General features: G+C 43.8%; 1 protein-coding gene across 4 annotated transcripts; it reads right to left on the bottom strand.

Annotated features, from left to right (window-relative positions):
* Positions 1–21,700: 21,700 nt before the first annotated feature.
* On the bottom strand, positions 21,701–59,020 carry MYB (MYB proto-oncogene, transcription factor). Of its 4 annotated transcripts, XM_069235203.1 has the most exons (16): positions 58,710–59,020; positions 53,637–53,760; positions 49,743–49,814; positions 48,902–48,994; positions 48,357–48,577; positions 46,851–47,094; positions 45,645–45,713; positions 44,917–45,021; positions 38,964–39,215; positions 37,287–37,652; positions 36,709–36,845; positions 35,827–35,941; positions 35,603–35,728; positions 34,051–34,161; positions 32,763–32,864; positions 21,701–23,084 (listed from the first exon to the last, which is right to left on the bottom strand). In XM_069235203.1, exons 1-16 carry the CDS (start codon positions 58,928–58,930, stop codon positions 22,971–22,973), a joined length of 2,472 nt encoding a protein of 823 aa, XP_069091304.1. In that variant the 5' UTR covers positions 58,931–59,020; the 3' UTR covers positions 21,701–22,970. The 4 variants fall into 4 exon arrangements, with proteins under 4 accessions (XP_069091304.1, XP_069091301.1, XP_069091302.1 ...); XM_069235200.1 differs by lacking the exon at positions 49,743–49,814 and having other exon boundaries at positions 58,710–58,962; XM_069235201.1 differs by lacking the exon at positions 37,287–37,652 and having other exon boundaries at positions 58,710–58,956.
* Positions 59,021–72,089: the final 13,069 nt, after the last annotated feature.

Below are 72,089 nucleotides of genomic sequence, written 5' to 3'. Positions count from 1 at the left end.
ACAACAGACCTAGTACTAGTACATGTCCTGCCGGTTCGACCCAAGACAAAGTGACAACGAATCCGGTACATGTTAGTCCTGTCTCCACACCAGTTCCGGTGCAGAGTAGTATTAGTGGGTCCACTGCTCCAGGTATGCAATCTCAGCTGCAGCCACCGCAGGTTCAGAGGCTTTTCCCTGATGTCCCAATCTTAGAGACTACCACGAATCTGATGGTGCCGTCAGAGCCGGCATATTCGAGACCAAAGCTGATTCAGACTGATCCAACTCCACCTTTACTGCCCCAGGTGCAGCAGCAAATGATTCCGAATTACACTTCGGTCACAGGACCGCAATCAGCCATGCCACCAGTATTGAACCAGAATATGGGAGTTAATACTCCACAGGTTTTGGGAAACAGGCAGACACCAGCTGCCATATCCTTGCCCATTACAGTTGGTCCGCCAGTACCATTGTATGCGCAGGCGAAGCCTAGTGTATGCGATCAGGGGATAATGACCCAAGAGATGACAAGAGGAGGGTTCTTAGGGAGCTCTCAAGGGATGACTTCAGTGGAACCGACATTCGAGAGATCTAGGTCCCTGTTAGACTTTAGCCCAATTGGGGCTCCTCCGGATGCTATGAGACAATCAGGTTTGGGACTGCTGACACTGCAGATCTCAAATGCGAACATGCCGCAGACACCCATAGCGCAGGCTGGGAATATCTCATTACAAGGTTTGACAGCCCAACAGCTGAAGGACTGGTTAGATAAGTTAAATTCACCACAGTCTACTCCTGCAGCAGCAGGGAGGATGGAAGGAGAAGAGTACCCGAATTTTGTGAGGTTGGGCATGGAGGCAAATGAACTTGTTGAAGGGAGCATGGGAGTAAACAGGTTAGAGTCATACACGGAAGCAGAGTTGAGATACTTGTGCCAAAGATAACTAAAGAAGTGAGCAGGGTGCACCAGAGGTTGGCAAATTTGGCAGATAAATATGGAATAGACTTAGAAAATACCAAACATCTGAAGAGGAGTTACAGGTTAGACTTTGAGCCTAAGGATTTTGAACACATGAGGTCTTCTGGGGTGAAAGCACACCTTAAAGAGATACTGTAGAGTGCACAAGTTTGGGGAGCCTTAGAGAAATGGGAAGGCAGATGGGTGAAGAAAAGAGATAAGAGGAAAAACGACTGCTTAGAGCATCCAGCAAAAGCCCCATAGGATGCTGGTACAGTAAAGATGTTACCAATGAGAGAGACGGCTGGAGGGGTTCTTGTCCATGTGCTGTGGACTTGAGGTGATATTCTGTCATTTACGAATGACTTTCCCAGGCTGAGGGAGAAGCCAATTGAGTGGTATCAGCAGACAGACAGGTTTGTGAAGCTTGCGAAATGTCTCTGGGAAGACCTGAATACTCTCTTTGAGATCATAGTTCCAGCTGATTTGTGGCTTGAGTACAAGAGAAGTGTGGATTGGCCAACTGCGGAACCGGCAAGGGATAGAGTCAAAGGAGCACCATCCCCTGAGGTGATGAAGTATTACTATAAGGTGATTGAATTCCTGAAACAGAGAGTTTCGCCGAAGAATATTGATTGTCAAAACATTGATCGGACTGCTCAGGAAGCCAAAGAATCGATACATGCCTATTATGAGAGGTTGTTGAAAGCGTTCAAGCACTACAGTGGTACAGAGGTCGTTGAGGCGAAGGACATGAATCACCTTGTGTTTAGGTTTGTTGAAGGGTTGAGACCTGAGATTAGTCAGATGATTAATAACCACTTGATTTGCTGGCAAGCAAAGCCGATTGACGAGGTGTTGCAACTGTAGTGACAAGATTGAGTTGAAGCAGAGAAAGCTGAAGGAGAAAACGATGGTGATGCAAATTAAGGCAGCACAATCAGGGATGCAGGGAGGCTGTCTACAACAGATGGTGCAACAGCCGCAAGGAAACAGGATGTTTCAGGCGCAAGTGAGAGGCAGAGGTCGAGGAGGTTTTGTGAACAGAAGTCCAGATTTGAACACAGTAGTAGTTCAAAACGATGTACAGGGAATGAAGAAGATGCTACCTTATCATGCTTGCGGGGTCATTGGACATTGGAAGCGGGAGTGCCCAATGATGGTGCAGGAGGGTGTTGTTCAACAAAGCAATGATGTTGGTGCATTTCAAAATGTGATGGGACCGAGGCTAAGAGGTCCTAATCCAAACTTCCAAAATAATATGAGTCAGATGCAGGGTTTTTAACCCATGCAGCAGGTGCAGATGCCACGTATACAACCGATGCAGATGCAACAAATGCAACAGCAGGTTCCTATGGTACCTAGACAGCAAATGCAAGTGCCTTTAGTGCAAATGGAACAGCAACAGGTGATGCTTCCTCAACAGGTCACAGGTCAAAGAATGAGTCAAAATACCACTGTGCAACAGTTCCCATTGCGTGGTGAGAATGGAATAAACAATGAATGGTCGGATGAGAGTTCGGATAGTGAGGAGTGTAGGCTTGCAGCGTCCTTAGAGGTAGATCAGAAAGGGCACTATGTTCAGGGGAAAGTAATGGGTCACAAGGTTTCATTCTTGGTTGACACAGGCGCTACACGCTCTACAGTCAGAAGTGCAGAGGTTCCGAAACTGCCTCTTTCGGGACGTACAGTCAAGGTTGTGAGAGTAGCAAACCAACTCCTGACAAACCCGATCACAGATCTGGTACAGGTTGAGCTTGGCACTTTTCAGGGATTGCACAGGTTTGTGGTTTGCTATTCGAGTCCTGTGTCCCTACTGGGAAGAGACTTACTGTGCAAGACAAGGTGTTCTATCACCTGTTCAAATGAAGGGATCGAGGTGCAGACAAACAGTGATGATGAAGGGGAAGATGAGTAGGTTTCAGAGCCTGAAACAGAGACCACCGACAAGGTGTATCCTCTGATTAGCTTCTTCCCAATGTTCACAGTGGCTGATCTCCCGGCAGACTTGCAGGGAACAGTCCAAGAGAAAGTGTGGGATTTGACAGGAAAGGAAGTAGGACTGATTAAAGGAGTAGAGCCAGTTAAAGTCAGTGTGAAGCCAAATGCTGTGTTTTCCCAGGTACCACAGTATCATATGGCGCAAGATGTCCTTATAAAGGTTTCACAATTAATTGCAGACTTTGTGAAACAGGGAGTTTTGAAATAAGTGATGAGCAGTCCATGTAATTCACCAATAATGGGATTGAGAAAGCCTTGTGGGAAGGTTCAGATTGTCAAAGACTTGAGAACGATCAATGACATAGTAGTGAAATGTTGCCCAGTGGTGCCAAATCCAGCTGTGATCATGTTCCAGGTTCCATGTGATGCAGAGTGGTTCACAGTAATTGATTTGTCCCAAGAGTTATTTTCTGTGCCTCTTCATAAGGACAGCCAATTTCTCCTCAGTTTCAAATTCCTGGACAAGGTTTACAATTGGTGTCGAATTCCTCAAGGGTTTTCAGAATCACCTTCCATATTTAACCAAATACTGAAGAGGGATTTGGAGCCGTTGGAATTGCCTTTTCAATCGACTCTAGTGCAGTACATTGATGATCTGTTGATTGCATCCAAAACGAGGGATGAGTGCAAGTATGACTCGATTGCCTTACTGAACCACTTGGGGAAGAACAGGCACAAGGTGTCCCACAAAAAATTGCAATGCTGCCAGAAAGAGGTGAAGTACTTGGGTCATCAAATTGAGAAAGGGTCAGGAAGTTGTCCAGGGAAAGAGTGACTGCACTGTTACAGATGAATCCCCCAACGACACGGAGAGATGTTAGGATGTTTCTGGGAATGGTAGGTTACTGTCGTCAGTGGATCCCGAATTTCTCAGTCATCTCCAAGCCTTTGGTGAGACTGACGGTTAAGGAAGGGCCAGATGTCATAGTGCTGACAGAGAAAGAAATGAAGGCGTTTACTGAATTAAGGGAGAGCATGTGCAGGGCTCCAGCTTTAGGTATGCCTGATTACGCGAAGCCTTTTATGCTGTTTTGTCATGAACGCGATGCATGTTCTTTGTCTGTCCTGACACAGGTCCATGGAGGTGTGAACCGACCAGTAGAATATTTTTCAGCTACTTTGGACCCAGTTGCAGCAGCCTTACCGGGTTGTCTGCGTGCAGTAGCAGCAGTTGGTCAAAGCCTCACACAGTGTGAAGGCATAGTGATGGGACATCCTCTAACAGTCATGGTCCCTCACTCAGTTGAGATCCTGTTGACCCATACAAAAACGCAGCACATGACGAATGCCAGATTGACAAAATATGAAACGATTATATTGGGGTCACCAAATGTAACGTTGAAAAGATGTACAGTGTTGAACCCGGCAACTTTGCTTCCAAATGAAAACACAGAAGTTGAAAATGTTGAAGATGTAGAACATGATTGTCTTGAGGTAACAGAAATGTGCACCAAACCGATGCCTGATATTAAAGATACCCAATTAGAAGAAAATGACCAAATTATCTTTGTCGATGGCTCATATCTGAGAGACTCAGTAAGAGTGCTGAGAGCCAGATACGCTGTATGTATGATCTCTGGTATCCTGGAAGCGTCTTGGCTTGAAAGAGTATATTCTGCTCAAGTGGCAATGTGTACAAAGACCAGATGATTTGTGGGTTTCAGATGAAGGGAAAATGGTCTTGCCGAACAGTCTCCTGTCACAATTTGCGAGGTTTTACCATGGTCAAGCACATATTGGGAGAGAGGCCATGATCAGGTTGTTCAAAATTGACTGGTTTAATCTGAAATTCAGACAAGCTGCAGAAGTAATCTGTCATGGTGTATCATCTGTCAACAGATGAATGCGGGGAAAGGAACAGTGGTGAATTTGAGCCACATTTGAAGAGCAGGAGGTCCATTTAGCAGAATGCAATTGGATTTTATTGAGATGCCCGTGCGTGGAGGTTTGAGATATGTGTTGGTGATTGTGTGTGTCTTTAGTCACTGGATTGAAGCATACCCTACACGTAGGAATGACAGTCTCACTGTAGCGCAGCTGCTGCTTAGGGAATTGATACCACGTTTCGGGTTTCCAATCTCTTTAGAATCAGATAGGGGAAGTCACTTCAACAACGGGGTGGTCAAGCTATTGTGTGCAGCATTGAACATTGAGCAGAAGTTGCATTGTAGTTACCGCCCTGAAGCATCAGGACTAGTGGAGCAGATGAATGGTACCCGGAAGTCGTGAATGGCGTAAATGTGTGCAGCCACAAATTTGAAATGGCCCGATGCATTGCCTTTGGTGTTAATGTCAACAACAAATTCACCTAACAAGAAAACAGGACTGTCCCCTCATGAAATTCTCATGGGCCGAGCTATGAGACTGCCCACAGTGCCTGCGAATGCTCTTGTGAATATCACGGATGCTATGGTGTTGGACTACTGCAAGAGTCTGGCTGATGTGGTCCGGTCTTTTTCTCACCAGGTGGAAGCTACCACCCTGCCACCAATAAATGATCCAGGACACAATCTGAAAGCTGGTGACTGGGTTGTCATCAAGAAGCACATAAGGAAGTCGTGTTTGGAGCCACGTTGGAAGGGGCCATATCAAGTGATATTAATGACTACTACTGCTGTGAAGTTGTGCGGGAATTCTGAATTGGATCCATGCCAGTCACACAAAAAAGGTGACGTGTCCAACTGATGAGGAAGTTGAGTTGTTGAATGCACCAACAACAGAGAAAGGAAGTCTCAGGGCTGGAGAGTGATTGAAGGGGAACTGAGACAGAAGGAGAGCCCGTTGAGGACGGCTTGGTCACTCCAGTAAGAGACGAAGGAGAAGAGACCCAGAGGGGTGACAGTGAGCCTATCTCAACTGAGGCAACAGGAGAGCCAAATCAGAGGGAGGTTCTCCCAGAAGCAGACGAATACGGAAATGAGCAAGAGACTCTGACAGACCCAGAAGGTGAAGGAGTTGAGGCGGAAGAGAGTCAGAGTGGCCAGACTTCTCCTGAGCAAATTGCAGGTCCATTAAGAGAAAATACCATAGAGTCAGAGGGGGAAGAAGGGCTGCCACAGGAGAGATCAAAGACCAGAGAGACACTGAAAGGAGATAAGTGGCCAGAATTGCAAGTGAAAAAGGGAAAGGTGGTTGTCGAAGATGCAATAGAGGAAGAGGTCGATACAACAAGGAGAGAAGATCTAAGTGAAGGAGAGTTGCAAGGTGATTGCAAGTCGAAAAGAAAGAGAGTAGCAAACAGAAGGTACGCGGGTCCTGAATGGGCATATGCAATGTCAGCTGAATGGCAACAAGAGTTCTTGGCGTTTTGCTTTGATAGAGAGATTCCAGATCAGTACTTTGGTACCTGAGTTCAGCCAAAGAGACTGAATTGGCATAAGAACTGAATTAAAGGGAAAGGAAAGTTGAGAAAAGACACTGAGAATTTACTGGATGAGACACTGATAACCTGAATTGACACTTGAAACCGATTTTGACAAGCTGCTAACCTGATTTGACAAGGATCCTGGGAGAGAAACTGAGAGCTGTAAATACTTGCTTCTTTTGACTTTGTTGAAAAAAAAAAGAGATGAAAATTCATTCTAACTGTCCTCTGTTGTTTGAATTAACAATCCTTCACTTTCTGATTCTTTACAGATCATGGCTAACATTAGAGATGATAATAGAGGGAGTAAGCGTTGTAAATATTTGGGGGTTGGTTTGGGTGTTGTGTGTGTGATATTCATCATAGTTGTGGTTGTGGGCATGCCACTAATGGATAAGAGTGGGACTAACAATGCTACAATTCCTGAGACTGCCACTGCACTAACAGCTTGGGAGAGGTTTGAGCAGGATACAAGATATTTGAATGAGGGAACTAACGCAAAAGGGGAACTATCCACTAATGTTTTCTATTGCTTGCTGAGTGAGTATGTTGACACAATGGATGCGAAAGATTGTTTTGTGTGCACACAGATTCCTGTTTCAGTACAAGAGGGGGTTACTTATCATAGTCTGCCTTTAACATATGGGATAAGCTGTAGTCTGTTACTAACAAGATTCTATAACCAAGAAGAGATCCAGTATTTTTACTCGAACCATTATCTTGTGTTTTCTCATGTGCCTATCATAGAGGATTTGAATGGAGTAACTAAATACTATAGTATAAAGTTAGTCAAAGGGTTCTTTGAGGTGACATTAACAATTAGTACATCTTATGCACACCGCAATAATTTGACATGCTTGCTTACACCTGTAGAGAAAAGCTTTTTAGATCACATGGAAGATAGAAGAAGGGCATAGAAGGGTAAATTGGAGAAAGGATTGCAGCAGCGAGCTTTTGCTAGTAGTGAGGGTTACAGTGCAATTAGGGAACAGGGGACGTTAGCTTTAGATGCACTACACGTAGGCAAGCTTTGCAAATCTAGGCCGAAATCGTACTATGACAATGTGTTTGTGGGAAAGAGTGAATGTAAGCATGTGTTTTTGTTTCAGAGTAAATGGACGTTCATGTTAAATGCACAGGATTCAGCTATCCCAGGGATCTATTAAATATGTGGACTTAATGCTTATTACCGTCTTCCAAAGGGATGGTATGGGACATGCTAATTGGGGATAGTTTTCCCAAAGATATATCAACTTGACTATTTGAAAAGGTTTCCGAAATTGTCTGAATTACATGTACTAGACAGAAGAGAGAAACTGCTGCTAGTGTAGTAGGATACATATTTGGGGCGATAAGTCCTTCAGTGGGAGTTATCTTAAACTCCATAAAGATTCAAAAGTTGTCTACTATTGTGGATAACATGCTGACAAATTCTACAGAGGCTATAGTCCTGATGGATACTGAACTTGCTGCGGAGAAGGCTATGACTCTTCAAAACAGGCTTGCTTTAGACATTCTTTTAGCAAAAATGGCGGAGTTTGTAGGATGCTTAATGAGCGTCACTGCTGTGCTTACATACCAGATAATAGTAATGAGATTAGAAGTATGGTTACTAACTTGACTAGGGATAGTACAGACTTGAAGGAACTGAAAGAACCAGGTGTTTGGGAAAAGGTTGGGAAAGGACTTGCTTCAGTGGGAAATTGGTTTAGTAGTATTTGGCATGGGATATTGTCTAAAATAATACAGGGGATATTGATTGTTATAGCTTGCTTATTTGGATTGTAGGTGGCATGCAAAATTAGTAAAGGAATAAAATTGAAAATGGCGAAAAATAATAAGAGGAGGGAAGAAAAACAAAGGGAAAAATTATTCAGGGCAAAATCAAAGGGGGAACGATTAAGAGAGGAAATTGAGATGAGAGAATTTTAATATGTAAAATTTCTTGGGTAAGGTTTGTGTGATGACAAGAGTCATCAGAGGAGGGATTGTTGGAGTGTGTCTTTTAAAAGCAAAATTACCATGAAAAGCTTGCAATATAGAGTGTAATGAAGCTGCATAGAAAATGTGTTAACGTAGAAAATAATGTACGTGTTTGAAATGTGCCCACGGGGAGTGGCTACTAATGTATACGAAGACTGATGAAACTTATTAATGATGAATTAATAATGTACTAATGTTATGAATTTGTATTAGCATATCATAATTAGAGTCACATGTTAGGGGTTTGTTAACTAAATTACTAGGCCTTAGTTTAGCGAGGGTCTGGGCCTAGCTGCCTGGTCTCATTTTAAGCTGTGTTTTTCCTAACGTGCAATGTGCTGTCTTCCTGAAGGACACGACGCTGTACATTTCCAGAAGTTAGATGTGTGTGTAGCCGTAGTAAATTCTTTCTCAGGGGACCCGACTTGCTCAAGGAGATATTCTTGATGAATGCAATCGTGTAATTCGTAACAGTTGCAAGGCTGCCTGGAGTAGGAGAAACAATGGGACTACTGACTGGAGCGTAAAGTGTAACTTTTCTTACTTGACATTCCAACCGATGAAGACGTCAATAACATGGGCCAATCAACAACATGAGAACTGTGTTGTGTGGAAAATTCTAGTGAAATGCGTGGAGAATTATTGGACAAAGATAATGATGCACCAAATATTATCCAATGGGGAATTAAGGGCTAGTTCAACAGTTTTGATTTAACCGCATAACCCGAGGAGAAATCAGCCATTATTCGGACATTCCACTCCAAGCCATACTTTGCCATTTTACTGAGGCTTGTAGGCCATTCTTTTGAGACTTTGCCATTTATTCTTCCTGATACTTTAAACCATCCTCGATTCAATTCTTACCTGGTGCTTACTTCTCCTCCATATGAGGGAAGAGCCTTATTCCTTAGCTATGCCATACTGAGACTTTGCCCTATCCTATCTTTGCTGATGGTGAATCGACTGATGTCCTGAGGACAAAGACTGATGCTGTTTGCTGATTCGTTGGAGGGGTAACTATCTGATGAAAATTGTACTTGTCTGTTTGCCTTTTCTTTCTAGGTACCAACTGCTCTTTTGATAGAGGCCATAGTTAGATGTTTTCCGAATTTGTGTTTGCTAAATTGTTTTGCATGAAGCCCAACATGCTGATGCTAATTCGAGGTTAGTTAAGGTGTTCACGAAGACCGGACGCAAATAGACAAATGACTGAGTTCTTGCTTTGTTGAACCTTGCACTCTGAGATTTTGCTAAGCTGTTCTTATTAAGGATGGGTTAATGCTGAACTAATATTCTCTAAGCATTGATTAACTATGTTCTAATTACAAAATTCGAAGAGTTACTAATGAGATTGATTGCTAATGAGATTAACGGAGATGACTATTAGATTGTAACTAATAGGGAAATAAATATCCTAACACTTAACTAAATTGGTGTGGTTATTCATGACTGGAAGGCCTGGTGTGTTCACATCATTGATTCTTATTAAATGTTATTGATTAATATGTTGATTAGTTGCTGCGGATATTGATGGGGTTATTGATCTATTGATTTTGTGATGCCAGAAAGATATTTCGTACTGGGAAGTTCCCGAACGTGGTCAAAAGGTTTATCGGCCGATGCGTGTCTCCTTGTAAGTTTACTTATCAAGGTTATGACGTGCTATCACCTTTAAAGGATGTCATTGTGCTTGTTGCAGAAAAGGTACATTTACGTGGTTGCTTGGTGAAAGAATATGGTGTGGGCAGCAAAAAAAATCTTAAGAAAGGATTTTTCTGAGTGGCAGATATAGGCCCTCATTCTGACCTTGGCGTCCCGCCGTCAGATTACCGTTCCACGGTCGAAAGACCGCGGCGGTAATTCTGACTTTCCTGCTGGGCTGGCGGGCGGTCGCCTTCAGACCGCCCGCCAGCCCAGCGGGAAAGAGGCTTCCACGATGAAGCCGGCTCGGAATCGAGCCGGCGGAGTGGAAGCTGTGCGACGGGTGCAGTTGCACCCGTCGCGTATTTCACTGTCTGCGCAGCAGACAGTGAAATACATGTAGGGGCCCTCTTACGGGGGCCCCTGCAATGCCCATGCCAGTGGCATGGGCACTGCAGGGGCCCCCAGGGGCCCCGCGACCCCCCCTACCGCCATCCGGATCCCGGCGGTCAGACCGCCGGGATCTGGATGGCGGTAGGGGGGGTCGGAATCCCCGCGGCGGTGCAGCAAGCTGCGCCGCCGTGGAGGATTCAATGGGGCGGCGGTACACTGGCGGGAGCCCGCCAGTGGTGCCGGTCCGACCGCGGCTTTACCGCCGCGGTCGGAATCCCCATTGGAGCACCGCCGGCCTGTCGGCGGTGCTCCCGCGGTCCTCCGCCCTGGCGGTCTTTGACCGCCAGGGTCAGAATGACCGCCATAGTGATTGTTTACAGGCCACAATAAGGCTGGTTACACTGCTGGATGGATGGATCAACTCAGGGGATGACTACAAGCGTAATGGGATGGCCATTTGTTATAAATTGAGGTAAAAGAAAATCGAGGTTGTTGGAGCGATATGAGGACAATGTTTAAGCAAGGGTTGTTGAGAAGTTCTCTAAGAAATGTTGAGGGTGGTCATTAGGAGTGGGGTGATTTATTGTTTAGGATGAAATTGTTTAGTTAGGCATAAAGCATACCTATCTCATTAAAAGGACCTTTTTCACATATTCCAGTGTAGTGCAGCTTATGCTCTGACCCACCTGAATATCTGTGGGCAAAGTGTACACAACCTTCAGAAATATAGTGCACACCAAAAAGTACTGTTCACTTTTCTGAAGATCCAAATATTTACTGTGACCTATTCTGATTCAGAATTTAGTGGACAGGTTACTTAGTCACATCATGACAGACTTCCTGTCTGCCTTATCAGAAGTGCTGTAAAATATATTGCCCTTGCATTAGACCTATGGGATATTTGGACCACCTGGCCCCAGTGCTTCCGTCATGCTCCATAGCTAGAACTGCATCCAGGATGCCACAGAGACTATCCAAGGTGGCGAAGCCGAAACCCTCGTAAGCCAACAGCACACCTCAGTGCTACAAGTGAAAGGAGGAACAAATGATGTAACCCGAGCATGGTTTGTATAGGTTAGAGATATATGCCTGCAACGCCTTTGAAGACTGTAAGTTGAAGGCCATTCACGCCCCCAGAGATAGTGCACTCAAACACAGCACAGGCCTGTAGGCACCACAATAGCGGGTGGGGGCACAAGGACGCAGAATTATTCAAAATGGGCTGATAACAGACTGCAGATGTAGACCAGCAAATACATTTTTAAATAGAGAGCATGAATTTCTGATTCAGCAGTGACTTAGAGGATCTACTGACACCAAATTTTAGGCAACATAGAGTTGAAGGCGGCTGTGTGAGGCTTATTAATCCACTGTGCCTTCAAGGTGGTTTAGATAGCTAAAGTACTACTTTAGTACTGTGTCGGTTTGTGCGCAACATTACGATTTCAAAGCAGAACTGGACTTGGCTAACTCTGAGGCAGTGCAACAGGCACCCCTCAAGGGCAGCGATCTCTTGGGGCTTGAGGAGGTGATCCACATAGCAGTGGATGAATGAGGCTTGTGACATTTACGGTTATCGCAGCACGTTTTCCGTATCATAAGTTTTGGCTTTGTTTTCTCAGCTCACTGAAGCAGCACTTGTTTTGCGAAACCTCAGGGAAGGTTGGATTGACGGTTACATTGGCGAAAAGCGCAAAGGATTGCGCTTTTACAGTATTTTCAGTGGCAAAAAAGGAGACAAGAATTTAGCCCTTTAAACAACTTAAGACCAACGCCCTGGATTATGTGCAACTGATGCTGTGAGGAAGATTGATTATTTGGGAGTCATTACAGATCACGATGGAAGGGAAGGCCCCTTCAAATTGCAGCAATGGTGCCACCTCAAGATAATCATTTCACTCTCTAGATTTTGACCTTGACCCATGGTTCAGCAAAACCACCCTCAAACTCGCATCCGCCTTACCACCTAAAACACAACCAATTTATCTAATGTTTTTCCCCTCTGTCCCTAAAGCTATGTTGGTGGGAGAGAGGAATCTACAGTTCGAAGAGAAAGGAATTGAAGTTCAGCCCTCTCCCTCTGGCAGCCCGGACAAGGCAAGTTTTTCTCATATTCATCATTAAATTTCAGCTGCACACAGGGATCGTCCGATTTCAGAAGAGGTGGCAACTTTATTTCGAGACGAGGGGCCTTTCCATTATCAACAGAGCTCTCAGCAAGTACTGCACTATCCGATTTAACAATCGATACATCCTGATTGCGGTCTTCCTAAGGGGCTGAAGTCTTGTAAGAAATTCTTGGAGAAGTAAGGGAAATTAAAACCCCACAAAACAAGGCATATATGGATCTAAACGAGCAGCTTGTCAAAATAAATGCAAGTCTTCAGCAGCAAAGAATCTCTGAACTGGAGAACTACAAAAACAAGCAGGATACAACAACAAGAAAATTTAAATCAGACTTTACAGAGTCACAACTAAAATTGTAAGAGATGGAAAACAGATCTGGCCGATTTCATTTACAGTTTGTTGGGATTCCTGAGGGGTGTGAAAATGGCCAGGATGCTGTCAAGCTGATTACAGATCCAATCAAAAAGCATGTGATTTTAGATCAACAGGGAAAAGATATGGATCTCGCAATTATGCAAGCCCATCAAATTCCCACTTTTCAGCCCCTTAACGCAAAGTATCCTTGTACCATTTTGGTCGATTTCTGTGACTTCCGTATAAAGAAGCAGATTTTGGCCAAAGCTATGCGAGGCAAAGCGCTTCAAACCCCAGATAGTGTCTCATCTAAGAATTCTCTGAAATGATTGTAGCACGCCATCCTAGAGAATTCAAGACAATGATTGATTCCTTTAAGAGACAAGGTGTACAAGCAGGGCTTGTTGAACAATCAAACCTGAAAGTTACTTTTAAAGGGCAGTCTCTAATCTTTGCCTCAGTTTAACAGGCCAATTACTTTTTGCAACTCATTAACAAATCTCGTATGAAGGGTATGGTGGAGAGGGTATCTGAGAACGAGGTAAACTACAGTAATCTGGCACACTTTCACCCGAAATCAATGTTGTATAGCTCTAACCCATCAGGTGCTGTCTTCATATCTCGCTATATTTTCTATTTTCTTTAGGCTTAGAGAGTACTAGTAGTCGCAGTATGCTTCCAACACCCGTTGATGCAGTCCTGAGTGCATCTCCAAGGTACTCAGCTAGGGAAGGGATAGTGGGATAAAGGGTTGTGTAGCACTGGGATAGTGGTTTTAGAATGGGTTGGGCTATGCCTTTGTCAATTACCCAGGAGCGGTGGGTCCCTGAGGGGATTAGCTCGAAAGAGGGGGGAGATGGAGGGTTTCGGCGGAGAGATACAGGTGTTTAGGAAAAAGTAGTAGTATGATTTGTAAGGCTTTTTGGAAAGTAGTGCAGCTTCAAATTGTATGCAACTTTGTTTTCTCAAAATGAGCTATAGCTCCTAGATTCCTAAAAGTGATTTCATGCAATGCCAATGGCTTAAATAAGAGGACTAAGGCCCATAATTATGCTTTAGCGCAGTTTTGCGGCAAAAGGTTTAGTGCCGGCTTGCGTCCTTTAACAACGCCAGCTAGGTGCAGTATTTATTGAATGGCGCAAGCCGGCGCTAAACTTGGGATAGCGTCTTAGAAGAAGAAGCTAGTTGGGTGGTGGTGGCAGGAGGGGGTTATGCATCAGAAAATGACACAAGCCTGATTGTAGGCAAAAAAAATGCCTCTAACCAGACTAGCTCCATTTCCTGGTGCACAACCACCAAAATCATGACTTCTGTCTTAGGAAAGACAGGAGTCATGCCAACCACCCTAATGGCCAGCACAGGGGACAAGTGTCCTCTGGGCATGGCCATTGCACCCTGTCCCAAGTTAGGGCCCCTGATGGCCAAAACAAATAATTAAAAATTACTTACCTGGACTTACCTGGGATGGGGTCCCCCATCCTCCAGTGTCCCTCTGGTGGGGGTGTTCCTGGGGCTTGGGGAGGGCACCTGTGGACCCATTTTATGGTGTTCAACCGTGGAAATGGGTCCACAGGTCCCCTAACACCTGGTCTGACCCAGCCGTTAAAAAGGGTCCAAAGCAAGCTTAGCACCATTATTTAGCCCCTCCTCCCACCTATTTGTCATTTTAGCAGGGGGGATGAATATGGGGCTATGTGGATAGCAACATTTTTAGATGGGAACACCTACCTTGCATCTCACTGACACAAGGTAGGTGCACGCATCCAAAAAATGGTGCAAACTCCTATATTTTGATGTTAGACGTGTCTAATGTGAAAATATAAATATAGAACTAGGCTTTCGCAGAACTCGCGTGTAAAAAAATAAATGCAAATTTTGCTCAACTGAAGTATAAATATAGGCCTACGTTCACAGCAATTTTAGCTTGCTTTAGGGCATGTCACGCGAGTGTTATCTGTTTTTAAAGAAACCCACTTTAAAACTGACCCACTCCAGTCAAGGCCAGGGTATATTGAACATGTCTTTTGTTCATCATCGGGTGCAGCAGTTAGAGGTGTGGCAATTTTAATTGCAAAAGAGTTGTAGTGAAAAACAAGGCATAGTTAGGGATCCAGAGGCAATATAGATTTGGGTTAAAATCTTAGTGCAAAGTCAATTTATTAATTGAATACCTTACTATGGCGCTATTAAAGACTCAGCCACATGGGGAACCTATAATATTGCAAGAGGGTCATCAGGGGTATTCATAAAAGGAGACAACTTCAATCTCCTTCATAACCTTTCAGTTGATTCTTCATTCCCTAACAAGCACCAGAACAAACCCCAAACCGCAAAGCTTTTAAGACAGCTTGAACAGGATCTAGCATTGATAGACCCTTCACGTAGTGACCAGCCACAAGATGGTACACAGTCTTCAAAACGATTCAATTCAGCTTTGTGAATCACTTTTTTCAAATTTCAGACTCTTTTCGTCAGGGCAGGCAGAAATTCTGGCAAATGGATGTTTAGACCATTCGACAATTTCAACTTAACTTTGTATTCCAGAATGGCAGCCCATATGGTCTAGATGTGCGTTCAATAGATATATACACCATAGAGATTTTCCTTGAGCAAAACAGGGCTTGTTTTAAGAGATGGGGTGCTAGCTTTTCAAGCAAAGCAAACCCAGCAAGCAAAAGCAAAGCTTAATCAACTGCAATTGGTACTAAATCAAGGAGCCTCAGCTTTCATTAGGCCTTCATGAGAAAAACCCCGGCAACTAATTCGGAGTTAGCTTGAGCAAGACAGAATCTGAAAAAGCATTTCATGTCAGTCGAAATATCAAATAAAAACACATACTCACAAAAATGGTGCAAACAAAGTGTGCATATGGGTAAATATTTGGCTTGGTCAGTAAAATGAAAAAACAACAATAATTCTATTAAATCGATTTTTGATTCTGATATGGGCAAAGCAGTTACTCAGCCCGATCTTGTAGCCGAGGTTTTTTGGAAACTCTATGCAATATTAACATCTGACCTGCAGACCTCCATGGCAGGGGCAACAAATGTGTGGCTTGAAGGCACAGCTTTATAAGCCTTGGCTAAAGATCAGCAAATTTTTATCGTTGCACCAATCACTTTAGTGGAAGTAGAAAATCTGGTCAACTCCTCTCACCGCGAAGGCCTGCGGTAAGGATGGGATTCCAGCAGAAGTTTATAAAACCTTTTTACATCAGTTAGGTAAATTTTTTGTCAGTCTGTTCAATAAAATTCTTACTGGCATTGAAATTCTCAGTTTACCCACGGAATCTGTTAAAGTCGTTTTTTTTTTTAAAAGGATAAGCTGGCTAATGATCCGCATTCATATAGTCCAATAAATTTATTTAATAGAGACTACCAGCTCAACCCATGATTCATAGCAATCAAAAATTACTTTTGTCAGGCAGGTTTATTTCTATTAATACCCTATTTAGGCAGCAGTTGTTACCTTAGATGCGAAAAAAGCATCGATCTGGTCCAGTGGGAAGTCCTATTTGCTATTCTATTTAGATTTGGGTTTCCATCTAGCTTTGTGCATTTATTAAGAAACCTGTATAAAAATGCGGCAGCACATATTACACATATAACAACCGCCGCCCACCAAGGTTGAACGGCGCCAATGCGGCCGCACTCCCGTTGGGTCTATTATGAGATCCCCGCTGGGCCGGCAGGCGGAAACCTGGTTTCCGCCCGCCGGCCCAGCGGGGATCTCAGCCGCAACACGGGAGCCGGCTCCAAATGGAGCCGGCGGTGTTGCGGCTGTGCGACGGGTGCAGTTGCACCCGACGAACTTTTCCATGGGGCCGTGGCAGGGGGCCCATGCTTGTGGCATGGGCAGTGCGGGGGCCCCCAGGGGCCCCATGACTCCCCTTTCTGCCAGCCTTTTCATGGCAGTTCTTACCGCCATGAAAAGGCTGTCGGAAGGGGGACTCGTAATCCCCTGGGCAGTGCTGCAAGCAGCACTGCCCTGGGGGATTTAAACCACTGGGACCAATGTGGCGGGAAACCGCCGGGACCAATGTGGCGGGAAACCACTGGGACCAATGTGGCGGGAAACCGCCAGTCCCGGCGGTGCGACCGCGGCGTTCCTGCCGCGTCGTAATGCCCCTGGAAGCACCGCCAGCCTGTTGGTGGTGCTTCCTCCAAAACAGCCCTGGCGGTCAAAGACCGCCAGGGTTGTAATGACCCCCATGATAATCAATGTCAAGCCGGTCGGACAAATTACCACAAGCAGAGGCACTTTACAAGGATGTCCCATGTCACCTATTCTCTTCTCTTTGTTTATTGACTCTCTAGCTTGCACCATTCGTCAAGACCTTAGTATCAGTTCACCGGTTAATGGAGCAAATTATTTGCAGACGACATGGTATGAAATCTGGCAGTGGTATAAAGAATTATTGGTAACGCACTTTCCCAAATTAAAGAATTCACAGATATAGTGGGGACATAAAATTAATCATTCAAAGTCAGAGGCCTTACTGTTCAACTGAACTTCAGAAGTCCTACTAGAAACTATGCAGGTGCACTATTCTCCTGCTACCCCATCAGATATCTCAGGATATTTTTACATCTGACTTTGGTTATCTGCTTACACTGAACTATGCTCCCACACTAACTAAGGTGTGTAAGTTACTTGACCAGTGGCAGAATTTACTGTTACTGGCCAGGTCGCATTGGTAAAAATGAACATTCTTCCCTTATTTGTATTCCTTTTATTGAATATTATGATAAAGATGCAGTGATTGTGCTTTAGTGCAGTTGAGTCATAATTAAGACATTTTATTTAGCAGGGTAAGAAACCTCGCATTAAGCTCCAGGCAGTGCAATTAGATCCGGAAGAAGGAGGGCTGTCGCTTTCCAGAATTAAATGTTATTATCAGGCAGATTTTCTGGATTGGCTATCTCGATCTGTTAATTTCATCATGAGCTACAGCAACTTTTACCAGAATAGAATAATACACAAAGCAGGATCGAAGCTGTTCATATTTCTAAATATTCCCAGCCCTCCAAAGAGATTCAGATATAAGACTCAATTTATCATAATGGATCGATTCAGGATTTGGCAAAATGTCGATCTGCCCAGATTTCATCCAGACTTAAAGCTAGTTGACTGCATTCCTTTAGAGCATCCTCTAAGCACTTTTATTACTAATCAGTGGGTTAGCCAAGGGTTCCATAGGTTCAAAGGTTTCTTTCAAAATAATTTATTTATGCAATCCAACAGGTCCTTGGTACTAATCCCTAGATAAACCCGAACCTGCAATTTAGCTTTATCCAAATTATGGCATGTTAGCAGATTTTAAAGCGCTCAGATTACTCCAGCTGGAACATCCCAGCTAGGATTGCTACCATGTAGAAACAAGAAAAGAAAAACGCAAGAAGCTAGCAGAGACCTTGAAGGAAAAAGGTATCCAAGGCATAAGACCAGTGCCAAACAACTGTGAGTATTATGGGGATTTAACTCTGTCTAAAAAGCCAGGTTTTAGTTTTTTTTTTCCTGAAAGTTGCCTCCAAAGATTCTAGTCTCAAAATGAGGGGGGAAGAGTGTTCCAGAACTTGGAGGCTCGGAAACCAAGCACCTATCCGGGCTTTCTTAGCACAAAGAATCAGTGCAAGTGTTATTCCAGAGGCTGCAGACAGGTGCGTACGGTTTCACCAAGTTGAAAAGATAGTGTGGTTCTCTGTTGAAATTTTTTTGACAGAGACACATAGCCTTAAAGAAGTTTTTCCACCGGGACCCAGTGCAGTTCAGCCAAGGCAAAGGACGCATGCGCCCATCTCAGGAGCGTCAAAAAAGTCGGGCTGCTGCATTTTGCACTCTTTGAGGCTTCGGGATCCTGCCCTGGGTGGCTCCGATGTAGAGGCTGTTCAAATCATCTAAATCTTGAGATTACAAGGGCCTGCACTACAGCTTTTCTAGCAAGCAAGGAAAAAAAATCAGAGATCTTGGCTAACATTTTAAGAATAGCAAAACAACTTCTGGCCAGGCAGGTTATTTGGCTATCGAAGGAGAGGTTTGTGTTGAATCGTATTCCTAAGTTTTTTTACCTTGGGCTAGGAGTGGGCCTAGTGCCCTCAGCCACCACGCTGAGAACCACACAGAGTTGCTTGCCGACTATGGGAACCTGTGTCTTGTTGGCATTAAGCTTTAGGCAGTTATCGTTCATCCGCTGAGCCAGTTGTACCAGGCAGGACCTAAAATGCATTGCAGATCATCCTTCATACTGCGCAAAAGTGATGCTCAAAGTGTCATTGGCATAAGACACCATGGTGACATTGTGCTTGTCGATGACATCTGCCAGGGGGCGCGTATAGATGTTAAATAGCGTGGGGCTTAGCGTGGAGCCCTGGAGACCTCCTGGGACAAGGGCAACACTCCCAAGGCAAACGGTGTCTGAACTACTTGAAAGGTGCATTCTTGAAGGAAGGATGCCAGCCGCTTCAATGAAAAAGAGTGCACTCCTCAATTCCAGAGCTGTTGCAGCAGCAAGCCATGGGAGGTGGTGCCAAATGCTGCACTGAAGTCCAGGGAGCAGTGTGGCCCTGGCCTGCAGATCTAAGGGACTCCGAGGCCAGCAATAATGCTGACTCTGTGTTTTATTGGGCCTGGAAGGCGGATTGGGACTTGTGAAACAAGTTATTTGATTCTATAAAACATGTCAATTGGGCATTGACATGTTTCTTGCCCAGTTTATCAAAGAAAGGGAGCAGCAAAATAGGTCTAATATTTTCCAGTGAGGCAAGGTCCAGGGTCGTATTTTTGAGATGTGTCTTAACGATAGCATGTTTCTACTTTTTCGGTTTCAAGCAAGAGGAGAACGAGGTACGAAAAAGATTGCCCAGGTCAGGCAGAATGAATTCCATGACCTACCTCAAGATTTTGGGGTATGGGAGGGTCCTCTGGGGATCCCGATTTTACTCTGGTCACCAGACCCCGTAGTTCCTCCAGAGAGGGACAGATGAAGCTAGAGAGACCTTCCGAAGAGGTTGAGGCTTCAAACAAAGCCTCTTCGCACCCTAGTTCCCTCACTGACTCACGGAACGTCAGGTAAATATGCGCCACCTTATCATGAAAAAAGCGTGCAATGGAATTACAGATCTCAAGGGAGGGAGTAGTCTGTGGTGGAAACACGATCCAACGAAGTCAGGGATGGATTTAACGATGGAGAACAGTTCTCTGAATGAGTTAAGAGAGGATTCAATTTTATCGGCATAAAAGAGCCTATGAGTAGTACGGATTCTTTTATGATAGGTTTTCAAGGCCACATGACAGTCCGCTTTGCTGCTAGCATTTCGGACTTTGTGCCACAGATGCTCTAGCCGTGTATAGGTTTTTTTTTTAGAGATAAGAGCTCAGCATTAAACCATTCAGCAGAAGGCTTTGCTCTCAGTGGTACATGATCCTCAAGAGGTGCAATCTTCACTAGTGATCCATTTACCCAAAAACTGGTTATCCATTTATCCAGAAACTGGTTAGCCGACTCACTGTCCTTGCCAAACTCAATTTCTTTGGTAATTAAGAGACTCTGGGGTGACCCTCGCCCATGATCTTATAGTTCATGCTTACCTTGCGAGCCATGGGCTGACTGGAACGACCTAGATGGAAAAGGACAAGGAAGTGGTCTGACTACAAAATGGGAATAGGTGTGCCACAATCAAAGCTGGTGTACTGGTGAAGACTGAGTCGAGCAAATGTCTCTTGTGTGACAGTTATAAAGTGGGAGAGAAGGTTGTAGCAGAAAGTAAAGCTTTTTATGAATCAGCTTTAACAGGCAGGCAATTGATATTGGGTATTACATCTAAAAATCTATTAGGCGGTGGCACCCGTCTTTTTGAATAAAATCACATCCTCAGCTGGATGAAGGATTGGGGTATCCCAATGGAGATTCCACAACCAGCTGAGCAGCTAATTATAAGAGAATGTATTTTCTCAGTAGATAGAACCTGTACTACAGTCCAGTATTAATTCATAAAATGCATTCAAGAGTCGCGCCCGCTTGCTTTAGGTGCAAAAATGAAAACGGGGACCAATTCCATATGGGCTTCACCTGCCCTTTACTGGATCAGTTTGAAGTTGATGTCTGAGGCCTATGATGTTTTTTTTGCATTAGGATACAGCAGTCAGAGATCTCGTGTCTTTTTGTTTTCATTGCCACCCTGGCTGCAAGATCTCTGATCTTAGATAATTGTGAACCCAGGGAAAACCCAACTCTTAGCCAAAGGATTGCTAAAATGTGGAGGGTAAAATAATATGAAACCCTTTATGTATTGTGAAGTGGATCCTTAAGTAGATTTTCTAAAATTGGCAAATGTTGGAATGAATGAATTGGCTCTTTTGTTGTTATAGGCTTCTTTCTTTTTCGTTCCCTTCTTTTTTGGATATATTTAATGCTTGGCTTCATCTGAAGTGCTAAATCAATGTTTAACCTCTAAGCATGCCCGCAATGTTTATGAAACCATGTATTTCTTGCTACATCACTAAAATAAAAATTAAAAAACTTACAGGATATCTGGCATTTGTGATGGAGTAATATGCCTTCCAAACTCTAAATTACGCCTAATGGTAAGCAGGTACCGCTCAATTATACCAGCAATACTTTGTTATATGGAAAAAAAATGTATTTGCGGGTGATTTGTGCAGGATCCTATTGAACCTTTAGGTTGTGAAGCATGAAAACATTTTTTTTAAATGTTGTAATTATTATCGTTCACAAAGCTTTTGGTTGCACCTTAAAGATTTTTAAATATGCCCTACTATAAGGCTTTTTCTTTAAAACTGGCTTCTATAATTAAATTTCCTTTATTCTTTCATTGTGTAGATTTTAACTGACAGCAGCATACACTTAAAAACATGCTACAATTTAGTCAACTAAAGCAAAAAGTACAAAAGAGACACGCTTTATTTATTTACAAGGCAGTACATCTTATCAAAAGTTAAGTGCAGTTAACGCTGCACTAGATGCTCTCAAGGCAGCGGATTCAGTATAAAATGTTGTATTACAAAGTACAAAATCAGTCTCTTTGCCGTGCCATTAAAGGTTTGGTGAGGCAGTAATATACAAAAAGAAGTATAAAACAAAGGCACCGAAAGAATAAGCAGACATTAAATTCACATAAAGAAACCCTTTTGAAAACATAAACCGGACAATAATAAAACACGGCGCTCTCCCAAACATTTGAAGGTGCAAGACATGCTGTTTTCATTATAAAAAATAATTAGAAAAAAGCTCTCCCAAAGAACAGTGTTTAGAAAAATGTTGCATACAAAAGTAAAAAAAATAAAAAGTTATGAAAGGCTAGTGCATAGTCGATTAGCTATCACCACGACTGTTTTTTCTTTCTTAAAGCTGTACTGCACCCTGTACACTAACTGCATGTCTACATGCTAAGTAGTTTCTAGCAGCAACAAAATAAAAAAAATAGAACATAAAAAATTCTCAATATCCATTTGGCATTTTACAAAAATTAAATTACTGAATAAAAATATAATTTGTTCTCGTTAAAACTATGTCTTGTACAGTAATCACTTCCAAGCAAGCATGTAAATATTAATTACAAAAAAAACCAAAAAACACGCACACTTGTATAAAGATTTCGATTGATATCAAAGTCAAAGAGTACTTCAAATGCTGTTGCTATTGATTGTAACTAGGCCTCTTCTACCCTCTCCCTTTTCGCGTAGAAATTGCCTCTCTATAATGCTTTGACTGTATGATGATCTTTGTCTATGGAAAAAACTGGCCAAACGTCTGTGCTCCCAAATGCAATACACACCGCCTTGGGGAAATAAAACTACAATACTGGTGAAAAAGTCTGCTTGTTCTCTTATAAAAAAGGAAACATGCCTTCTTTTCCTTTTCTTTGTAATAAAAGAAATAGTATCAAAACCTGTTTGTAATGCATTACCTATTCCATTTAGGTAAGTCTGGCATTTGTCCATCCAACCCCATTTTAGTTGGCTGAATTCCAACAAAGAATATACTCAGTAGCGGGGTGTGCTCTGAGGTGCTCCCAAACTGTTGTACCACAACAAAATAAGCTCTTCTCCCAATCATGAAAGCAGTGTTCACGCGAAGGAAGTATGAATTCCTAGTCCATGTGAAGTGTTCTGAGAATCGTAATGCTTGTCTGGAAGCCCCGGTTCTTCTCACATGACCAGCGTCCGCTTCGAGAACACGTTCATGTACTTGAGAACTTGCTCCGTTGACATCTTCTGGTCTTCCGTCTTTCCACAAGACATGGCTTCCCATGTGTTGCTGAGCTGCCAAGAAAGAAAGGACAGGGTCAGTATTACTATTAGATATTTCATTTTTTTAATAGCACAGACATTTTAAAGGGAGGTACATCTGTTCAATTCAATAGGTTGCAGGTACATGTACAAAGTGTTTACTGTATGGAGTGGTGAACTAAAATTGCCATATAGGGCCTGTTTTAAGGAAAGTGTTGCTGCCCACTTTCCTTGCGCCCCATAGTGCTCCATGTGTGCGCGTATCAAAGATACGGTGCACCATGGTGGTAGTTAGGGAACTAGCGTTAAAACATTTCGACGCTAGTTCGGAGATTTGCAGGATTAGCATAAAAAATTTTGATGCTAATCCTGCAAAGCCCACCGAGGCCCTTTGCAAACAATGGTGTGCCCCCTTTTAACGCCTGCCCTCATCAGACATTAAAAGTGGCAAAAAAATGGCACAAAGAAATCTTAGATTTCCTTGTGCCATTTGTTCAGTCCCCCTAAAGTGAGGACACCGCCTGTGCATACATTATGCCTGGCACAGGATAAAGTAGCACAAAGGGTTACAAAGTAATGCAATGCATGCACTGCGCCACTTTGTAAGTTTGGGATGGTGATTTTGGCCTCATTGGGCCATATTAACGTAAAAAAATGATGCTAATGTGGTGTAAGGAGGAGCTAGTGGCTCTTAAATCTGCCCCATAGTTTTTAAATATGCTATTTGATGGTGATAAAGCTGTCCCCTAGGATCAGAACAGGAAAGAAATAATCACATGAAATGTTCATGGTTGGTAATTACAGCACACAGGACTTCATTTGGTGATAATTATCAGTGGTGGAAAGAGTTATCATGATGAGTAGACAAAACAAAAGAGCAACAGGAAAGTGAGATGACTAATAGGGCATCCCTGAAAAGAAGGGATAAGGGGAGAGAAGGATTATTCTAACCTGCATTGTCAGCAAGACTCCTGAATCCAGATGTCATTATGGTGGGGTGGAGTTAGGTTTCATGATTGGTTAAACTCATTTTTGAGAACCTGTTTTCTCAGAATACTTTTGAAAGATGTGAAAGAGGGCTCATTTCTTTTCTTACTATGTTTATTATTCCCAATTTTGAGCAAATCCTGAGGAGGAGCTGGATAATGTCGAGACTAGATGTTTCCTTTGTGAAAGTATCATAACACGACTTACGGTTTTATTATTCATTTATTAACTGAATGCTTGCAATTGTTTGCATGACATTATATCAAGGTCAATTATATTGACCTACAATTATACTGCACATTGCCTACCACTACCGTCATGATCGTTTTTTTACATTTTATTATTTTTGCCTTTACGTTGTTTACAAAGTCTTATTAACTATTGTTTCCATCTATTCTACTTACTAGTACTTATATTGGGATACAATAGTATCACAATGCAGTGGATGCATTATATTTGTTATGTGATGTAATGCATGTAATATGTGGGCTAAATCTCTACATTTCTACAAATGTCTGGAAACCAGAGCTTCCCTATCAAGTGAAACTATAACATGTCAAAGCTACCCTTCAATGTAAAACAAAAGAAATTCTCGAGGACAAAAAATTCCAGAGTTCCCTTCAGATGGCACAGTTGAAAGAAAGTAACCCTAAATAGTTAACATCTTCTGCCATCTGTCACTTTGTTGTAGGGGTGTTTTCTTCATTAATTAGAAGCCTTTTGATTTGGCAGGGTGGAACGGTATAGAGATGGGGTGCCATTTGAATCAATATAAGAATGTTGGCATTTGGCACTACTAGGAACCTAAAAAACAAACTGAGATTTCTCAAGAGGTCTTCTGGGAAAATCACATGCAGCTCTCTTTCAAGATGTTATCTTTATTTAGTGAAGAGGCATGAAAACGTGCTCTGCTGGTCAATAGTGAGGTGCGGTGAATAATGTAGGTGCCCTTTGCTGGCCTAAAATCAATTCTCCACTTGGACAAATCTAGAAGATGACAATGAGCATCTCAGATTTTAGTATACAAGAACAATCTTAGAGGAACACTCTACCCGACAGAAGCTAGCTGTTGCTTTAATCTTTTATGGTTACACCTTGTTGTATGATGATTTAAAGGAAGGGATATTATATATACATATATCACAAGACTTTTCACCCAACTTTTAATACATCCAAGGTGATGTCAGTATGAGCTATACAAAAGCTTAGATTTACTAAGGCGTGCAAGGCACTTTTGCAGTGCTGCAAAATTTTGTGCTGAGCCTTCATCCGTTTTTATGGGTAAGTAAATATGGCTGTGTTCTTTGCACCACTCAGGCGCCTGCACAAATTGTTATTTAACCCCCTTGGTGTATAACCTTGCGGTTTTCTGTTTACTGACAGCTCTGCAAATTTGTAACTGCAATTAGTAATTAATTATGCCTAAATTCGTTCATATTTTTGTCAGTATAAACTAGAATGTTATGCTTTTAGTGTGAGATTATCGATGGATTTATTAGTGTAGGTAATGTAAACTTTTTGAACGGCTGTGAAGAGTATCCGTGTCTCTATTTCTTTGTCTCTTTTTTTCATACTCTCACTTTGCTTTTTTCTGCTATTCTTGCTTTCCCTCTGAGAAAGTCCACTACACATGTAATGTCCAGACAAAGAGCAGAGCAAAACCGAGAGACCATAACATACTTGGATTGATGTATTAAAGAGTGAGCATATAGCAACCATCTTGCGACTTGCACCCTCCTTTCCATAAAATGATATTCCCATACTGGTCTCATATGACCCACGTATCATCTAAAGGGAATGTATGGGATTCCACCACAACACCTCATACAAATAACTCAGAAGCTCCAAACCTGGCCTCCTAGGATCCTCCACACCATGGATTTCATATCTGACACCATACTGTCTTGAAGGCTGTAAGGCTCCAGCCTCTCCAGTTAAGTCACCTACTCACTTTCGCGGAAGCTGAACTTGGTCCTCAAATACCCACTGTCCCAATTCCCCTGCATGTTTCACATAATCCTGTCACCTGAACAAAATCAGATGCAAAAATATCTAATCTCCCTTCACTTGTTCATACCAGACAAGTACTTGTCTTTCATTTCACCATGGCTCCCCAGTTCCCATGCAATTAAAAAGTCTACACTGAAATCTGGCCTCTCAAAGTCTATAATAATCTTGATTCTGTTTTAGAATACAGCTATACAATTTCACAGGATGGCATTGATGTCCTAGGTGATTTCCTAAACCACACATTCTTGTCCCATGCCCACGATGCATCTAGAATATGCAGCTCTGCTTGAAGGGATACTGGCTTTCAATGGATGGGATTTTCAACAATGGCCATGATGTCGATGCCTAAACGGACACGAGTCGACGGGAGGCGAGCATTTAAGAAGATTGCAGACAACTGGAACAGTAGAGTTGTGTCCGAGGGTGCAAGTCAGGCAATTATTAGTGGTATGTCACCTGCACAACACTAACTCCTGATATACACTCCTGAATGCAATTGCGGCCGTGCTCAGCCGTACTGACCATATGAGTGTTAACCCACATAGAGATCTGCAACTTTTGCTGCCTTTATCAATGCAGTGTAAAAGTGCCTGCGTGCTTGGCGCTTCCCTGCTCTCTCTCTTGCCAAGACTTTGGGCAAAAGACAAGGAAACAAAGAAGTACAACCATTAAAATATAATTGTGTGTTCAGAAGTTTCCCCATTCCATTCAGTCTGGAGTTTCCTGTTCTTACATTTCTTGTTTTGCATCCTTACTTGCAGCCTTCGCGCACCTGCCTGGTCAAGCGCCCCTACCAGCCGAGCCCTGCACTTTATGCCAAGCTGGGCTACTTATTCAGCTGAGTTTCTATATTGGCATGTGCAGGACGTGTATCGTCAACAATACATGCTTCCAAAAAGGTCTGTCATCATTTGTGCGAGTGTTGTAAATCCAGTTCTGCAGAACTCTGCCCCTCCTCTCGCCAGCCACCACATCCCTCCGCCACCCCCTCTCGCTTCCATCAGACAGGGCCCTGGTTCCTCTTTGTCTCGGCAGCACCCCCAGGCAAATCCTTCTCCTGGCACCGGGAATCTTTTATTTATCCTGTAACGTGTGCTCTGCTGCCCCGGGGAGTCAGGAAGAACTGTAAACAAACAGTCAAGTTCAGACTGGGCTATCCTGTCAAAGCGCTCTTACTGAATAAATGTCCCCTTTATAGAGGAATATTAAATAATAACAAGTGCGTCAAGGTGATGTCACCCGAGCATGCCCACGGCCAGGAACACCTTATTTCTAGACCTTTTCTGACCTCGCTGGTGTGAAATTCTCATTTAGTGGAACAAAAGCGAACAAAGGTAACAGCTGATGTTTCTCTATTCTATGTATGTTCCTGCAGAGAGCTGGCCACACCACTGTGCAGTGGAACACTTACTATTGCCCCCCTTCCACCAAAGATCTCGTCGCAAACACAGAAACTTCCGTATCTCTTTACATCATCCTGCATCACCAGCAGTGACCAACAATATTATTCCAAGATGGCCCTTTGTTAGATGTCTGGTTGGGTTTTGAGACCCACAGTAGACGTCTTTCACAGAATGGATATTTTGAGATCAAAGTCAAAATGGTACTTCAGTTTCAGGTGTTTCTCCTATATTCCGGGTTTGTCTCCAGTATTTACGAAGCATAGCAAGGAATAAAGTGCCACTTGTAACATGGCAATTTGTGCCCCCAAAAAGATGTAATCAATCCAACGAGAAAACAATGACAAAATAGGTTCTGCACATATCTGAGGAGGACAGAGAAGGCAACAACACAGTGTGGATTCAAGATCTAAAAATCACTTGCTCGAGGGCCAACACCCACCTCTGTTTTTGTCACCTGGGATCATGTTAGATAAACTGAGATGGCGTAAACAAACAAGAAAATCCACTGTGATACTTATGTAATATTGAGGGCAAAAACCTGTTGTCTCTGTCCAAATTACTGAAGAGAGGGTGCATTATAGCAAAAACAAGAAACCTTACACAGGAACCATTGTCTAAACACTTGGAACATGCTGTGTTGCTTATAAATCACAATATGGGGGTCATTCCGACCCTGGCGGTCATGGACAGCCAGGGCCGGGGACGGAGGAAGCACCGCAAACAGGCTGGCGGTGCTTCAGGGGCAATTCTGACCGCGGCGGTAAAGCCGCGGTCAGAAAAGGGCAACCAGCGGTTTCCCGCCGGTTTATCCCTGCCCCAATGAATCCTCCATGGCGGCGCTGCTCGCAGAACCGCCATGGGGATTCCGACCCCCTTCCCGCCATCCTGGTCCTGGCGGTAAAAACCGCCAGGAACAGGATGGCGGGAACGGGTGTCGTTGGGCCCCTGGGGGCCCCTGCACTGCCCATGCCACAGGCATGGGCAGTGCAGGGGCCCCCTAACAGGGCCCCATAATGATTTTCAGTGTCTGCCTAGCAGACACTGAAAATCGCGACGGGTGCCACTGCACCCGTCGCACACCAGCAACTCCGCCGGCTCCATTCGGAGCCGGCTTCATCGTTGCTGGGGCTTTCCCGCTGGGCGGGCGGGCGGCCTTTTGGCGGTCGCCCGCCCGCCCAGCGGGAAAGTCAAAATGACCGGCGCGGTCTTTTGACCGCGGTACGGTCTTTTGGTGGCGCCCGCCGCCCGCCGGGGTCGGAATGACCCCCTATATGTGTAATAAAGATTTTAACTAACACATTCTAGTCCACAGTAAACCTTTTCAAAATAGAGCACGCTGTTGTGCACTCTTTTTTCGGAACTTACTTAACAAAAATGAAACTGATTAGATGATTAGATTTGCCTCAAATTTAGTCTCATATTGCACACATGAAAAGTTAAGGACATTTATTTTCTTAGCACATAAACCAGCAAATGGCATGTTAAGAGCTGCGTAGTTAACGGTTTGCTCAGTTTTTCCATCAGTACAAAGTTTTTGTAATAAAAGACTTGCTGTAGGAACGCTTCTGTGGTGTGGTCCTACCAGTGGTTAATTTGTAAATACAAAGGTGCCAGTGCCCAAAGCCCTCCTCTTAGGCATGCGGCTGCTGTAATTAAACGTGTGAACATGGAATACTGAGGCGGCATAAACCTGAAGCCATCTCGAGCCTCTTCAGTCCATATAAAGGCACTCGCTGCCCCCTCAGCTCACTCTAGCAGCTTTTTACTTTCTCCCTTTGTGACGCTTTCTCGTTTTTCCCTTCATCTGTCTTTCATATATGTCTTTTGCTCGCAGCAAATGCTTGAGGCAGAAGAATAAGCCCCGGCCCTCAAAAATAAGTGCCGGTACTTCGCACCAGAAACAACAAGCACGAATTAAGCACTGGGTCCTACTCAAAAAACGTCTAACTAATGCCTCCGGTGATTGTTCTCTCAGCAAGGAAGAACTGTCAACAACACACTACCTTTGCAAGTTCAACTGGCCAACCCCTGCTACGGAAATATAGGTGCATTTACCCACTCAACGAGTAAAATGCACTGATTGCAAATGCCCTATTGGTTGCCTTATACGCATGCCCAGAAGCGCACTCTACTCTAAATCGACATTACGTTTCTGTGATAGACTTTTCAATTCTGGCCTTGGGATTCCGCAACCTGAATCCAGGACAATATACACAAGCAAACAAGTCTGACAGACAATGTAATAAATTCAGCTTATTCGGCGGAGTACACTAAAAAAATGCACACATGAGCTTCTAGGCCAACTTCTAGACACAGTTTTTTTCCAGCAATGAAAGTTTGCCCTGATAAAGAAAAACGTCGCTTTGTTAGCCAAATAACAGTGCTATATCTCATGGGACCTGCCTCCTTGCCTAAGTTTTAAGTAAAATATAGGCAATTTCGATTGGATGTGCTGCTTCAGCCTTCGTACTCCACTGGACTTGCTATTAAGGGACACATGTAACCACTGTGTCCCTGATTTATACTTTTTGGTGCAAAACTGCACTAACGCAGTTTTGCACCAAAAAGTTTAGCACCAGCTTTCACCATTTCTGTGCACCAGCCAGGTACCATATTTATGGAATGGTACAAGCCAGTGCAAAGGGTAGGCTAGCGTAAAAAATAAAAAATAAAAAAAATGACGTTAGTCTGGTGGGACTGGCGGTATGGAAGAAGTGGGATTTGCACCAAAAAATGACGTTAGGCAGGTTAGAGTAAAAAAATGACTCTAACCTGTCTAGAGTCAATTTCTGATGCACACCATCTATACCACATGACTCCTGTCTTAGAAAAGACAGAAGTCATGCCCACCACCCCAATGGCCAGCACAGGGGACAAGGGTCCCCTGGACATGGCCACTGCATCCTGTGCCATGTATGGTTCCCCATGGCACTTTAAAAAATAAAATGAAATACCTATCTGTACTTACCTGGGATGGCGTCCCCCATCCTCCGCAGTCCCTCTGGTGGGTGGTAGTGTCCCTTAGGCCTGGGGAGGGCACCTATGGGCTTTATTTCATAGTGCTCAATCATGGAAAGAGGCCCACAGGTCCCCTAACGCCTGCCCTGACCCAGGCATTAAAAAATGGGGCAAAGCAAGCTTTGCACCATTTTTTGACCCCCTCCTCCCTCCTGTGCACCATTTTTGTACGGGAGTATAAATATGGCATTAAGGCCATAGAGTCATTTTTTGCTTGGGAACGCCTACCTTGCATCTCATTAAGGCAAGGTAGGTCTCTACGTCAAAGAAATGACTTTAACGCCATACATTTGACGCTAGACGGGTCTAGCGCCAAAGTATAAATATGGAGTTAGTTTTGCACCGAATTAGAGTTTTTAAAAAAATGATGCTAATTCGGTGCAAACAGAGTATAAATATGCCGTTGTGTGCCTTCATATATACATGAGGAAGGGCATGCTGTCAGCATCCAATCAAATGTAATGACACAGGGAGCTCTTGCTGATATGGTGAAATACCCTTCTGTCAAGACACGCTAGTAAAGTTGTTTCAAAGAACGGCTTTCTCCCGGGAACTCCTCAGTTTCCATGTACATGCTAGTACGCCAAACACCCTACATACATCACCTTATACCCTAGATGTTAACCACCTGCCTCTAAGCATCTACAATCATGGTATCAGAATGCTTCCCGCTTCTGCAACCAAAACCAAAAGAGGGAGTGTGAGCTGTTTCCATTTCCCAAGTCTGATGGCTGTTTATACAAATGAAACATGCCTTACCAGAGTCAGTGAGAAAATGTCAGCTGGCACAGGCTCTTGTGCGAAGACAGCAGCAAGCCGCTGAGCGACTTCACAGCCCACACGAGTGTTGGATGGCATCCGGTCCCAGTGAGAAGTTGAATCGCAGACGGCAAGCAGGTGGGAGGGTGACTCAAAAGAATACCTATCGCGCAAACCTGCAGGATTGTGCTTCTGGGGTTCCCCTTCGCAGGAATGCAGCTGTGGGGTGTTGCAGAGGGCAGTGCTGCCAAGGAACAGACATCAGCAGCGCGGCACGGGTCGAAAGTAGTACAAAAGTGCAACAATAATGTAATGCTGTTTTTCAGTAAGAACAGAAACTGGACCAATGGTTTTATCAGGGGAAGCTCCATCTTATTGCCTTGAGCTGTGATCCTGTTGCAGCTACAACAGAGCCAGATAAACACACAAATGGCAAATCAACTTGCCAGTGCCGTGGTATGGTTACAACAGGCACTCACAAAAGAAAGGAAAATAGCACCCAAATGCAAGCTGAGTAGTACGGCAAAACAATAATGAGGGCACAGTCACCCCCTGAGACCTCTGGAAGCGAAATAACATGTGCTTTACCTTTGCATATGGTAAAGTGAAATCAGAAAAAGGTAACCGACGTCAAAAAATAACGTTGAGGGCATTAGTAGCACCTGCTCAAAGGACCTCTAAAGTGGTGTGAAGTAAAAAATTTCTGGATCATAGGTCCTCTAGGCGATAATTTTAAAAGGATACCACTGTACAGAATGCCAAGGGCTAATGTGTGCAATTCTTAATAGTTTTTAAAGCTTGGCGATTTCGATGGGATGGGGTATTTTAGAGGTGTATGCCACAATATTGAATATGAAAATGTGGCATTTTGCTTGAAAGGGGCAACAACTATAGAGACAAAAAAACAGTTCTCTGTGCCCTGCCCTGCATCTCTAGTAATCATTATCACCAACAATAGGCATTTGAGAACGTTCTCTTGTTTGATGATGCCTACTTTGGTTTTAGACCTATTGTGACCCAATTCTCCAGGCGGCCACCTCAAGAGCCTGTTTGATAGACACCATTGGGTTTGGATTTTGGCCCTTGCAATACATTTCACCTATTCCAACTTAATGAGTCATTTAATTTAGACTTGATGTTTAGTGCACCAATATATGCAAGTCCTTTTATATACTGGGCATTTTTCCCACTTTAAGTTCTGGCAAGTTTGACGTGTTGAAATTTATCTGGAATGTATACTTTATCACATCAGGCTCGGAGCAATCAGTAATTACGGAGAACAATAAACTCCACACAATTTGGAATCCTAACTATTGTGCAAACATTGTTTACTTCAGGGTTCGGAATAATTCCACACGCTTGCGACCAGACCCTAGATTTTTCAGCTGCACACATAACCTCCTTCCAATGTAATGACGTTCAATGGTGGCTGTGATTGGGCAGTGGATGTGGGCACTCCAAACAATGTCCAATCAAGGCCTTTCGAGAGCCTTTCAGTTCGGTTAAACAAGTCCGTTTGAATCTCAATGCTTACCTGCACAGGGCTTCCCAAAGGCCTGTTCCTCGGCGCTGCAAACGCTCGACGGATGTGTTCCTCTTTCTCAGACATCATTAGAACGGAGCTGGTAAGAAGATTCTGCCAAAAAAGTGTAATGAAAAATGAGCTCGGGCCTTCTTTGCCAAGCTGTCTGCAAGGACAAGGTCTGCTGGAGGATGATTAGTACTCCACTGACCACAAACTGCACCAACCCCACCCTTATCAGCACATATGCGTGAGGCACTCGGCGCTTTCAAACAAACTTTAGAGAATGTAATTTATGTCTTTCAAGAAAGTTATCATAGTAGTCTAGAGGGCCTCAGTTTAGAGAAGCTAGCTGTGAGTGGAAAGCTAGAAACGTAGGGGACTCACTGAAGCAAAGTTTAAAAGGTGTAAAACCAGGATGATGTTGGTATCCTGAATATACTATGTACAATGCAAGGGGATTTTAAATGACTACATGCTTTTGAACTCTACAGAACTCTACAGGAGAATGCCGTTTTCCCCAGACATCTGACTTCACAGATGGACAGCGGAGAGATCTCACTGCATTACCCAAAAAGAGAACAAGCACTGGCAAAATCTGCTGGTTTGGCCTCAAGGAACAATGTGTAAATCACGGTACATAACTGCCAATGCATGAAGTGGGCAGAACCATTTCCCCAAGCTGCATGCTGTGGAGGTAAAATCTAAATGACACTTGAACAGACCAATGCATAAATGGGGCTGATGGACAGCCGTGCATGTTAACATTAACGTAGGCATTTTTACTATGGAGTTTTGGGGAAATATGAGGTTTGCGACACAGGCCAGCTAGGCCAGACCGAAAAAGCAGCCAAACCAACATGCCTAACCTGTTTATGAAGTCATACATTACTGTACAGGGTCGAATGAGGCTTTTCAGATAGGTATTTTGAGCCCTCAGATGAATTGCAGCAACAGTCTCTATGTTGAAAATATTCCAGCTTTATCCTTATAGTTTCTACACAAACAATGCCAGAACTGTCAAAATCTCTCGAGGCTGCTGAACTACGGAATATGGTCTACGGTCACCGTTTACCAAGGCCGCCTACTTAGCATGCAACTTAGCTGATGGCTCCTGATAGCCCCTCTTACAACAACTGCTTGGGATTACTGTGACTATCACGGCTGTCCCTGTTGTGATTCACCAAAACTTCAGCTAGCACAGTGCCCTTCACTGCATGGTACACGAATCACAACCGGTGCTTTGTCTCAGAGTAAAAAGATGAGATCTGTGAATGTGGTGGTGGGAAGTAGAACATACCGGAACGTCATCCATGGCACACGACTGTGTGAAAAGCTGCATGTTCAGGTTTTCTCCCTGCCACTGACTGGAACAGAAGAAGCTTCTTGATTTCTCAGTTGGTGACTCTACCTATAAAAATTACCGACACATGTTAAAATTCATCACTATGCTAGAGGCAAAAGTACATCAACTTTCTCTTTGAAGACATTAACTGAATTTCACATTCTGTGCTAATGACAAACATGGAGACTGTGAATCTTGCCATCAGAGGCCACCAGTCTTGTTGGGCACAGATTGGCATTATAAATGTAAAATTGCAGATGTTCACAGGAAATGGGTTCTTTTACATGACAGGCCACATCTGGCAGGCCTTGGAAATAGTTGTGAGCTATCAAACTAGCTGGCCAAGATTTTAGTAGTGTTCTAAGATTTTGTTTTGGAGGGAGAGTCAGGTTGACAATGGGCTTGTTTCATATTGCTTGTAACGTTAAGTATCTTTTGACCGAAAAACAATGGCATTAGCCAAATGCCAGCCACTCTAGCTATGCTCTTCAGCAGCACCCTGCTTTTAGCCACCAGTTCAGCAAATTTAAAGCAGACAGTTCAGCAAAAGTTCCTTCACTTCAGCCGGCAATCATCTCCTCAAAGATTCGCCAGCTCTAACGCTTTTGCAAGAGTCCGATTTTAACACCAAGCAGAAAAGACGTATTTTAGAAAAATATCTAAACTTGTTTTCCACTTCCCAATTTTCTTCTAAATTACTCATTACCCTAATTATGGTTGCAACTCTAGCTGGCGATCTACTACAACCACCAAACAGCTTTTATCATTGACTGACATTTTGTTTTTACTTAGGAAGGTGCATACAACAGAACTGGTAAAACAGAACGGGGTCCGACAAACTAGAAAACCAACCCTCTTGACCATATTCCTTCATATCTAGCCAGGAACAGAGGTCACAGGGTGCAGATAGCATGCTTCCTCGAACACAGCAGGAATGCACTGTATTTAGGGCATACTGCGCATCCCTGTCCTTCCCCCTGCGTTGGTGTACAATGGGCTGCCTAGCGCCAACCCAGGCATATTCCACAAAACAGGCAGTAACAAGGAGAAATACAGATATTTCTCTTTGTTACGCCTCTCCTGAGGAGATGTATCTTTTTGGCACATTCCCCGGTTTACTAGGATTGGTAAATGCGTAAAAACCATGGGAGGTTTGTGGAAACACCCATGCAACGCCTCCCTTGCACAGAATAATGCAATGCAGCAATTTACATTGCATTACTCCAGATTTTTCAAGCTATTTAAAGCCACACAAAATGATCCAAAGGTCTCATAAATATGTCCCTAGGTGTACCGTATAAAATAAGGAATAAGTCTGGGAATAACTAATTCCGCACCACTTCCCCTAATAAATCCTAATCTTCCAAAGGAGTTACAGGGTGAAACACACTGTATCTGCAGTACACCTGGTGATTCTGTAATACAGAGAAGCAGGTAACTCCTACTACAAACCCCATCGGGATTACAGGGCCGCTCATAAATGGAGCCAGCTATTTTACCAGCTCACCTCTTGTTTGATTTTCTTCAGCAGGGGCAGGTCGTGTGCATGGATGTCTGCCACTATGCCGGATTCATCTGACTCCTGTTTGATTACTTCCTGTAGGTCTTCTGCCAGGTGGGTCGGGGTCTGAGGCTGTAGGAAATAAGAATGTTTGTTGTTAGAAGCAATGTACATCCACCTAAACCCTGTGATGCCGACCTCGGCCGCTTCTGTGCCCCATCACCACTCACCAGCATCTTTAAGGGACCGTATTTAAGTTCTTGTGCTGCCAGTGCATTTTTGAATGGAGTCGGAGTTCTTGGGGAGCTTTCCAACAGTGACCGCTTCATAGCTGGAGTCCTGAATCTATGACCGCAAGTAAAAAAAAACATTCCATTGCAGAGACCGTATTTTACATTGTACCAGGAAGCTTTGTGATGCAGATTTCAGAGAAGGAAAGGATACCTTTACTTTATTGCAATTTCTACACCAAGCCTCCCAGCAAGACATGGGACGGTGAGTGATGGACATACGAAATATTGGTGTCAACCAATCAAATCGGGTTTTTAGACAATATCGGAAATAGGAATATCATGGGACAAAATATTCTGTCAAGAATATTATAAAGGTAAGTTTCTATAAGTAAGCATTGTTTTACTATATATAACTACACATACATGTACCTTGATGATATATATACCTTCAAGGTACATAGATGTGGAGTCAAGATTAGTAAATCTATACATACATATTTGCACTTAATTTCTTGATATTTTGGTCCTCGATATTTGTGACGCAATATTCTGTCCACACAATATTTCTGTTTCCGATATTCTGTCAGTTAGCTTTAAACTGGAAGAGTTTTGGAGGGCAAGCAGTGTCCTTCCCACTCAGCTGATACTGTAACTTGTTAACAATGAAAATCAACAGACACCCGTGTGGAGGGCTAGGAGTGGAGTGCATCAGCCCAACACTCAATCACCCACATGAACCATGAAAAATACCAATACAATTTAGCGAAACGGCAGCTTCTGCGCACAGGGCCCCAGCTTGGGAGAGACAACATCACCTCCCTGTGTGGATCCATACTGAGGTACGGTATAACATAGAAAGCACTTTTGTAAAGGACCTACATGTTATTTTCCTTCTGTAGCCTAGAAAGATGGTGCAGCGTGGATGCCCCAGCAGCCTTGTGTGCACACAGCGGTGTAGACGTTAGTGTAGGCTGGTCCATGTCCAGACTGTCGTGCGGCGTTGAGGTGTTCAGGAACTGTAATCATAGCAAAAGCAAGGAATTTACATGTCTGTTTGGACCAATCCTAATAAATACTGTAGAAACCAAACATTGTAATTTTTAGTATAATCATCTTTCAAGCCAAACAAACAGCTCATGTTTCCATCAGTGAAAGGGCAAACTAGAAAGTGTTAGATGGCAAGCATGTTAAAAAGACTGAGTGAATGGCAGGATGGAAGCAAAGCACTACCACCAGCGCCCGAAAACCACCAGTGATTAAATGAAGAGACCAAGAAGGTTAGGAAATTTATTTTTCAAAACTCATCTGCCAGGTCCCACAGCAGAATTGAGCTTTTAAAAAAAATCAAATTGTGAATCAAAAAGTAGTCATTTCTCGTGAAGCATTAGTTTCTAGACTGTTAGCACTCAAGTGGCTGCAAAGCGTTAGTATCAACTGTGCAAAAGTCTTTAATCTACCTGCGAGGGAGAGAAGAGTAGGCTTTTGATAGGGGAGCACTTGGGAGTTGAGCGGCTGATGTCTGCCTGAGCCCACAAGTTGCCATCGCTGGAGGCCAGCTGGCCGGCTGACTCCCTCTTTTTGTGCAAGGAGGCCGTGCGGGGGGTGCCAGGTGGAGAGGCAGAGAGGGAGCCGGAGGGTGAAGCAGGAGGGCCCTGGCACAGTACACTCTGACTCAAACTTGTGCCAGGAGGTCCATCCGGGCTGCAGGCACTGCCCTCCAGCTGTAGAGGCTCCATGGCTTTGCCCAGTGGACTTGTGCTGGGCGAAGCATCTGCTTCTTCCACCAGGTCAACACTGCTGACTTCACCCCATGTTGAAGGATCCTGAAACAACCGGGGAGGTACGCAACTATCAGACAGTGTGATGGTGCCACCTCATAACAGTCCTGACAACACGTTGAAAGAGGAAAACAAGCTACATATGTTCTATGATAAGCCTCAATCCATCCTAAGTTCCTCTCTTTATACTGTCTCAATAATTTAAGTTGATATGTAACGTTCCTATGGGGCAAATGAGGAACACAACTATCCATCTCTTGGAACGGACAATCAGTAAATTCTGCACTGATCTTGGACAATCAAATGACATCATGCTGTATGCCTAATGACAATGCTAGGCAGGCAAACGCATGCAGAACCTGGTTAAGGCTGCATAGAAGAAAGACTTGTTTGAACAATAACCATAATATAAAGCCATCACAATGTTCTATTTAATTTGCTTTTGTCTAAAACAGGTTTTACTCCCTGAGAAATTGGCTGTCAGTTAACAAAAAACTACAGTCTCATCTCCTTTAACCAGAAGTCCCCTCGATCACAATCTCAGTAAAACACACAGTAATCCAAAATTGACGACTGGGAAACCAAAACTAACCAGGATTTATTCATGGACGTACAAATGGGGTAATGACCTCTGACAAGATCTTTTCACCATCCCAGTTAGCTGACAAGCACAAGCAAAGTCCGGTATGTGAGATAGCTCTGTTAAGTTGAGAATAGAGGCACCTTTGCCACAATAAGTCCCCAGCACAAGGCAGAACAAGACAAGCACATACAATAGCGCAGAGGTAAACAGATGCACAAACACAGGCACACACATGCGTGTGAGCTCACAAGCACACAAACACTCATGAAACTATTGTGTCTTAACCAAGATAAATATTTCATTCTGTTTCTACATTGCATTGGGGTATTTAGTTCCCCAAGTGAGTTCCTCCGAATTGCACATTGGCCACCTTGGCATCATCAAAAATGCTCATGTACAACCACACGGTGCAATGCAACAGTACCTCACTTGCAAAGTGCTATATTCAGGAGTCATGGCCTGCTAGCTACCAAAAAGAGCTTTTTACAGGGTCTATGTGTCATTCATATGACGATATTCATATGACCGTTCATGATTCTGAACGCGTTTTCTAGGTACTCTATCCATCTCTCCTACAACCACATCCGAAGTAAACATGCGACTGTATGGGCCACAAATATGTTTGCCTTCTGCTAGAATCCCCCCCACCTTTCACGCAGCAGTTTGCTTGTTCCAGTCACCAGTCTATAGCAGCGCTTCTGCGCCTGCTGTCATCTGAGAAGGCCGGACTCTTTAACTGTGCCCAACAGTGAGGCGGGCCCGGCACTACTTACTGAGTCAATCAGCTGCAGTGTTTCGGCAAACTCTGTGAGGCTCTTCACGTGGGACAGAAGGTGGCTTTGGTTCAGCACCATGCACCTGGCCGGGGAGGCGCTCTCCTCAGGTAAGGCGCTGTGGTCCATCGGTGGGGATGGCATGGGCTGGAGGTGCTCCCCCCTACAGGAAGTGGGTGCGCTGTCGCCACGAGGTCTGGAGCTGTCAGCAATCGCTGTGCTCTGCCAGCCAGAGAAACCTGAAGCATGAGTCTGCGTTTAAGGAAGAGGAAAGGAGAAAGGGAGAAGGAACTTAGCAATGCAATTGCACAAGGTGGTACATACTGATGGAGGAAAGATAAAAAGCAGTTGCATCACCCAAAAACATACTCTACTGAAACAGTTGTCAAGATGTTTCCTCTCTGCGATGCTTCACTATGTCCTAAGAGGTGAAATGTTGTCATCCTACGAATAACTTGTTAACAGAGTGTGAAGTGGAACTATGCACAAGTATGTGGTGTATTACAACACTTAGTCACACCAACATGTGAGGGGCAGGCCACGGTTAAAGCCCCTCCTCCGTAAGAAAATGTCCGGATTTTTTGCACGGTGGAATCAAACTATGGAGGCCTTGTATTCGGCGTTCCGGCACCTGACAGCACAGCCGGCGGGCTCCTAATAAACGTTTTAAGACACTGCATTTATTTATGTATTTATTGTAATACAAATTAAGCAGTGTGCTCGGCTTCTGGTAAGATATGTTTTCTTCTAAGCTGTACGAATGTGTGCAGGGCAGACGTGAAACGAACAAAGCGTCCCATCTAATTCACTGATAACACGCCTTTTGCAAATTGTCCTCATTTATGTTTTGTAACTTTTGCTGCTAGGATTCTGCTTCGTTTAAAACATTTTGGCCCACATTTATACTTTTTGACGCAAACCAGCGCTGGCGCTGGTTTGCGGCAAAAAATGTACCGCCGGCTAACGCCATTCCTACGCACCATCCTTATTTAAGGATTGACATTAGCCGGCCCTGCGGGCTGGTCAGAGTAAAAAAAAAAGACTCAAACCAGTCAGCGCCGGGGTAGGGGAAAATGGGGGTTGTGCGTCAAAAAATGGTGCAAGTCAGGTTTGAGTAAAAAATCATGGCTCAAACCGGACTCGCACCATTTCATGACACACAACCCCCATTGAAATGACTCGTGTCTTAGCAAAGACAGGAGTCATGCCCCCTTGCCCAATGGCCATGCCCAGGGGACTTCTGTCTCCTGGGCATGGTCATTGGGCACTGTGGCATGTAGGGGGCCCAAATTAGGCCCCCCTATGCCACTTTGAAAAAATAAAAAAATGAATACTTACCCCAACTTACCTGTACCTACCTGGGATGGGTCCCCCCATCCATGGGTGTCCTCCAGGGGTGGGCGAGGGTGGCAGGGGGTGTCCCTGGGGCAGGGAAGGGCACCTCTGGACTGCTTGCCCACAGGTCCCTTAACGCCTGCCCTCACCCAGGCGTTAAAAAACGGCGCACATGAGGCTGTGCACCGCCTTTTAAGATCCGCCCCCTCCTGTGCGTCAAAATTACGCAGGAGTATAAATAAGGCGCACAGGCCTTAAAGTCATTTTTGGGACGGGAACGCCTACCTTGCATGTCATTAACGGAAGGCGGTTTCCCGCATCCAAAAAATGACACACACTGAGGACTTTTGACGTCCGTGGGGTCGGGCGTCAAAGTATAAATATGGGGCAAGGATTGCGCTGAATGTGCGTCAAAATTTTTGACGCACATTCGGCGCAAAGAGAGTATAGATATGCCCCTATATATCCTAAGTACTGCAGATTCGGCACTGACAGTCAGGGCAGAGACACTGGATAGTTTTGCTTTACCCTGCGCCAATTAAGAGCATTTTGATCACGAGGAAGGAAAGGCCTCGCTCAGAATTCATACTTCGTCACAAAACTGAACGATTCATTTTGATATTTTGATGCAATAACGCTAACGCTTTGCTCTTTGTACATTTACCTTCACTGCTTAGATGTTAAAAGCAGAGATCATGTAACCCCCACCATGATAAAAAGCTAAAACATTATGGCCAATTTACATACGGTCCGATGGTAAAAGGAGGCGTCTACATATGAAGGTAGGTGACGAGGTGCTGCAATGCTCATATTAAAACATAAATCACTCTTCTATAGCAAACTACCCGGGACATCGCGTTTATTCTGACACGCAAATACCTATATTGTTAAGTGCCTCAAAAACATTTTTAACTGGTATTTAAAGGTCACCCTTTTCGTACTAGTGCCAATACATCCATTCATCTATACAAAGATCTGAACCCACCCCGTTAGTACAGTTTGCCTAGGAGGTGTAATGGAACAGAAAACCACCAGCAAGAATTGTAAGAATGAAATATCCCAGTCGTATAAATCTGAATGTGGGAACTTAAGATCGAAATTAAAGACACTGAAACTGGAACTTCACATCTTCTTTGTAAGGTCACTGGTATTTATGAAACACAGTGGCAGTCGCCAATCTGTAGTTTTATAGTTAGATCAGTTTCCATACGAAAGGCGTGTTTTTTTTAGCAACTTTAGTGTCATTTAATGAATCTGCGCGAAGATTTACAAAAAAATGTTAATTCACTTTGACTCCTTCATGGAAAGTTTTGTGCCAAGCTGTCAAGCAGGGCAAGGACAAAAAATGGTGGGGTCCCATAATTGCAATTTTCCATGATAATTTCTATGGGAAAATTTGCTCTCTAATACAAGAAAAATTGTCTGAATGGAATCAAACAAAATTTGGCAAAAAGTTAACTTTACTTATAAGGCATGCTTTTGTTATTTGGTTTTATCTACACGTTCATCTGTCTGAGAAACTAGCATCATAAACGGTGCTTGTGGTGGGTATGAAGGGATTAACGTTGATAAAAAAGATATTTTGAACGCTGGTGTCCAGATATGCCCTGGCACAACCTGTTGTGGAAGCCATTAAATGACTCTGGTACTACGTTCCCGAGTCCTAAAAAAATTCAAAGGCCACATTAGGGGGCAGGATATGCAAAACTGGTCCCCAGGGCCATTTGGTTCTCTCCCATAAAGGATCCCCTATTTAGTTTTAAAAAAAATACATTTATCTAGCAGGTACCCTGGTACCAGTGCCTAGTGTCATGGTACCCAACGAGATTACCCCCCCAACCCAAGATACTAGGGCCAGTGGAAAAAAGGGTCTGTCAGACCAGATCCGGTGGCAAGTCACTCTGTGCAGGTCATAGGCATGTGGGTTAGATGCCTGCAATAGGTTGGGCTAAGTGCCAACCCACTGCTGCACACAGCTGAAGACTGTGTGCAGAAGGAGGAAAGTGGGGTAGGGAGCCTGTGAGGGGTTGGCTACAAGCAGGGCCACTCGAATTATGTGGCAGAAGAGGGCCAAATTATGTGGCCGGGCTGCGCAAATTATGCAGCAAGAAAAGGCAAATTATGTAACATAATGCAGAACATTTTGTGACAGAATTACTTAATTATTGTAATTCTTACACTTGGTAACACTGTCTTTGCATTGGCTGTACCTCATTAGTATCAGTTTAACACCCAAATATAGCAATAAGCCACTTTAAAGTGACCAGTCAACCTTTGCAAAATGGCCTTCAGCTGTGAAGCAAATGTGTTGCCGCGTTTTTAGTAACTTTAGAACTGTATTAGCTAGAAACTCTTTTTTTATTTTTAAAGTGCTGATTGTGCAGCAGATGATGGATTATGTGGCAAATCTACAATAATGTGAAAAAACCTCTGCCCCACAATTGCATTATTTCAGTGCCTCTGGCTACAATGCCTGGACTTTTAAGAAGAAAGTTGTTGGTATAGGGATTATAGTCATACCGAATAGTTACTGGGTGCACATGTTTAAGTGCATAGAATGGAAATAGTGTAAGTGTCAAAGGCAAATGTGTTGTGGCATGTTGAAAGTTATATGCTGCACCATTTACAAACCTGTAAAGTTTTGGCTGCAACTAGCACTTTATGTTAAACAAGATAAAGGCTGGGCACACCTGATATGGGTTGAAGGGGCGTGTTTCAAAGTAGGTTGTGGCTTAAAGCCAAAGACTGCTTCAAAAAATCTATAAGAAAAGCCAAAGCTTCTGTTGACAATAGATTATCCATCAATGGGTGTCTGGGCATGTGCCCATGCTAAATAGTGTAATACAGTACTATAAACAAATTATTTCTATAAAGGGCATTTATAAGGTGTGAAAGTTTCTTTCTAGAACTTCCCTAAACATTTTTAGGCATTGAATATTGTTGAATAATATAAAATATAGAGGCGACCAACATAGAGGTGGTTTAACTCACAGTGGGTTGTAAGCATGGCTCTAAGGTTTTATGCCATTGTGCTAATCTTATTAAGGCATTTTTTGTGTATTTTACTAAATTACAGAGGGTTGTCTATTGTGGCCTGGTGGATGGTGTCTTATCAGTGACAAATGCATACTGGTCAACCTCAAGTTAAAATTTTGGGTCATGTGAAGTCTTTAAGCAGGCGATTCTTTTAAGGTGAATAGAATATGAACTCTTTTTTGGGAAGAAGTTCAAGGTTTAAAAAGTGGGGTGATGTAATTTAAGTCTATGGAGGCATTTTGTTTCTTTGGTGGGTAAATAACAGTAAAACAAGGGTACTATCTAGAAAATGTGCTTGACTTACAGATGATACAGGACCAGCATATGGTCAAAGGATATATACATTATCATTTGATTGATGAAAGAAAATTGGGCACTGGTGTACCTTGTTGAATTACTGTGAGTCCACAAACCTGAAAGGTCGCTGTCACAATGACTGCATGGTATCAGCAATGATGTCATCAATGAAGACATTTCAGATATCATCAATGATATATCATATTTCATCAGTGATCTAATAATAAGTGATGTCATCACCAGTGCATGAAGGAAGTGCAAGATATAGTTAGTTGACTAAACATCAGTTTTTTTTTTTTTTCAATTTTTAAACTTTAGCTCTTTTATCATTTCAACACCTAGGTCTAACATCAGTTTAACCCTGTTTTTCAGTGAATCTGTAAAAAAAAAACATTTGCAACATTAGATTTTTGAACATGTGATCCACCAGAAATATGACCTAAGGAAATAACAAAAAACTCTGAACTTGGCTCTAGCTTTGATGATTTGCGAGCCTGAGGTACTTGCTATCACTTACATATCCTGCTTTTTTCCCCTCTGTTCCCTACCTGTGAACACAGTTTAAACCAGTGCCATGAAGGGCCTGCCAAATTAAAGCTATTCGAAAAGCCGGAGAACAACTAAGCAGAAGGTTACATGCAGCAAGATCATGCAGCAGGAGACACTTCAAAATGTTGGCAGAAAACAGTAGTGGCAAGTAGTGGTTTCAAATATGTGTTTCCTTGAATGGCTGATAAAAGCTCTTGCTGCAGCTTGTTTCCAATACTGATTCTGAAAGAATATGAAACGGAGTCATGGCCGGGATCCTTTAACAGCCAGCAGCATTAAGAGGCATTCGGCCAGGCTAACATCACTTTCATCTTTCACTACACTTGGCATTTAAGAATTCTTAATAATTCACCCCAATCGAGTCACACTTTAAATTTTACAAGTATGTCCCTGCTACCGTACAATGAGCAGCAGCTGAAGATGCCAGCTAATCTGAATATGTTCGGTACATTTTTGTAAAAAACAAGCCGAAAACGATGGAATGGAATGTTACTCAGGGGAATTCCCTGTGATTAAGATTAGTTCGAGCATTTTCATCCATCATTGTTTTGCTGGTCAAACTAATTCTGGTGACCAGATAATAGACGTGCATTTAAGCAAATTCATGTCAATTTTCTGTTGTCCTGCCTAGTTGGCAGTATGTACTGTATGTACTGAGCACAATGTTAGCACTGTTGGAACACGGGCTTACACAATACTAATAGCAGTTAGCATCATAAGCAAACTGATTCCTTACCGGTAGCGTGTGTTGTCCTTTCAGCTCATTCTCTGTAGACATGAGAAGCATCTCTAGCTCCTTTATCCGTTTTTCTTTTTCTGGGTCTTCATCATTATAGTGTCGCTGAAAGCAACATACAGCAGAAAAGGACATAAGGTTTAATTTGCCATGTCGACACTACAATGTTCTCTGATGTGCATGGAGGCGGAAGGCAAGTGTCAGCCAGGTTTCCTTAGAATAACTATATAAACCGTGCGTCACTAATCTCATCTTAAAAAATGATTCTGTCAGATATTACATTAATGCTCCTATCTGAGGTACTATTTGCTCATTTACATTTTCAAAATACCCTTATTGAAGTGGTTCTCAAACTTTCTGATGCAGCAATGCCCAGTGGGGAAAATAAAATCATTGGGCCCACCCTCAGAATTTTTCACAATTATTTTTCTGAGTTGATAATGTTTAAATATGTCTAGACTTATTTAAACATTGCAGTTAAGTTCTGTTACCTTTTTATAAATGCAACAAATGTTTTTCTGCTTAAAAAAGCATTGTTGTCTGCATAATGCCACTTTTGGCCAGAGCCTTATTGACTTTCAGTTCACTCACAGTGCTTGAACCTTCCTATCTCTGTCTGGACATGCTTGGTTTCTAAGTGGCTGAGCAAGACTGCACAATGTACAACTTGCGCACGACTCCCTCCAGCCCCATTAATAATCCCACCCAAGCAGCCATTTTATATTTACCTGGACAGCTGCAGTGGCTGACTGGGGGACGCTCACGATATTTACATGCAGTGCTACTGGGTATGGAGCCTGTGTGAAGACAAAATAGGAGAAAAACAACACCATGGTCAGGAAATGCCACCATTGTCAGGTTCTATAACAACTTCCTCTCGTCCCTGTGTATGGTGCCCCCGATCTGATAACTACTTCTACATGAAGCAATTTAGTAATCTTTTTTTCCAGTAAATGAAGGTGGTGCAGACAAAATGAGGCCCTTTTCGGCAGATGGATTACTCTGTCACAAACGTGATGGATATCTCATCCACCCTATTACGATTCCTATAGGCTATAATGGAATCATAATACCGAGGATGGGCTAGCCGTCACATGTGACAGAGTAACACCCTCTGTAAACTCTAAACCAGGCCCTACGTCATTTCCAACTAGACTCGCAAGTAAAGTAAAAAATAGCCAAAATAGTGGGCAGAACGGCTGTGGGCTCGAGGGCATCCTGAGTGGTATGGCTGCATATGCTGAGAGCATTTCTGGTTGAACAAATTAAAAAAGCTGACTAGGTCTCACAGAGCCTGCATCCTAATGCTGTAAGGGAGCTGGTTCTCTGCGTGTAGCAGGGGTCTAGAGAGAGCGTCTGAGTATTGGGAGGGGATAATCAACTCATGTGTTACTTCCAAAACCTGGCCACAAACTACAGAGAACATTCCAGAAAAAGCCAGTGCCTTAAAACAGGAAATCACCCAACTCTCCGAAACAACGTGCAAATACAGGAAGTGAATCATGAACAGCCAGTGCCAACTGATGACATTTTCAATGGACTCCAGCTAAAGCCTCCTAAATTGTGGCCCTTTGGAAATATGATTTAAATGCAAAGAACTGATATTTTCTGACATTTTCAGAGTCATTTATAGTGAACCATATGGGTGGGTATCTTTTAGAAAAACGAGATTAGATGAAAATAACAGAATGGACTTGGCTGAGAGGGCCGATCCCTGTTAAAACCACGGTCCTTCTGCTCCTCTTGACTAAACGTCATAGACCTGAAACCATGTCTGTGGAGTCAACCTCGCTAAGTGAATGGGTAAAATGGTGCTAAAGACAGCAGAGGAGAACTCAACTACAACAGCAAGAACAAGTGGTGCAATTCAGTCAAACAATTCTAAAGTCCGCGGTAATCCACAAGCTAACTAATGCAAAAAACTGCAAACTTACGTTTTGTTGGTCTGCAACATGGTAGTAGGAATAGCTGCTGCAGCTGTTGTTGACTCGGGGTTGGGCGGCTACAGGGTGCGGTGTAGATACTGGAGTGTGGGCATAGCCCATCAAATGATTGTTCTTCTGATAGTTTGTGGCTGCTGGGGCCTGGCTGGCTTTGGTGGACTCCTGCAGATAACCTTCTTGCTCCACTTTTCGACGCATGGTAGAATTCCAGTGGTTTTTGATAGCATTATCAGTCCTGTGCAGGGTTATTAAACAGAAAAACAAACATTAGTGTGCAGTCTTATAAGGCTAAGCCTCTGATGAACCATCCTACAAAGAAGATCTCACCCAGCCTTGTTTACAGGATTAAAACATGCTCTGCACGTCCAACGCAATTACCAAGACACTATTCTATGACTAATGCTCAACAACAAAGAGGGTGCACAATCCACCACCAAAAAACATTCACCTAGGGTCTCTAGACGCTACCCTAGAAGGGTGGAGGGGACGGCAGTTTAGTTCCCACAATAACTTGTTTTGCCTGCTGATACTGCCAACAAGGGCAACGATTACACATTGTCTTGTCCCTTGAACACATGCCCATAAGGAGCTTGGATGTCATGGCTACCTCGTTTTACAAAGGTTGAAGAAATACCATGTCACTGGGCAAATGCCACACCTCCTAAAACTTATGGATCTAAAATCGCACAATTTAAAGACGCCTGAAAGCTGTGTTCCACTACCCAGCACAATTTTCAAAAAGCACTGCATCCTTAAGCGCAATGTGAGTAAAATATGGCGATCTTACTCGCTCCAGGCACACTTGTACATTAGGGTCTAAGTGCATAATTAATGTTCGACATGTTTTCATGTAATGCGGAATCTCCATTGAAGGCAGGAATTCATTCAACAAACAATAGATGAGAGAAATATACAACAAGCTAATATGTTCACTGTTCACTACAATCAAAAGGGTATGTATTGAGAAAGCAGCGCTGAATGTGTGACTAGAAATGGGCCAGCAATTAAGAGACCTGTGGCAAGTGGTGACTCAGGCACCAAGCGGATTTCTAATTTAAGACGCCAGGCTGTACATAACATTCCGGGCACAGTGTAGTGAAATGTACTACACTATCACCTTTAACCTCAACGTAGAAGATCATATGGCATAAAAGGACCCACAAGGAAAATATATTCTTAAACTATGCCAACTACAGATCTTCTGCAGAGGAATGCACTTACACATGAGTGGAGTGTTTTAAAAACTCTTAACCTAATGTACAGAAGAACCCTTGTGATTTACAATGGCCGTCAAAACTCAAAAACAGAAGAGGCCACCAAAAACTTACAAGTGAAACCAAAATCTCCTTTCAGTATCATGCTAAAAGTGGAAATCTCTCACTAAAACACTTTAGATCCACTACTTTTATATTGAATATAAGCTCGTGGGATCATATTTGAGGATGTGGCTTGCGGCCATTTAAGAATGTCGGTCTGTTGCACTCGTATATATATTACCTCCCAGGTAGCAACTTTGCAATTTCAGCCCATCTGTTTCCGAGCCGCTTGTGTGCCTGGTATATGATTCGGTCTTCCTCTTCAGTCCAGGAGGTCTTCTTCACTTCTGGGTTAAGGTGGTTGTGCCATCGCTCCCTACACTGCTTCCCGATCCTTCCTTTCAGGTGCTTGGCAATGACAGACCACCGCTTCGGCCCATACTTCTGCACCAGTTCAATCACCTTCAAACAAAGGCAGGAAAGCATTTCAAGAAGAGCAGTTGCCACCAGCCTACCTCCCACAAGTGCAAACGCTGTGCAGGAAAGCTGCCATACACCAGCCTTTCTAGGAACCTACTGGTTGTTTTGAGTGTCTTTCGTGCCCTATGTCTCTATAATCTGTCTGGGTCAAGGCCCTCTTTCAACCCTTAATAATTCAAACACTTCCATAAGACTTTTCACAAGTTCAAGTGCTTCAAAACCAATATTAGCACTTATTTAGGAACAGTGCAATCTTACTATTTTTCACCTGTGCTTTGGAGCCTAAACCATTTCTTAGACACTTACCCGCTGATCTTCTTCTTTTGTCCATGGTCCTTTGATCAACTCAGGGTTCAGCACCTTCTGCCATCGGTGTTGGCACTGAACATCTGTCCGGTTCTAAATTTACAGGGGGAGAAAAGCATGCATCGATTCATTGCCTAAAATTGATGGTGTGTGATATTTTGTGTTTTTGCGATAACAACCGACAATGTCATAACCTATATTGGACTGAACACACAAAAACAGGGCGGGTGCTAAAGTACCTCTCCAAAGAAACCCCACAAGCAAAACCCATATAATAAGAAATTGCAGACAGAGAATTGGCAAACGCTGTACACAGGGAGGCACAGGGATGTCTGCACAACATTGCCCATACCAAATTAAATTTTCTTACAAATGCGGGTGAAAAGAGCTGCCATGTTCTGGCTAGAAATCTTTATTCTGCTAACCAATTACCTATCCGAGTAGCAAAAAACACCAAAAGTCTGCTTACTCTTCTATGACCTTTTCCTTTATCCACTCCCCTTCAGTTCACCCACCGCCCCAAACATGCAGTTTCCCTCACACAACACAGACAGCACAAACCATATACATAATAAACAAGTAGAAGACGTTCAACAAAAAAGCAGGCTCCTAACAATGTTTTTCAAGTCACATATAAGGAAGGATGTTGTTCAATAAAAGCAAACAAAATTAATGCAGCCCATGAATCACTCCACCTCCCCAACCCTTAACTCCTCAGCAAAGATGGTGGGGTAAAAAGGCCAGTGCCATGCACCACCAATCCTACCAATGTGGCAAAAAGTGGCGCAAACATGTGAAAACTAGACGCAACACACAGAAATACACAATCATCTCCACTTACAGTAAGGAAACTGGCAATAACTTTCCAGTCTTCGGGGCCATTCTGCTCCACTAGTTTCTTTAGCTTCTCATCCTGAGACGTGGAAAGAAAACCCTATTACTCTGCCAGTCATTCTTTACTTTACATGCATCTCTCACTGTCCGGGAAGGCTTTGCAGCCAGTCCCATCCCACCATCTCAGCTGACTCGTTAGGAGCGGTTTGGTGAGGCTGCCTCTTATGCCTGCACATTAATTTATTTTTATTAAAAAAAAAAAATGCACACAAACAAGGCAGGCTCTGGTGATCCTGAGGCAGCAATGCGTGTTTTAAGTTAATGTATGATGAAACAAAAAGACCATAGATTTTTTAGTGTCTGCTTTTATTTATAGCATCATGCACCACAACTGATTATTTTTTTAGCTTTATGCTTAAATACAGATTCCACTTCTGATTTATTTGTTCATACCTACAACATTTTGCTATGCACTTTTTGGTGTTTTGGTTTGAACTTATATATAGACCATCAGAAAACAGTGGCAAATGCTGGTAGCACGGAGAAGAGCCCCCCTCCCCTCCCTTGGAATAACAGTGGCTTTGTGATTGCCATAGCAAAATATTTGGCTCTTTGTAACATTACCAATATTTCTTTACAAATGTGGGTCTTGTGACAGGCAAAACCAGATAATTGTATTTTTTAATTAATATGGTTTTACAGGAAAATAAATACCCTGAAAAGAAGTGCTTATGCGCAGAAAAATCCCAAAAGCTACATATTACAGGCCTCTGTCGGGTCTGTATATGCATTAATTCCCATGGGAGCATAAAGATCTGAGACCGCTTGTATTGGTTCTAGTTTTAAAATATATGTACAAAAACATCTCACAAAGAATGGGAACCAATTCCCCCCTTAGAAAAACACACATCACCTTACAGATACAAAGTTCACCTGTGCCTTATGCAGTACTTGGTGTTTGACTTGTCCAGCCCAAAAACTGAATTACTTGAGTGCCAGTGCATGAAGAACATCTTAAAAATAAACATCAGGGCTCATGAAGGCTGCAGGAATGATTGAGGTTGAAGTGCAGCAAATGCACGCCCACCCCACCCAATCCATTCACAAAGGATACTAAACACCCAATCCATTCATCCAGGATACCAGCAACCTAGGACTAACACTGCCCAGTCAACAGAGGGCCACCAGTCCAACTTAGCCACCCAAGACACCACCCACCCAGCGAGAGACTGAGAGCACCACCCACCTCTGAAGACACAGAGCAGACTATCCAGCCAAACTAGTTGCACAGAAGGCCACTCATCAAACAAAGAGGCACAGGAAGCTGCTCAACTCACCCAACCATTTTGGGTAGCCAGTGACCCACAACACACCCAATCTTTAGTGCCAAGAGGCTGTAAGAATGACATGTTATGCCAACTTGAAATTTTCAATTGTTCATAACCAATGCAATGAACGGGTTTCACCCAACAGCTAGATTAGGCTTTTTGAGCTAGATGTTCAAGAAGATTTGCTTGTTCATTGCTCTCTTAAAGACACACCTCAAACTGGTATGTAAAGTGTGGATGAATTTGTGATTGGAATCCCCAGATCAACAGACATCCTGTGCTGCTAGTGATCATAAAATAAAAATACTCTTCAGAGGTGGCAAAATGAGTCTATGCTCCACCGAAAATAAATGACCATCGGAGATTCGCGGTCCTATCATGGTATGTGCAAGGTCAGAACAAAAAGATGCTGACTTGTCAAGTCGTCCCCAGCCACAACATTTTAAGTATCTACCTGGGTCAATAAAAATGTCCATGAATTCATAATAATACTAAGATTTACAGAACATTGTGCTGCTAACCCTTTCATTTTGACTGAATAGAGAGCCACACCAGAAGCAAATGCAAATAGCAGGGCATAGATATACTAGCGGGTTAATTCATCTGCTACAATACATGCATGTGAAAATTGCTGGCAATAGGATTGTTCCTTGAAGCGGTAAATCAACCTTTCAAGCATCCACGGTCTTGAATCACTGATTTGGGAATTTTTTAGAGCACAAACATGCCACCTATATGGTGACATGAACTACAGGTTGCCAATCCAAGTGCCTCAAAGAAGCAATGAGATGGACTAGAGTCTGCAAGCACGAATATCTAAAAAAAAGCAACGAAATGAACTACAGGGAGCTAGCACAAGTGTATCAAATAAGCAGCAATGTGGACCAGAGACAGGTAGTGCAAGGGTCTAAAAGAAAAAGCGAAATGGTTTACAGGTAATCAGCAATAGTGCCTCAAAGAAGCAGTGACCAGCTCTTTCCATATGGCTTTGAGGAACTGCTACATTCTGTTCTGTAGGCCGGGACAGTGTGCAGGTTACTACTGAATTGTAGGTGTGCTTAGAAACAGCACTGCCATTGTAACTCTAGTTATGAGGTCAGAAAAAGGAAGAACCTTCCTAGACACCTTCAGATGCAAAAAGTAGAGACTAACCTGTAGAAGAGAGGGAGACATGCTTTAATCAAGAACAACACTCTGGTTTCAAACAACTGGCTCAAGTTTAGGGCTAGGAACCATAGACAATGGGCACTGACGAAAATAAGTGCAACTGAGCTGAATTTCCTTCTTGTAAACCAAATGTTTACTCAAGCTTTCACAAAGGCTGGACATCTCATATTCCAAAGTGACCAAAAGTATCACTGCCAACCATGAGCCCATCCTGACCAAAACAAAATAAAAAAAGATATGCAATACCACCAAAACCACAACAATAAAACAGAAAAAAAACTATAATCAGGACTAGGGTGGGTGGATAAAATACAAAAGTTTCAGTCGCCTCAAGGTGGAAGCAGAAGGGTCAAGGGCCAGCAGGCAAGAAGTGGTTGTGGGTCAACCTCAAAAGAGGTAGCCCGACCCGTTCCTGACTTTTCAAAGGTTGATGGGGAATGTACACAGCCACCTAGGCACCCCCCACCCCACATCATCAACTTCTACCCAAAGGCACTTTATGCCCCCCCCCCCCCCCAAAAAAAAAAAGAAATAACTTTCCTCCCCTACAGCCTCCTTAGTTGTATGGTCCACTATGCCACTAAGTCCACACTTATTCACGGAGCCCCACAGTCGTTGCACATATTCATGCCTAAGTGCAAATGAGCTGCATTTCAATCTGCTAAATCAAAAGTTTACTGAAAAAAATCACAAAGGATAGTGTGTGAGGCTGCAATGGAATAGCAAGATAAATCTGTTGAGTGGTTCTGAAATTAAATGAAGTGAGACTGGAATGGTTGGGTGGTACGCTGGTTCACAGATCAGGCAGTATTGTTTTACTAAATAGATGAAAGTATTCTATTATTAAAGAGTTTCAACCTCATGGTTTGTCAATGAGGAAACCCTCTTCTCCTTGAGTTACTGCTCTTGGGAGGGTTACTCTCAGGCTAGGACCCACAAACCCCATTATAATAGTGTATTTTGTATACAGCCAAAAGGCCAGTCGAAGCCAGCATCCTCTGCTACTTCCCTTCTAGATTTGTTTTGTGTGAAACGTAGATCGGACAAGAGGCGACTGCAGAGTCTGGACAGATGCCCCACGCATGCGAAAGCAAGCAGAAGCCACTTGTGTTGGCTGATGTAGGAAACAGGACTCCTCCCGTCTCACTTAGCAACCACTCTCAAACAACAAAAGGCCAGAGTTGGAAAACCAAACAGTGGACTGTCTCCAAATACCAAGTCCTCGCGCAGACACCTTCGCAGCACACTACTGTGTGAAGAGTGTCCTGAGGGGTTGTCAGAGTTCAAGTACACCGTTTGAGGCATATAGTGGATCAAGGACTGAGATAATCCCTTCCAAGGGCTAATCTTCAGGTAAACACACAAGCCATTTGTGTGTCACTCCCCCATTCCTCGGCAGTGTTTACCTCTTCGCGAGTCCATCGCGTCTTCCCCAAGTGGCGTTTCCCGCCTTTACAGAGCACGCCATCGTAGTCGTGGTCATGGTCGTACATGTCAATTTCCTCCTCATCTTCATCGCTGCTGTATATACTGATGGAAAACAAGAACAGAGACCAGAGTGAGCACCAGGAGTACACACCCCTATATACCCCCCACAGGAGAACCAGTGAATCATATACAGCGATCTTTACAAAAAGCAGAATCTGAAAAACTTGCATAGCAAGATTTAGCTCTGCATTCTGGTGTCCTAAGATTTCGAACAGGTTCTACTGTTTTCGGTATCCACAGATACAGGTGAAGGGCTGGCCGGTTTACCGAAACGGTGCAAGTTCAGGCCTGCTCTAGCTGTGAAAGCAGTGACAGATTACACACTTGGCAGTCACTGCACAGGTGAGGCTTTAAAACACGGTGCTCCGAGTGAGGCGAAAACGTGCAGAGTTTCAATTAACGTGTGTATGCTAGTGTCTTTGACCCCCCAAATAAATGAAGCCACATTTCCTGCACGAACCCGGGTCTTATCACTGCCCACCTGGGCACCTATGTCTCTTAGAAGGTAAGAATGCCTTCACTCTTAAGAAAGGCGGGAGAAGTGTTGTGGGTTGGCGGAAACATTACGTTTTCTCATTTCTAAACCTTTTCTGGACAAATATAAGAGGCAGGACATTGTTACATCAAGAAAATAGAAAAGTGTATCAAGTTTCTAATATAATATACATTAACATTTATCTTGATGAAATGTACAATAGATGTACCTGGTACACAGAATTATTAGTATGCTTTAATACTGCCTACCACAATATGACTATGGGGTTAGCGTTGTTGAACTAGTGAACAACACAAACTTGGAATACTAGTCCTTGTACAGAGCCAATCTAAATGCAGGCCACTGAGCATAACACATTGTTTTGAAAATAGACAGAACACCAAACACACCCACGCGCACTTCACGCTCAAGTAGAGACAAAGGCAGGTCTGCAGTGTACGGTCTCCACAGTAACCCACTGAATGAGAAAGGCCATCTTGCTGGCTGGACTAACTTCTTAAAATTAGACTTTGCTCTGTGCTGACACACCGCGCCCTGTGCAGGAGTAAAACCTCACACGCATGTCCTGTATGACAAAAGGGGAATTCACCGCAGTTCGTGTATTTCACAATTTACTCATAAAATGCATCTTTGTTCTTTCGCACCTAGACCTTAAACATGGATTTTTTTCAACTAATCACATAGGGGCCAATTCACAAAGGCATTTCTGAGTTTGTGAAGTAGTACTATGCAGCGGGGCCCTGCTGTGAAGGCAAAGAGGAGTCCCTCAGGCCGCTACTGCCCAGAGGTATTCAGAGGCCGTGGGTGGAAAGGGGGGATGCTGAAGAGTGGAGTACCCTATAGTCCTGTTAAAGTACACCACCACCAAAAAGCAGTAGCCAGCCCTCGGCTCTGACAGGTGGAGTTCTGACACCAAATGCAAATTATTCAGCTGGGCATTTTCCCTGCAAGTACCTCAAGTGAATATAGTGTGACATTATATAACAATAATAACATTACAATTCTCATTCATGTTTTGATGGTGCAGTGGGGAGACAGCATATCACTGGCAGAGGGTGCAACGGGAGTAGTGGAGAGCAACGGTTACTTCGGTCTTGGGCCCAGATCAAAAACTAGAGGTTTGTGAGGGTTGACCCAGGGACGCACGGCTCATCCTTTCAGAAACCTTTCCGGGAACAGGATGACTATAACAGCGGTGAGATGCAGATGTATCACTCAGCAGGGCGGTGATGTTAAGTGAAACTTCAAACTGATCAATGTATTAAAAAAACGGTGCTGATTTGGCAACTTTTTTTCACAAAGTACTTCGACTAGCTAGGGTGCGGGGAAATGGTGAGGTCCATGTTTGGTATGCTGTTATAGCTATATAATTAGGGAAGATAGAGCTCACTTGTTCATTGCTCAAGATCGGGGATTCGCTAAAAGGTTCTAAAAAACATTGACAGCCTCACCCATACAACACAATACCACTAGCCAGCGCTCAAGAGCAATAAGTCAAAGTGCTAAAGTTAACTGAAGTAACGTTCGTTATGCAAAAGTAACGGGGTGGGGGGCTACGGTTGGTGCGACATTGCTGCACCGTCGAAAACACAGCAGGCAAGACTGCCCGGGGCTCCCTCTTGCGCCACTCTTCCCCGGGGCTGCCTGTGGCTTGCCTGGACAGCACCCCTTTGCACCCTGTTTTTTCCCCATGGTGGGCATCAGAAGACTGGTTACCAAGGCCCTAGTGAGGTTAAGACATATTTGGGGGTTGTGTGAAGTCACATCAGATTATCCTGTACACGTCCAAGCCTAGATAGCAATGAAACGCGGTTGGTAATGCTGGCTCGTGCGTGCTTATTTATTGTGCTACTTTCAGTTAGCAGGGCTGCACCCGTTACGTCGGGTGAAAATCCAAAATAGAACTCAAGTCGATCTTCTTATCACACTAACCTGTCAGGCAAAAAATGACACTTCATGCTTGAGGCCCTTAAAATATCAAACTACACCAAATGCGTGCCAATGAACACTGGATACCAAATAATCATGCCCAATGATCAATACAGACAGCAAAAAACGAATCACGTGACACGGCACCAGTCATTCCTATCCCATCACCTCACCAGGGGTTTCATGTAGGCCCTAGAGCACATTTTGTGCTTCGAGCAGTCTTTGCTGGCTCCGGTAGAGCCTAAAACCTTCGTATATCTGCGAGGTGCCAGAATATCAATCCTGCACTTCCGAAATATCACGAGTTGGAAGATGTTCAGTTGGATGGAGGAGGGTTGTTCGAGAGAGTGAAAGAAAAAGTCACTGTGGGTCACTTCAGTCTACCTGTACCACGATGCAAAAGAAAATAAAATCGTGTTATTGCTTCCGAGAGTTTAACAATCGTACTCTGCGCAAAGGACAGGTGTTTGCCCGCGCTCTCCCCTGGATGGCGCAAGGGATCCTTATCACGTGTCACTTAGGAAGGCTGCGCCAGGTGTGAAGACGGGCTCGGGGTCAGGGGTTATTGGGCACACGCTTCAGGCCACGCCCTGTTTTCTCTCACGTGGGCAGGTATACTGGGCCCGGTGGGAGCACTTCTCAGGGAACTTATGCAAAGAAGGCCAAAACCTCACTGTAAGGCAATTATGTGCCTGTTCCCTGCGGTGACTTTGTCCATATATTAATCTTTAAAGGAATGACAATGGGTGGCTAAACATGTGTCTTCCACGCCTTTTTTAAGTGTATGCAAAACCTTCAATGAGGAGCAATTAAGCAAAAAAGAAGATATAATATTAGATGTCCACTTTCATTTTCTGGTGCACCTTCGACTTCCGTTACGATGTTGACACCTTCAGCTACGTGTGGGGGAAGGATAGGTCTACCCCACGCCTAGATTTTCGAAGGGCATTCCCTACGTTTAAGCAGAATGTTCACACTTCCACCACCTTTAAAATTCCTCCCAGACATGCCCCAGGTAAAGTTTTCATTTTTACCAGCACGGCGATAAAATTGCATTCGAACAGTTGAACGCCTTTCCTTGTACGGAGTAAGCCTGCTCAGTGGCACGTGAACTCCGTCTTTACAAACAATTCAACGCAGCCACCGCGTACCTCCGTGCCAGGGCGGGATGTGGTGCCCGCTTCACATAACGGCAGGTGCAAGAAAAGCTCCAGGGTGACTCCCGTGCACGGGGAAAGGGGGAGGGGGTGGCGGGGGAGGTGACGGCGCGTGCACCTGTCCGGGCTGAGGCGGCAGGTGCCATGTGCACCTCGGACGCCCAAAGCCATGCGGCAGAGGCGCAGGCGCACAGCTTCCAACACCCCTTCAGGAGAGTCCAATGCCGGATGCAAACCGCTCATTTGCCGTCCAGGCACCCAGAACAGCGTTAATTATATTTGTAACGTCTCCTAAAGTGCCTCTTCTTGTTTGGGCGTCTCAAAGAGAAGCTGGCACATGATACTCTTTCCATGTTTCCTCCCGGACAGAACTGACAGGTCTTCGTGACTCGTAGAGGGGCAGCAACACCCCGGGTAGCTCCCGAGCACGCCCCCGCCACCTGCGCGTTTCCCGCAGCGCTAACAGACACCCCATGCATAATGAATGGGGTCCCGGGCCGCGCGCCGCTCGGCGCCCTGAGCCTGACCGCGCGCCTGCCATATGCCGGTGTAATCCCCTGGAAACACGCGCTCGCCCTGCACGCTTCCAGCAGGTATGCAGCCTCAGGTACTCCCCGGGCTTGCCCGCGCCGGCACTGTTGCTGAGACACGCAGGAGAGGAGATGGCGTGTGCACGGGGGTGCCCTGCCCTCCCTCCTTCAGGGTCAACGAGTGCACACTGCGTGCACCCGGGCTGTCATGCCAAGGCACTGTGGCAACAGCTCCACAACAAGCAGCGTGTTACTTCAGCAGCCTCTGCTCCGTGTAAAGGATGCATGCTTTCACAAGCACTGCAGCAGACGCGCAAAAAGCAAATGCACCTGTTCCGCCGTCTTCCCTTTCTCAGTATGTGCAACAAACAAGTTCTAGAGCTTGGCACACCACTACACTGGCGCCACACACTAGGTAGCACAAACCAAAAAAGCGAACAACGTTAAAAGCACAAAAAACAGAGACGTTTTATGCACATTTCATATTTCCCATATAAAAAAGCACAAATCTCCAAGTAAAGAATCGTGAAACATCACACACCTTAAAGTCCAATGAATTGACAACCTCATGCTAAACGTAAAGTCCCTCAGCGTACAGACTAAAAATATCACTTAAAAGGACATGCACGTAAAATAAGACGCATTTAAATTGCTAAGGTGTTTAGCTAAATTGACCAAATCAAGAACAACAAAACCAAAAAGTGAACCATACTAAGAGCCCACCAACATTCAGTACAGAAACTAAAAAATAAAGTTGACACAAAAATTAAAGTTTCAGTGTTTAAACCGCACATAATCTTAAAAGTGCTGGAGCTAAAAAAACTTGCAAGGAGCAAGCTAGAGGCACGTGCTGTATTAAGCAGGTCTGTGCGCGTGTACCTGTTCCTGGGTCGCCTTGCCATCCTGAGAGCGGAGCAGGGGGTGGAAGAAGGTGCTGCCTGCGGAGTAGCTGCTCCACCACCAGAATTAAAGTTTCTCATGAGGAGATGCAGCGGAGGCGAGGACCTTTGGGAGGAGGGGGCTGGAGGAGGGAGGGCAGAGGGGCGGAGGGAACAGGTTGAGATGAAAGCCTGAAAAAAGTCTGTAAACAGAGATTCCATCAAACAAAGAGGCCCTTTGGACACACCCCCTCCCGCCAAATCTGGCGCCGCTGCTGGCTGCGCCTGCGCTGGTCCTGCCCCAGGAGGAGGCCGGCGGGGGACAGGCGTGGGGCCGGCGCCCTTTCCAGCCAGATCCCCGCTCTGCTGAGCGGGGCGCGCCGGGGGGTGTGCAGGAGGGGCGCCGCGGGGCCAAAGAGAGAGAGAGAGGGGAGGATAGGGGCAGGACATCATTGCAGCACAGCCGTCAGCGTGAACAGGAGGGAGGGTGAAAGGAAGGGCGCTGAGTCCGGGACTGCCCCTGCCATGTGGCTGCTAGAGAGGCACATGGGTGCCGATCAGTGCAGGGCTGGGTGCATGTCAAGGAGCCGATAATGCAAGCTGATAGCCGTCTTCTTTCCAAACCCTTTTAAGTGCGGGGTGTTTTAGATAGATGTGAATTAAGAAAACGACAATTATTTTTTTGCTGTATAGAAAGTCTTTGTAAAATAGCTCCGCGTGTCGAGCTGATAGCCGTCATCTTTCTTCTAAACCCTTTAAAGTGCGGGATGTTTTAGGTAGATGTGAATTAAAAAATAAGTATTTTTGTGCCGTGTAAAAAGTATTTCTATATAGCCCCGTGTGTCGAGTGGCCCATGGTTGGCTAACAGATGCTTGGATAGAATGCCCTGCTGCACATCTGTCAGTGTCAGCCTACCTGAGGGAAAGTTTCCAACTTCTATGCTACAGACTTGGGTAACATTTTAGAGTGTCAATGCAGGAAGTCGACAATTGATTACTGGAAATGGGGTGCCCTTCGGAGCCGAGTAAGATACGTTTTGGGATTTTACTTCGACTTCGACATCGCAAATAGCCACCCCACGATCCTAAGGTGGCCATCGCGCAGCAGTTGCCTTCAGTATGCCTTTTAGCTCACTTTAAGCGAGCTAGAACCCCGAACAATACAGGGAGTTTATTTTTATCTCAAAACATACTTCTGTTGTGAGTCACACACCATTAATGTGCATTATTCGTGCACTTCGGGTCTTGCCTTTGTAAGAGGGTGCAGGCGGGGACTCCCCTGCTCCACTTGTCTGCCACATGCGTGACTCTCAAGTCGTCTCCGTGACTCCAGGGGATCCATTTCCTGTGCTACACAGCGGTAAATCCCCTCTATCTGAAAACGCCGGGGAGCTTGTGTTTACCTGGATGCTGTCAAGTGCGTTCTGCACAGCCGCTCGCCAGTCCAGCATTTCGGAAGTGGTGGCACCCGAGATACACATGGAAGGGAGGCATTGTGGCAACAGCTCCACAAGCGCCTGCGTTCCAAAATATATAATATTTAACATCTCAGCTAGACTTTCAAAATTAACATGCAGGTTGCATTTTGAATGCAACTTTGTTTCCATTGCATATGGCTCACTATTCGATGACTCATTTCTTTTTGCGTATTTTCGTCACTTCAAATTCTCCATCACATGGTCCAGCATTCTTGTTTTCGATCTGTGGGGCCAAAGTGAGGCACTAACAGCAAATGTGTGGGTTAATGCACGCGCTGCGTAGAATTGAGCTCATATGCAATGTAGAATTTTGCAAACGAGTTTGAAGGGAAGGTCAGGCTTTCAACATTTTGTGGAAGTTGGAAATGGACAAGCACTCTCTCCCATGGTCTGCATCGAGGTTATATCCCGTGCTTCCTCGTGGATAAGTGAGGGCTCCGCTGTTCAGACTTGGCCTGTAGGATGGTACCTGGTTTCTCTGCAGCAACATCTATTAATGAAAGCCGACTGCAAACTGATGTAAAAAGAACTGTGTTGTATACAACTGCCAACTAATACAGCTTGTGACCAGGAAACTATAGAACTTCAAGGGGTACAGTGTGAGGAGAGAAAGTGCTTTAAAACAAGGTACAAACCTGACAGATACTAATCAAGCATTTGCAATGCAGAGGGACTCGCATTTCCTCGGGTTAGAGCTATTAGCATTGTAAAATCCTAACAGGACTTTTCTTGCCACATAAAGTGAAGGAATAAAAATGAGCATGACTGCGCTATGTAAAACCCAGCACGATCACACTGAAATTAAAAACCAAAAAAACAAGCGTGATCGCGCTATGTAAAACCCAGAGCGATCGCGCTGCATGGAAAATAAAATGCTAAAGTAGTGCAGATACCAGGCTAAAAAAAATGGAGCCTCGTATGTTTTCAGTAGTTGGCCGGTGTGCTTGAGGAGGGCTAAACACCGGAAAAGGTATGATGTGTTCATGCCTTTCACTAATGAAATCAAGCGGCTTTTAAAAGGCAAGCCCACAAATGAGTGAAAGTGACAGGTGTGACATGGGCGTGGTTAAAAGCCCAAAGAGACACTACAACAGGTAGGGAGAGCTTGTGCGCTCAACCCTAAAAAGGACTAGAACCACAAGAATACACTCATATTGCACAAAACCTGCTTATTTACAGAGCCAGGTTAAAGTTCCCATTTTTACACACTTTGCCTAATCTGTAGCACATCTTGTTATGGCCCCAGGACGAATAAACACATACTTATATCTGAAATTTGTATCACCCATTAAACAAATTATCCTTTCTTTATTAGCTTCCCCAACTTTGACCTTTTATGCTTTTTCTCAATTTTTGGGCCTACCGACCCTCCTCCTCTAGTTAAACCTTCAAGTCTCTCCTCAGCTAGGGCGTTTCTGTGCCCTAGTGAGCCTTCGCACTCTTGGACCTGTTGTAGAGGTCTAGCATTACATCTATTCCCCCGGCCAACAATCCTTGTCTTCTGTGACAACATAAACTGTATGTTAATCAAGCCCCCTGCTTAATCTTCTCTATTACTATTGCTTCGACCTGCAGTCAATGTACATTTCCAGACCCCTTACACAACAACAGTATGTCTTCTCTTGAGGCAAAAACAATTGTGTTCTCAAACTAAAGAACTGTCTCTCTTGCCTATGGCAGAACATCCTGTGAGGGAGCTCTGCTGTCTCCCAGGGACCCCTGGGGATTGAGAGGCTGCCCTCACCCCCAAGCTCACTTAATCCACACTTTTTAATACAACGTTTTCTGCTTCCTTTGGCCTGGACGCTGAGCATGAACACCAGCTGAGATGCTGGCTTGCAGAACAGACTGTTATTTGAACAGGTAATGAAGCATTGTGCACTATGAATATTTAACTGCTTCCAAACTGGCACTGCTGCACTCTGATGAGCTCTAACAGTGCAACATATTTATAAGGTGTTGCACTGGAGCAAATGTGAAGAAATGTTAACCACATGAATAATAGGAATGACCTTAACACATTGGGACACAATAATTTGGGATATTGAAACCTACACAATGGAATGTGGGATCAGAAAGGAAGGACTACTAAAGTCAAGGTAGGACTACTAAAGTCAGTTGCTTCACCTATGAACAGATTATCCGGAATAGCAATGAAGAAAGTATATAAGAGCATCATTGTGGGAAACTGCGTAAAGGAAGTAGATGGGTATTGATGGCTAAAAGTGAGACATGAACATGGACAATAAACCATATACACTTATATGATTTACAGATAAATACAAAGAGAAACAATGTTTTTTGTGTCTATTTATTTTTTTAAACAGAAAAATACAGAAAATTGTCTTCTTTTTTATAACTCCCCATTCTGTCATTCAAGACTTCCAGGCCAATACTGGTGCAGATTGACAACCTGGAGAGTTAAAAAATTGATGAAATGTTCTTAAATACTCTGTGTCTTCTTGTGTGCACTATATTCAGGTCCCATAGAATTATGTGATTCTGCAGCAGCAGCCTTTTTTGCTTAAATATGGATTTACAGCATTTGCTAACCAATAAATCATCTTGCCAAGTCTGCACATTAAAACAAAATGTGTATTTTGTCCGCAAACAGATCAAAAGTTACTAAAAACGTGGAGACATTTGTTCATGGACAAGTGGAAGGCCCTTCGCAAAGGTTAACTGGTCATCTTTCAGTTGCCTATTTCTGTATTTGGTTGTTTAACAAAGTCATGAGATGAAATCATTTGCTTAGACAATATTAGCATGAGTAAAAATTACAAAATTATAAAGTAATCCTATCAAAAAATCTGCCATATTATTCAGTATAATGTACCTTTTCGTGCTGCATAATTTTGTCAATCCTGCCACATAATTTGGTGCTTTCCTGTTGCACAATTCCAGAGACTGACTATAATTTTAGTCTTTTCGCATGAGTGTAATGCTATATTTGGCTGCTGAGAATGCTGAAATTCGACAGGCTTGAAATTATGAGTACACATTTACCAGTTAAATAAATGTGGACATATTTCAGGTATAACTTAATTTCTTTGTGGACCCCATAAAATATGGATAAATACTAACCATATAGTCAAATAATAAATATGGATAACTACAGACATAAATGTTAAAAAATAAATACCATAAATCCAGGAGTTCTCTATATGATATACATGCTTGAATTATTGTACACTTCATGGTGGGAATGCATAGGAATGTCAGATATCACATTGCAAGATGCTGATTTTGAGTGCCTGCTGCAATTCTTGGAGGTTGAAGGCGACTTGGCGTTCAAGTTGAGAAAGCAGTCATCGCATGGTGCCAAGCCCTTTATTAAAACCTGAACCTTTAGATTGTACAGATGTATCATTATGGGCGGTTGAGACATTTTGATTGGCTGACTGTAGTGTAGAAGATGGGTTGGGTGAGTGTGTGAGTAGCCGAGAAAGGAAAGAATGTAATTTGCCATGTACACTTTGTACATAAAATAGTTTCCATTGTCCTCAGTACTTGGCCTCTGTGAAAACCACCTTGCCAACTGTCAGTGAAATAGTATGGATGAGTTTGCGGGTCGGTTGTGTAAAGCTCTTGTTACAGTGTTTAAAATGTTATTTATAGGGCAGACAAAAATAACTCTAAACACCCACAAAATATCTGAAAGATGCAAAAATGCCACACTAGCACCATGAAGGCAGCAGACTTAAGTAGGGCACAAGGTCTACCCATGCAAAAACTGGTAACAAAACTGATGCCATTTACGAAATAACATTAAAAAGCATAGCGTAGTAGTCACACCTGCCAAAGTTGTAATGTAGTCTGTTAATGAAATGCTTGAACTGACCTGAACTAGACTGGATTTATGTCTTTGAGTGTCAATGCAGGAAGCTTGTTATTTTTGCTTAACATTAAGGGTGGTAAAAGAGTCACTTGATGTCTCTGGCCCAAAAGTAGGCGTAATAAATAGGACCACTGGAAATATACAACAAGGGACGGCCAAATTATGCAGCAGGGTTCAGTAAATTATGCAGCAAGAAAATGCAAATTATGTGGTGTAATGCCACACGTTTTGTGATAATATTGATTCATTATTTTGACATTTTAGGGTCAAGCACAAGGCGCTTTGTCCCTGTTGTTATCTCTCTACAGGCTTGTAACCATGCCCATCACTTTGGTTGGTTCGTGGGCTTGCCTTTTAGAACTTGCTTAATTTCTTTATTGAAAGGCATGCATACGTCATACCTTTTCCGGTGTTTAGCCCTCCTTGAGCGCACCGGCCAACTACTGAAAACATGCGAGGCTCCGAGTTTTCATCCTGGTTTCTGGACTACTTTGTTACATGGATATTTGCACTTTTGCGGGTTACATGAATAATTGCACTTTTACCCATATGTTTCACTGCAAGCCAACTTCTGGTTCCTTTTGTGTGTTTGCTTTGCGCTCATAGAGGGTGTCTGCTCGCTTATGTGAAACTGTTTTACTTTTCAGTTTATGTGGCAATTAAAGTCCAGTTAGAAGTTTACAAAGCTAATATTTTTAACTTGAGTAAAGACGCGACCCATTGCATTGCAAATGCTTGTTACACTTGGTAACAGTTTGTGGACATTGGTTGCAATGTATTAGTACCAGTTTAACACCCAAATATAGCAATAATCAACAGGAAGATGACCAATCAGCCTTTGTGAAGGGACCTCCAATGTGCAGCCACGTGTTGCTGTGTTTTTTGTAAATTTTGAATTGTTTAAGCTAGAAACATTTTGTTTGTTAAAATCTGCATATATGGAAGCAGATGATGGATTATGTGGCAACTGCAGGAAATCTGTAACTATGTGAAAAACGCCTTGGTCGCACAATCGCATAATTCCAGTGGCCCTGCAAGAAGAAGTTATGATGATTATGCTAGATGTTTTGCAGTGTTATTGAACTGCCACTGTTAAATAAATGTGCCTTTTTAACTGACCCTGAATGAGACTGCTCCGAAGCACGCAATTCCCACCCGCTGTGAGTGGGACCTGAGGTCACTAGATTATGTTCGGTGTTAAATCCGTGAAATTATCCAAACCTGACTCCCAGCGCTCATGCACATCTCTCTGGTTACTACATACGTCACCTCAGACTCGCCTGGAAAGTGTCAAACAGTGGATTCCTCTTCAGCCTCCAAAAAAGCAAAATGTATGATACTGTCTTGCACAGGTTCTACAAAACTTTATACATCCCTCCTCACCTTCCATAAATATTACATCTTCCTTGACTCAACGTGACCACCCTCCAAAACCAGTCAATCTCACTCTCCTGGGAGACTCAAAGGTTGAGAGGGCGAGTAGAGAAAATTTGCATACAACTCGCCCAATCATCGCCGTGCAGAGTTTGAAATCTTATCAGACATTGTCGCATCCGATAAACATTTTTTTTATTGTCCCTGCCCTTTCCGCCTCCTTCCCCCACGCCTCATGAATGAGCCCTCCCGTTTTGTCGCGGTGCAGATAAGGAGCACAAGTCCATAGCGCCTTTACTTTCAGTTCAGCCCTGCACGCCAGCCACACCTTTTCCCAAAAGTAGACCTTTTCAGCCTTATTGTTTTAATGGCTGGGGCAGGGCTCTGTGCCATTGGCACGCCCTATCAGGGCAGCCTGCAGCCCGCCTACTTCCCTGCATATTTTTTTTGTTTCATTTTTTCTATGGAGTGAGCCTGGCCCAAGGGCATTGGAACCCTTTACCTTGAGGACCAAATTACATTACTCAGGAAAAAGGTCAGAATATGTTTTTTCCCGTTTAGGCCCTGGTGGATTAAGTGATTTGTCCAGAGTCACACGATCGTGAGCAGACGCTGCGACTCGAAGATGGCTCTCCCCAGTTCCAAAATCGGTATCCCCTGCCATTAAACTGCATCTCCGCCTTAATCCTTTCACCTCAGCCTACGTTAGCAGGTATGCCATAACTTGAAGCATTCTCAAAATATAGGGGGACCAGATTTTGAGGAGCAAAAACCGGGACAGGTCAGACATAAAAGAAGGACTAACAACTTTACACTCACTTTTATATCTGGCCTGTCCCGTTTTTACATAGCTTTGAGAATGTGTGCCTATACGTGTGTTTACATATATATATATATATATACAGACACACACACACATTTACAAGACTACACATATAAAATTAGCTATGGCTTGACCTGGCCCCTCTACCCGCCCCCACCCACCTCTCTCTGCTCCCCAGTCGTCTCTGCGGGGAGCAGACAGGAGACTGTGTTGCCTGATAGTAACATATAAATTACTTTACTTATTGCATACTTTGTAGGCCTCTGTTAAAGGAGAGCATACCTTGAATTTATGTTTCCCTAGATAATCTGACCTTTGCCCTGAAAACCGGGAAATGTATGTAATGATCTGACCTTTGTCCCAAAAACCGGGACATTTGTTTAAAATTAAGAGAGGGGTCGGGACACCGGGACAGTCCTCTAAAATCCGGGACTGTCCGGGGAAATCCGGGACGTCTGGTCACCCTATCAAAATATATTCTGGTACGGTATTTCTTTTCCTGTGGCTAAAATCTGGACATCCCTGTTTTTTTAATTACATTAACACAATTCAACTGATCCCGTATCTGCATGGCAACATGGAATTGGAACCGTTTTTCGTCATAATTGTAAAGAGACATAATCGAATTCGAGTCTCATCTGCTCAACTTCCTGTGATTATAGACACATCACTTAATCTCCACATGCCTAACATACAAACAAAAAAGTGAATGTGTCCTTGTGTAGTGTAATAACTGCTCATGTAAAGGTTCCATTACCCTTAAGTCAAGTTCGAGCTGCTGCAAAAAATATACATACTCAAATCCTGATGTTGAAAGTCCATTCTCTGGATTTCCTAAACATGTCACCATAGTGCCCCGGAGCCTGACGTAGCCCCTGCCGCACACTGAGCAGGACTGGGGCTACCCCTTCAGGGGACTCCATGCATCCCAAGTGAACATCTGTGAAATATGGGAGACTCCGGGCCCCTGCATAGATTCTATAGAGGGCCCGTCATTAACCTGCGTGGTTGGCAGATGAGGAATATGATGATTCTATATTCATTTGAAAAAATTGAAGAAGAATTTAGCGCTTAATTCAGAGGAGTTTGCCTTACCCAGGTATAAATCAAATGTATTGCTGTTACCCCCGTTTACAGGTAGGTATTTCGACCTGAAAAGATGGGTTTAACTGTCATGCTGGTGCTAATTTTGTTACGAGGTTTAACGGTACCTTCTCACAGCTGCCGAAGGGACTTTTCCCTCACGCTGGGACCCGGTCCTCTTGTGTGTTCGTGTCGCAGAGCATTCAAATGTCTCTTGTCCCAGCTGCTACAACACACGTTGGCCACTAGGTTGTGCTGCAACGCGGCAAGTGACTCCAAAGAGGTCACCTTCATAACTCGTGTCATACTTAAAATCGCGCACGAATGGTGCACGGGCCACCGTCTTTCTACTGCACCCAGTAGCAGCTTCAAGGGACGCTGCCAGGTCGGAATGAATGAACTTTTTAAAGCAGTTAGCAGCGTTGTCATCGACATTGTATTGTTGAGGAAGATTAGGGTTTGCTCCCTTTCGAAAAGAAAAATATCGACTGTTTGTAGTTGTTTTTATGAGTCTTCAAATGCATAAACTTGATAGTAAATAGGACTGTAAACTGATTCTTATGTATTCATTTGTAATTGTAACATGCCTTTTCTGTCATTGTTTACTTTCATTATTAGTCACGGATCATTACCGCAACTCTGAAACACATTTGAAAAGTTCTTCCTATGTATCTTTGCTGTTTGAAGTATGTACAGATTAAGACTAAAAATACCGAGTTTAGATGATTTTGCTTATTTCTTAACCGTCCGGCACATCAAAATACCAGTCATGTGGCAACCCTAGCGAAGAGCCATAAACCGTGATTGACATGGAAATAGAAAAGTGCAGGTACTCTCCATTCCAGAGTCCCTGTTTGCCACTCAGACGTGCTAGTACTCCCCCCATTAAAAGTGTTGCACCCGTGCAGAGAAGTGGAGGTACTCTCCCCTTAAAATGAAAAAAGTACCTGCGTGTGCCTGTTCATTTAAAGCGTTGTAGTAACAAGAATGGATAAAATAAGTAAACATAATTTGTAGCCACCCTGAAACTACCCAGGCCCGTATTTATACTCCGTTTGCGCCGAATTAGCGTCGTTTTTTTCGACGCAAATTCGGCGCAAAACTAACGCCATATTTATACTTTGGCGTTAGACGCGTCTAGCGCCAAAGTATGGGCAAATAGCGTCATTTTTTTGCGTGAACGCCTTCCTTGCGTTAATGAGATGCAAGGAAGGCGTTCCCGTCTAAAAAAATGACTGCGCCGCAAATGCGTCGTATTTATACTCCCGGGCAAAAGTCACGCCCGGGAGGTGGCGGGTCAAAAAACCCCGCATTTGCGCCACTATTTAACGCCTGGGTCAGGGTAGGCGTTAAGGGGCCTGTGGGCTCAAAATGAGCCCACAGGTGCCCTCCCCTGCCCCCAGGGACCCCCCCTGCCACCCCTGCCCACCCCAGGAGGACACCCAAGGATGGAGGGACCCACCCCAGGGACATTCAGGTAAGTTCAGGTAAGTATAATTTTTTATATTTTGTAATTTTTTTTGGGTGGCATAGGGGGGCCTTATTTGTGCCCCCCTACATGCCACTATGCCCAATGACCATGCCCAGGGGACATAAGTCCCCTGGGCATGGCCATTGGGCAAGGGGGCATGACTCCTGTCTTTACTAAGACAGGAGTCATTTAAATGGCGTCTGGGCGTCGAAAATAATGGCGCAAATCGGGTTGAGGCGATTTTTTTGCCTCAACCTGACTTGCCCCATTTTAAGACGCCCTAACGCCATTTTCCCCCTACGCCGGCGCTGCCTGGTCTACGTGGTTTTTTTCCACGCACACCAGGCAGCGCCGGTCTGCTTGCGCCGGCTAACGCCATTCCATAAATACGGCGCCCGCATGGCGCTTCAGAATGGCGTTAGACGGCGCTAAATTTTTTGACGCTAAACTGCGTTAGCGCAGTTTAGCGTCAAAAAGTATAAATATGGGCCCCAGTGTTTCAAATTTGCAGGCACTGTCAGGTGCTGAGTACCAGCAGTATTTTTTTATTTGAGAGGGAGGGTGTCAGCTCTTTTTCAGCACCCTTACAATACATTTTTAATTGGACAGTACCAGCACTTCTCAAGAGCAAAGAGATACTCTGGCAAGCAAGTATCAGCGCCTCCATATTTTCATTTAAAGTTCAGAACCTACCGCTTCTCACTTGTATGTAGAAACCAATCCAACAGAACCTAAAACCTGTGTAAAGCACCCCTAAATCTACAATACAATAGATGTACCCCAAAATTGCTATGCCATTGGGACGAGAAACGTCCTTTGCATGGCAAATATCCATGTGCCCCTATCCTGAGAGCCTAACTGCAAGCAATACAGGTATCCTGACTTTTATTTTTGCCCTGGTGTCATACTAATGTAGGGTGTGTGCAGAAGCCTCGGCCTGTCCTTGGCAATGCAGTTTGTGATTCAAGTCTGTTCGTTTACTCAGAAGGTTAGTACTTGGCTGGACAATACTTTATTGTGTCTGCTGAGCTCTGAGTTCCCTGTCCCCCCACACTATCTCCCTTAGAAGCCTGTGTGCACTCGCCCTCACTACCATGAGAGTCAAATGCAGTAAGGGTTGTACTTGGCCTAGATATAATAGGAGGGACCTCAGGACACCAGAGGCAAACCACTAGAATCACCACAGTTGGGACCCAACAGCCCCTGTCTGCCCTGTGCAATCCTCCCCTCCCCCAACCCACTGATCAGGGTCTGACAGATGGGAAACGTGATTACAACTGAAATACTACCAACTTTTACCTAAGTAACAGTGTCTGCTGCTTAGAGTCTCAAAACTTGAGGAACCAAGAAGTTATTATTTTCGTTACACGTTTGATCAGGTGTCTCAAAATTTAAGCGGTAGAAAAGGTATCCATACATTAGGTAATCCAAGGTTACGCTTTGAAATTGATTAGGGTGTTTGCTTAAAGAAGAAAAGTCTCCTAACTACCTCCCCCAACTTGGCTTACTGTTTTTTTTGGAGAGAAGCAAGTCAGACTTCCAGGGATTCTTTTGACAGTAAACTGAGCCCAAGATATAATGCATACAGCAAGACCACGATAAGAAATCACTCCAACAAGCCACTAAAACAAATAAAATGTGTCACCCACAATTATGTTACTCTTTTGGAAAAGACACCAATTAAATGAAAAGAACAACACAACACTTATCACTCCGTTTGTTTACACATCAGTATTGCTCATTTTAGCTTATTTGGAGCACAAAAGGCACCCTCTTCCTGTTTCGCAACAGATTCTATGGAAAGAAGACCCACCCACACTCTTGGCTGCATGACAGGTCTCAGCCCTATTCCATACTTAGGAAGAGTATTCCAAATTTGGATGTAGACTTGCACCTTTTAAAGACATTTTTTTTTCTAGTTAGTCAGTTTATGACGTTTCTACTTTCTCCCTCGAAAAATGAGGGTCCGAAAAGAGCCAATGAAAGGTTACTAAAGTTTAGTTCAAGTTTCAACAAATTTGTATTTAGGTCTACAACTTATAGATGAACATAATCTTCTGTGAATGAAACGTTTATGTACCAATTGACTCACTCGACCTGCCTCCCAACCTTGTTTAACCCCGCCTCAGCTAAACCTCAACTAGGCCAATATTGTTATAATCAGCGTTATGCGAAGTGATTAGAATTTTTACCTTCACATGGATATGTATGAGCCGCTGTGGCTCTTATCTTGAGGGTTTGACTAAGTAACATCATCCGTTTGGTTGACTTCACATATTTAAGAACTTTCTAGAATATTCAACATTGTCAACCATTTTGGGCATAGGAGATCTCTATGTTCTCTAGACAGCTAAGCAAGGAGTATGTTCCATTGTTTCTGAAAGTCTCATTCCGTCTTGGAGAAGAGTCATTTTGGGTTCACCTTACAGATTACAGAAGTAACGCAAACATGTAATTAACAACATATATTCTGCATGACTTAGCATTGCTAATTGTTAGAAATGGGGTCTTTGGTTGACAGTCAGGTTACCCCCTGTTCAAGCAAGGACCCTCACTCTAGTCAGGGTAAAAGAGAATCACCCTCAGCTAACCCCTGCTTACCACCTTGGTAGCTTGGCAGAGCAGTAGGCTTAAGTTCAGAGCGCTAGGTGTAAAGTATTTGTACCAACACACACAGTAAATTAATGAAACCACTACAAAATGACACAACACCAGTTTAGAAAAATAGGAAATATTTATCTAAACAAAACAAGACCAAAACGACAAAAATCCGACATACACAAGTCAAGTTAGGAATTTTTAAAGATTAAACTCAAAAATAGCGCTTAGAAACAAAAATGCTTCGATGAGATGTTAACATGGCGTCATGACAGAGTCGTTCCCAACAAGCCGACACCAGCAGCGCCGGACACAAAGTCGTGTAGACCCCCAAGTACAGTACCTTTGGTGAAGAGTGAAAACAAGCCGATGCGCGAAGCCGGGAATCGCGGCGTCTGTGCGAAACGTTGAATCCGTGCACTTCAAGCGGCGTCGGTCACGACGTGGTGCGGCGACTTCCACGGAGTCGCGGACTTCAGCGGGGCTGCTGCGGCGTCGGGCCTGCGAAGAGCGTCGCGTTCCAGCGAAGGTCACGGCGTCAGGTGCAGGCGGCGTTACCGGATTCAGCAGCGGCGTCGGTCCGAAGTCGTCCGAAGTCGATTTCCTTGGATTCCACCAGCTTTCCTTTCAAGGGCCCAGGGACTGGATAGGGCACCACTTGTCGGGGCAGGAGTCTCTCCAGAGACTCCAGGTGCTGGCAGAGAGAAGACTTTGCT

The sequence above is a fragment of the Pleurodeles waltl genome, chromosome 5 (genome assembly GCF_031143425.1).
Source record: "Pleurodeles waltl isolate 20211129_DDA chromosome 5, aPleWal1.hap1.20221129, whole genome shotgun sequence".
Classification (NCBI taxonomy): Eukaryota; Metazoa; Chordata; class Amphibia; order Caudata; family Salamandridae; genus Pleurodeles; species Pleurodeles waltl.
Note: the sequence above shows the minus strand (reverse complement) of the source record. Positions and strands in the feature narration are given on the sequence as shown.

Excerpts from the sequence above, each read along its gene's own strand:
- MYB (XM_069235203.1), bottom strand. The coding sequence starts at position 58,930 with ATGGAATCTCTGTTTACAGACTTTTTTCAGGCTTTCATCTCAACCTGT. Across the intron at positions 36,846-37,286 it reads TACTCTTCTCTCCCTCGCAG|TTCCTGAACACCTCAACGCC; the intron begins GTAGATTAAAGA and ends CTATGATTACAG. Across the intron at positions 23,085-32,762 it reads CTTTGGGAAGCCCTGTGCAG|CTCAGCAACACATGGGAAGC; the intron begins GTAAGCATTGAG and ends CTTTCTTGGCAG.